General features: G+C 40.1%; 1 protein-coding gene and 1 non-coding gene across 3 annotated transcripts; both read left to right on the top strand.

Moving 5' to 3' along the window:
- Positions 1-23,966: 23,966 nt before the first annotated feature.
- On the top strand, positions 23,967-24,073 carry LOC142178856 (small nucleolar RNA R71). The gene has a single exon (XR_012707069.1). It is a non-coding gene; the product is annotated as a small nucleolar RNA R71 (small nucleolar RNA).
- A 7,183-nt stretch (positions 24,074-31,256) lies between these two features.
- On the top strand, positions 31,257-33,309 carry LOC107811156 (peptidyl-prolyl cis-trans isomerase PASTICCINO1-like). 2 transcript variants are annotated; one of them, XM_016636034.2, is made up of 5 exons: positions 31,257-31,350; positions 32,300-32,448; positions 32,619-32,716; positions 32,860-32,929; positions 33,052-33,309. In XM_016636034.2, the coding sequence occupies exons 1-5, from the start codon at positions 31,272-31,274 to the stop codon at positions 33,175-33,177; spliced, it is 522 nt and encodes a 173-aa protein (XP_016491520.2). In that variant the 5' UTR covers positions 31,257-31,271; the 3' UTR covers positions 33,178-33,309. The 2 variants fall into 2 exon arrangements, with proteins under 2 accessions (XP_016491520.2, XP_075104724.1); XM_075248623.1 differs by having other exon boundaries at positions 32,619-32,724; positions 33,052-33,143.
- Positions 33,310-72,089: the final 38,780 nt, after the last annotated feature.

A 72,089-nucleotide genomic window follows, 5' to 3' on the forward strand; every position in this document is an offset into this window, starting at 1 on the left:
CGATTGGAACTGGGCAGTGTTTAAATTTAAGCGTTCTGAGATTGTAATCATTTTGGACTTTGCAAGCTCGGATTAAGGCAATTTTTGAGAGGGGTTTCTAGTGATTTCTTGAGGTAAGCCACCTTTGATCATTTTTATTCAATAATATTGATTACCTACTGAATTTCCTACCTAGTTTATGTGTTTTTAAGGTGGAATTTTGGGAGTTTTGGGCTAGGGATTGGAGAGTAAAATTTGGGAATTTGAGTGACGATTTGGTATCGAAATTTGGTAAATTTGGTATGGTTGGACCCATGGTTGAATGGGTGTTCGGATTTTGTAACTTTCATTAGTTCTGAGACGTGGGCCTGGGCTTGACTTTTGAGTTGACTTTTTGACTTTTGATTAAGAACTTAGCATTTTTATATGGAATGGATTCTTATAGCTTGTGTTGATTATATCGAGTTGTTTGTGGCTAGATTCGAGGCGTTCGGAGGCCGATTCGCGAGGCAAGGGCTTATTAGAGTAGAGGTTTGCACGGTTTAAGGTAAGTAACACTTCTAAACTTGGTTCTGAGGGTAAAAATCCCTGAATTATGTGTTATGTGATTGGTGTTCTGGTGACGCACATGCAGGGTGACAGGTGTGTGGGCGTGCACCGTAGAAATTTTGATCTGATTGATTTCGTGGTATTGTGTTGTCATCACACCTTGTAGCCATTCATGTGATCTCTATGTGTTAGAGTAATTGAGCTGCAGATTTATGTTAGAAATCATATTAGGCTATATGTTAATCCTGTTGAGACCCACTATGGTAATTTCTGCTGTTAAATTACTTGCGTAAATGGCAATTTTGTACTCAGTCACATCCATCATTTGCATATCATACTTCCGTGTTTGTTACTGTCATTGTTATGTTATATATCATTGTTTGGGCCAATTGTCATGAGATTTGTAAGCTCGAGAGACTGGCAAGATTGATGACTGAGTTGGGGCCCGAGAGACGTGTTGTGAGTGAAATTGTGGATCGGGTTGCACGCCGCAACAGGCCTTATGGCTATATGTGGATCGGGTTGCACGCTGCAACAGGCCTTATGGCTATATAAGGATCGGGTTGCACCGCAATAGGCCTTATGGCTATATGTAGATCGGGTTGCACGCCGCAATAGGCCTTATGGCTATATGTGGATCGGGTTGCATACCGCAACATGCCTTATAGGCTTTATTATTATGAATGGGATTGGGCTGCGTGACTGAGTGTGACGAGCGAGAATTGAGACAGTCATATTGATTAGTATGAGAGTGTGAGTACGTGAGGTTTTCATTGTGTTGCATCATATACAATATGCATATTGGCATGTAGATATAGAGATGTGATATTCCTCATATCAGTCACACTTGGCATATTTATCTATATTGAGCTTAACTGTTAAACCTGAAAGCATGTCTATATTTCCTGTATTGTGTACGAACAGATAATGAGTTTTCTTGGAGATATTATTGCCCTATTTCCTGTCATTTCTGCACTGTTAAACTCTGTATTTGTATTGTATTGGTTGAGCTCATCACTGCTTTTAGCCCAAAGGTTAGTCTTGTTAGTTATTGAGTTGGTTGTACTCACACTACACTCTGCACTTCGTGTGTAGACCCATGTATTTTCGGGCACGGTGGTTGCTGATCTTGGAGTTTTTACCCATTCTGACATTATCGAGGTAGCTGTTTGGCGTCCACAGACCTTGACTTTCCTCCTCTATCTCTCAATTTTATTTATACTATTCTACCTTCTTATACACTATTTCAACCTATGTTATTGTATAGATGCTCATGTATTCAGTGCCACCCGAATTATGGGAAAATTGTATTTGAGTCGCAGTTGTTCATATCGACTATTTATGAGAGTTATTACAATTAAACTTGCTTCATCTTATTTTTAATATATAAAAATGCGTAGTTTTACTATGATTGTCGGGTTGCCTAAGTTCTGTGATAGGCGACATCACGACATGTTGAGTTTTGGGTCATGACAAGTTGGTATCATAGCCTAGGTTACATAGGTCTCACGAGTCATGAGCAGGTTCAATATAGTCTTGCGGATCGGTACGAAGACGTATGTACTTATCATCGAGAGGCTGACGAACCCTTAGGAAAACTTCACATTCTTGTATTCTTCTCGTGCGAATTTGTTGATTTCGGGAACTAAACTTCTGTTGTTCTATTCTCACATAAATGGTGAGGACACGTGCTACCGGATCAGGCGGATGGCCACCAGTACCACCAGCTAGGGCCATGAGAGGCCGAGGCCGAGGTGCAGCTCGTACAAAAGCTAGAGCAACATCTGTAGACTCACCAGTTGCTCGAGCTCAGAGGCAGATTCTAGATGTGGTTGAGCCAGTAGAACCAGCTCAAGCGCCAGCTGTTCCTATTCTGATTCCAGGCCTTCAGGAGGCTTTGGTCCAGTGATCACGCCCAACTATGCCTTATAAAAAGTATTAGGCAGTCGTTGCAAATATAATCCAGTTTACAAGTCCGGAGTCGAATCCCACATGGAAATAACGTGTTAATTACAATTAATAGTTTTGCACGAATTCAAGTAAAGAACTTTCAGAAATATTATATAACAACTTGAGAGTTTACTAACTAACATCAAAGTAATTAAAAATATAGTAATTTATACCTAACAAGGTAAATATTATAGACAAAATTTGGAAAAGTCTAAGGTTATGATTTCCACTATTGCCGGAATCTTCCCCGCTATGCTTCCTATAAATTCGCCTAAATATTTTCTACCGATCGTGAGTACTTTAAGTGTCGTATCTCTCTCTCGAGTAACTACTACAATTTACTAGATGTATTCTCTCGAACTACACTAGCTGGCACTAATTTACCGCTCACGTTGATCGCACCAAGGCTTTGTTATCTCTAATCCTGCCTTTAAACCATCCGTATCGATCTCTCAACTACGTTAGGAGTGATGTTGTTCGATAACTATATAAATGTGCACTCTCTCTCGAGCAATATACACACTAAATAGGCAAAGTTAATTGAGAGCTAGCTCTTCAATTAACAACAATGAAAATATAGTTGAACAAGTAGAAAAAAATCAAAGGCAAATCTGTATTAAACGCAGTAAAGAATCATCTTCCAATAGGTTCCATCAAACCTTATATAAGAGAGTTTAGCTACTCATAAATACAACAACAATCAACATAATGTTTAAATACATTAAACTACAAAGTAAAGAGATAAAGGAAGGGAAAACTCGTTTGGTTCTTGCTCCATAGTGCTTGTCAACCTATTTCTTCTCCAAAATCATGTCCAACCCTAGAATAACTCTTTTGGGGAGAATTTATGTCAATCCCCTGGTTCAATTTTGGGTTTGGGTCTTTTAACCCGCGACTTTTAATTACTGTGCTATAGACTTCGTGAAGCCTGATCTATAGCGCGGTCTAAACTTTGCTGGGCGAGCTATGTAGCGCGGTATAAACCGTGCTGGGCGAGCTCTGTAGCGTGGTATAAACCATGCTAGGCGAGCTCTGTAGCACAGTCTAAACCGTGCTAGGCAAGCTCTGTAGCACAGTCTAACCCGTGTTAAGCCTGGTCTATAGCACGGTTTGGATACTTGATGCTTTTGTGGTCTTTTCTTGTATTTTTGTCCTCGGTTTGTGAAATTTTCATTTGATGATTCCTTCCGATGTTCCTACATATAAAACAACATAATTTAGCTCAAATAGCGCACAATAACCCATTACACCAACAAAATATAGGGCGAGTAATGTCACGACCCAAACTAACCCATGTCGTGATGGATTCGTATCAGAGCCTAGGTTACATAGGTTTCACGAGTCATGAGCGGGTTTAGTAGAGTCTTGAGGATCGGTACGGAGACATCTATACTTATCTTCGAGAGGCTGCAGAACCTTTAGAAAACTCCACATTCTTGAATTCTTGTCTTGCAAATCTGTTGACTCTAGTAACTAAACATATGTTGTTTCATTCTCTCACAGATGGTGAGGACTCGTGCTACCGATCAAGAGGGCCAGCCATGAGTACCACCAGCCAGGGCCGCGAGAGGCCGAGGCCATGGTAGAGGCAATGGTAGGGGCATAGGTTTAGCTCGTACAGTAGCTAGGGCAGTACCTGCAGATACACCGGTTGTCCTAGATTAGGACCAGGTTCTAGTTGTTGATGCACCAGCTCAGACACCACTTGTGCCTATTGTGATTCCATGCCTTCAGGAGGCCCTAGCTCATATTTTGACAGCATGTACTATCATTGCTCAGGCGGTATCTATCTCGACGGCCGCAGCCACTTCTCAGGTCGGGGGAGGCACTCAGACTCTTGTCGCTCACACACCCGAGCAGGTTGTTTAAGGACTTCAGACATCGGAGGCACTACTAGCCAGCCAGTTGCAGTTGCACAAGATTATGTGGTTCATGCTATGCCTGAGGATGACTAGCGTAGGTTGGAGAGGTTTGGGAGACTCCAGCCACCACCTTTCAGTGGCACAGAGAGAGGATGCTCAGGACTTTTTGGACAAGTGTCAGAGGATTGTCCGTACTGTTGGTATTCTGGAGACTTATGGGGTATCCTTCAATACTTTTTAGTTTTTCAAGGCTACATTCAGATGTTGGGAGACTTACGAGAGGTGTAGGCCTGTTAGCGTAGCACTTCTTACTTGGCAGCAGTTCTCCGTGGTCTTTTTGGAGAAGTTTGTGCCTCGATCCTGCAGAGAGGAGCTGCGCAGACAGTTTGAGCGGCTTCGCCGGGGTGATATGTCTGTGATGCAGTATGAGATGCGGTTCTCTGAGTTGGCCCGTCATGCTATCTGGTTGGTTCCCACGGACTGGGAGAGGATCATGAGGTTTATTGATGGCCTCACTTATCAGCTACAGTTGCTCATGACCAAAGATAGGGTTTTGGGTGCTACTTTTGATGAGGTTGTCGACATTGCTCGGCAGATTGAGATTGTTCGCGGTCAGGAGAGGGTTGAGAGAGAGGCCAAGAGGCCTCGTGGTCAGGGTGGATTAGGCGGTGCTTAATTTGGGGGCCAGTTCCAGCACGATAGAGGTCGTCATTTCAGACAGTCTCAGTTAGCTCGGCCATTTCACCGTGGTGCATCGTCTGGCCATGGTTCTCACAGTTCTCATCAGGGCCACTCATCACTTAGTGCCCTTCCAGCTCATAGTTCGTCCCGTGCTCCACCAGTTCAGGGCTCCTCTATGCCAGGTTCTTCTACCAGTTATCCTGGTGCCAGGGGTTCCCTTCAGTTCCCGCCACCAGCACCAGGGAGTTGTTTTGAGTGTGGGGGGTTTGGGCATATGTGGAGGCATTGTCCTCGTCGTCATGGAGGTCTATCTCAGCATAGGAATCAGACTCTGACTTCAGCACCAGTTACCTCACCACTTGCCTAGTCAGCTCGGGGTGGAGGTCAGTCAGTTAGGGGTTGCCCTAGAGGGGGAGACAGATCAGGGGGTGGCCAGGCCCATTTTTATGCCCTCCCAGCCAGACCAGAAGCTATTGCTTCAGATGCTGTGATTATAGGTATTGTCTTAGTTTGTCACAGAGATGCCTCAGTAGTATTCGACCCTAGTTCCACGTATTCATATGTTTCCTCATATTTCTCCCATTTTCTAGATATGCCTCATGAGTCTTTAGTTTCATTTGTTCATGTATCTACTCCTGTGGACAATACTATTGTTGTGGACCGCGTATATAGGTCATGTGTGGTGACTATTGGGGGTCTGGAGACCCAAGTGGACCTTTTGCTGCTCAGTATGGTTGACTTTGATGTGATATTGGGTATGGACTGGTTATCTTCATGTCATGCTATTCTAGATTGTCACGCTAAGACGGTGACGTTGGCTATGCCGGGATTTCCGAGGGTTGAGTGGAGCGGTTTTGTAGATTATGTACCAAGTAGGGTGATTTCATATTTGAAGGCTCAGCGTATGGTAGAGAAGGGTTGCCTATCTTATTTGGATTTTATGAGGGATGTTAGTACAGAGACTCCTGTCATTGATTTTGTTCCGGTGGTACGTGATTTTCCGGATGTGTTTCTTGCAGACCTACCGGGCATGCCACCTGACAGGGATATTGACTTCGGTATCGATTTGGTGCCGAGCACTCATCCCATTTCTATTCCACCGCATTGTATGGCCCCAACGAAGTTGAAAGAATTGAAATAAAAACTTCAAGAACTCCTTTATAGGGGGTTTATTCGGCCTAGTGTGTCACCTTGGGGTGCACCGGTTCTATTTGTGAAGAAGAAGGATGGTTTCATGAGAATGTGTATTGATTACAGGTAGTTGAACAAGGTCACAGGCAAGAACAAGTATCCTTTACCTCGTATTGATGATTTATTTGACCAGCTTCAGGGAGCAAGGGTGTTCTCCAAGATTGATTTGAGGTCCGGTTATCACCAGCTGAAGATTCGGGATTTAGATATTCTTAAGACAGCTTTCAGGACCCGATATGGCCATTATGAGTTCTTGGTAATGTTTTTTGGGCTGACCAATGCCCCGGCAGCGTTCATGTATTTAATGAACAGTGTATTTCAGCCCTATCTAGACTCATTCGTTATTGTATTCATTGATGACATCCTAGTTTACTCTCGTAGCCAAGAGGAGCACGCTCAACATTTGAAGATTGTATTACAAAGATTAAGGGAGGATAAGCTTTATGCAAAGTTCTCCAAATGTAAGTTTTGGCTCGGTTCAGTAGAATTCTTGTGGCACGTGGTGTCCAGTAAGGGTATTCAGGTGTATCCAAAGAAGATAGAGGCGGTGCATAGTTGGCCTAAACCATCCTCAGCCACGGAGATTAGAAGCTTTTTTGGTTTGGCGGGTTATTACCGTCGCTTTGTGGAGGGATTTTCATCTATTGCATGGCCCTTGACCAAATTGACCCAAAAGGGTGCTCCATTCAGGTGGTCGGACGAGTGTGAGGAGAGCTTTCAGAAGCTCAAGACTGCTTTGACCACAGCTCCAGTGTTAGTTTTGCCATTAGCTTTAGGTTCGTACACCGTGTATTGTGATGCCTCGAGGATAGGCATTGGTTGTGTTTTGATGCATGAGGGTAAGGTGATTTTCTATGCCTCGCGCCAGTTGAAGACCCATGAGAAGAACTATCTTGTCCATGATCTTGAGTTGGCAGCCATTGTTCTCGCCTTGAAGATTTGGCATCATTATTTGTATGGGGTTCATTGTGAGATCTGGCAGCATTTGTTTAAGTAGAAGGATCTTAATTTGCGTTCGTGGAGATGGTTGGAGCTTCTTAAGGACTATGATATCACTATTTTATACCATCCGGGGAAGGCCAATGTGGTAGCCGATGCTTTGAGTCATCGAGCGGAGAGTTTGGGGAGTTTAGTATATCTTCCAGCAACAGAGAGACCTTTGGCATTGGATGTTCAGGCCTTAGCGGGCCAGCTTATGAGATTGGACATTTCGAAGCCTAGTCGGGTATTGGCTTGCGTGGTCTCCAGGTCTTCTCTTTATGACCGTATCAGGGAGCATCAGTATGATGACCCACACTTACTCATTCTTCAGGACAGGGTTCGGAGAGGTGATGCTAGGGATGTGACTATTGGTGATGACAGCGTGTTGAGGATGCAGGGCCAGATATGTGTGCCTATTATAGATGGGCTTCGAGAGTTGATTCTTGAGGAGGCCCACAACTCGCGGTATTCCATCCATCGGGTGCCGCTAAAATGTACCAGGATTTGAGGCAGCACTATTGGTGGAGGCGGATGAAGAAGGATATAGTTGGGTTTGTGGCTCGGTGTCTCAACTGTCAGCAAGTTAAGTATGAACATCAGAGACCGCATGGCTTGCTTCAGAGATTAGAAATCCCAGAGTGAAAGTGGGAGCGGATCACCAGGGACTTCGTAGTTAGGCTCCCACGGACTTCGAGGAAGTTTGGTGTTATTTGGGTGATTGTTGATTGGCTGACCAAGTCCGCGCAGTTCATTCTAGTTGATACTACTTACACTTTAGAGCGGTTGGATGAGATTAACATTCGAGAGATTGTTCGCCTGCATGGTGTCCCAGTTTCTATCATTTCAAATAGGGGCATTCAGTTTACACCGCAGTTTTGGAGGGCAGTTCAGCGAGAGTTGGGTACTCAGGTTGAATTGAGCACAGCTTTTCATCCTCAGACGGACGGTCAGTCCGAGCGCACTATTCAGATATTGGAGGACATGTTGCGCGCTTGTGTCATAGACTTTGGGGGTTCATGGGACCAGTTCTTGCTTCTCGTAGAGTTTGTATATAACAACAGTTATCAATCGAGTATTCAGATGGCTCCGTAGGAGGCTTTATATGGGAGGAGGTGTAGATCTCCGGTTGGATGGTTTAAGCCGGATGAGGCTAGGCTCTTGGTTATAGACTTGTTCCAGGATGCATTAGATAAGGTGAAATTGATTCAGGAGTGGCTTCGCACGACGCAGTCTAGGCAGAAGAGCTATGCGGACAGGAAGGTCCATGATGTATCTTTCATAGCTGGGGAGAAGGTTTTGCTGAAGGTATCACCCATGAAGGGGCAAGTTGAACCCCCGGTTCATTAGGCCTTTTGAGGTGCTTCAGAGGATAGGGGAGGTGTCTTATAAGCTTGCCTTCCCACCCAGCTTGTCGAGCGTGCACCCAGTGTTTCATGTTTCCATGCTCCAGAAGTATATTGGAGATCCGTCCCATGTTTTGGACTTCAGCACGGTTCAGTTGGAGGGTGATATGACTTATGATGTGGAGCCGGTGGCTATTTTGGAGCGGCAGGTTCGAAGGTTGAGGTCAAAGGATATAGCTTCAGTGAAGGTGCAGTGGAAAGGACAGCCTGTAGAGGAGGCCACCTGGGAGACCGAGCGGGAGATGCAGAGAAGATATCCACGCCTATTCGAGACTCCAGGTATGTTTCTAGACCCGTTCGAGGACGAACGATTGTTTAAGAGGGGGAGGATGTAATGACCCGACTGGTCGTTTCGGGAGTTATAACCCCATTTCCCCCGTTTCTGTTTCCTTCATGATCTTAAGCTATATTATGATATACCGGGTTAGTTGGTTCGGGTCCGGAGTGGTTTCGGACTGGAATGAGACACCTCGTCTCTTATTTAGAACCTTAAGTTGGAAAAGTCAACCGGATGTTGACCTATGTGTAAACAATCTCAGATTGGAATTCTGATGGTTCTGTTAGCTCTGTTAGATCCGTTAGGTGATTTTGGACTTAGGAGTGCGTCCAAAATGTAATTTGGAGGTCCGTGGTAGAATTAGGCTTGAATTGGCGAAATTGGAAATTTAGGTATTTTGGTCGGCAGTGGAAAATTTGATATCGGGGTTGGAATAGAATTCTAGAAGTTGGAGTAGGTTCGTAGTGTCATTTGTGACGTGTGTACAAAATTTGAGGTCATTCGGATGTGGTTTGATTGGTTTCGGCATCGGATGCCGAATTTGGAAATTTAGAAATTCTTAGGCTTGAATCAGAGGGTATTTTGGTGTTTGGATGTTGTTTTGAGTGATTCGAAGGTTCGACTAAGTTTGTATATTGATATATGACTTGTTGGTATTTTTGGTTGAGGTTCTGAGGGCCTCGGGATGATGTCGGGTGGTTAACGGATTTGTCGAAGTTGGAAAAATACAGCTGAAGCTGCTTCTTCTGCTATTTCCGCACCTACGGAAGGAAGAGACGCAGGTGCGAGGCCGCTGGTGTGCATGGGAATTCCGCAGGAGCAGGCAGTGCTGGGCTAGGCAGGATGCATAGGTGCGAGTTGGAGGTCGCATCTGCTAGCCCGCAGCTGCAAAACCTGGGACGCAGATGCGGAAAGGGGGACGTTGGTCAGGCTTCGCAGAAGTGGAGGAAATGCGCAGGTGCGCCATCGCAGGCGCAGGACTTTGGGCTGCAGATGCGGAACCTGGGCTACTAAGTGAGTTCTGCACCTGTGATGGATTTTCCGCAGGTGCGGTGGCACAGAAGCATGAAAATACTCCGCAGGTGGGAAAACTTGGGCAGAAACCATAAATAGAACCCTTCGCGAATTTGGTTCATTTCCACCATTTTCAAGTCGGTGTTTGGAGCTTTTGGAGTGATTTTTGAAGGGTGATTCAAAGGCTATTAGTGAGGTAAGTTGCTTGAGCCCTAATACTCGTATATATATAGTGATTTTCCGTTGTTTAATCATGTAATTAGTGAAAATGAGGGGTAGGGCTTGGGATTTTTTGGAGAAGTAATTTAAGGATTTGAAGGACCAAACGATGTCGGATGTTGATGAATTTGGTATGGTTAAACTCATGAGTGGATGGGATTTCTAGTTTTGTAAATTTTTTTGGATTTCGAGATGTGGGCCCGAGGGTCGGATTTAAGCCAATTTCGAGTTTTGGTCTAATTTTGTAGCTTTTCTTGTGGAATTCATTCCATTAGCGTATATTGATGGTATTGTACTGATTGTGAATAGATTCGGAGCATTTGGAGGCCGAGTCGAGAGACAAGAGAATCGCAGAGTAGGGATTTGATCGGTTTGAGGTAAGTAACGATTGTAAATCTAGTCTTGAGGGTATGAAACCCCGAATTTCGTATCATTCTACTATTTTGAGGTGACGCACATGCTAGGTGACGGGCGTGTGGGCGCGCACTATTGGGGATTGTGACTTGGTCCGTCCCGTAGCAACTGTAAAGTTTCATATTTTTTTGAAACTATATGATACTTATATGTTTTAGAAAGAGTTTCTGTAAATTGGGCTGATTGCCATGTTTTGGGCCTTGTGCCAGTGCTGTGTGGACCCTTAGGGGCCTTTTCTTACTATCCTCTCACTGTTTTTGATTTAAAAATATATACTCAGTCATGGTTATACTTGTTTACTGCATAACTCAGTTTCCTTACTCTATTTTGATGCATATAATTTTTGTTTTGGGCTGAGTACCATTTTTTTATTGAAATGCCCGAGTGGATTGAGAGGTTTATGACTGAGTTAGGCCGAGGGCCTGATTTGTGAGGATATTTATGTGATAGGGATGCACGCCGCAACATGTTTGATATAGGCCGAGGGCCTGCGTGATTTATGCCATGATTTGACTTGATATAGCGCTTGGGCTGAAGGAGCCCCTACAGAGTCTATACACACCCCTAGTGAGCGCAGGTACCTACTGAGTGCGAGTGTCGAGTGCCAAGTGCTGAGTGACTGGGAGGCATGAGTGACTGTGAGGTTTGCCCGAGGGGCTGTATACGAGTGATTGTGAGGTATGTCCGAGGGGCTGTTGTTTATGATTTCATCATTTTTTTCACCTTTTCATTTAGCCTCTGTTTGAAAACTGTTGAAAAATATCTTTAAATGATTTTACTGGAAATGGGTTTAAACGAGATGATTTGATTCAAACACTGATTTTTAAAGCATGTTGTACTTTACTAAATTTTTGTGATATGAACTTGATATGCTTTATTGCTCGTCACTACTGCTCAGTCTTTATTTATTGTTGTTATTTACTGAGTTGGTGTACTCACGTTACTCCCTACACCTTGTGTGCAGATCCAGGTGTAGTTGGGCACGGTAGCGGTTGTTGATTATTCTGATTGCAGATTTTCTCGGGGATAGCAAGGTAGTTGCTTGGCGATCGCAGCCCCTGCTCTTCTCCCTCTTATCTTCCTTTAGTTGTATTTAGCTATTTTTCAGACTATTTTAGTCTTGATATTGTCGGACAAATGGTAGTAGATGCTCATGACTAGTGACACCCCGATGTTGGGCTTTTCTTTTCCGCACTTTTGTTTTGATTTGAACTCTTTTACGAAGGTTTTTATGTTAAATAGACTTGATATCTTTAAAATAAAAATATCGGTTTGTTTTGAAAATGAGTCGGCTTGCCTAGTTCCATGATAGGCGCCATCACGACAGGGGTTAGTTTGGGTGGTGACAAGTAATGTGCTAAAAGTATGGCATTTTGGCGTCACATCACCACCCCATTCTTAACCGTTGCTCGTCCTCGAGTCAACCACCAATTCCTAGAGCACTTTTATTTTCTTTTAGCATATCTGAAGCACACCATACCTATGACTATGGTTGATAGCAATAATTAAACTTTTAGCATATGTCTTCGATACACATTTCCCTTAACTTTATGCCATACTTCAAATCTTGATTCAACAAAAGGACAACATGTTTCTAGCAATCCTAACCAATCCTAACCTCACAAACCGACTCAATATCACAATGAATTCATGGCTTGAACACTTAACATCATAGAGAAATCTAATAACATCACCTATCCCTTGCAAAATCATGTGCCCTCACAACAAGAATAATAGAGTAAGTTGAATCCACACATTCGAATCAAATGCTCAAATATATTATAAGGATTCTCATATATCAAAGAAATTCCTCACTCTCACAAAGAAGTCACATACATGCACAAAGTGCCATGGGCTTTCCTATTATGTAAATCTTAACTAATGTAGGCTTGCTCGATCTAAAATCAATTAGGACTTTTTATGGTTGTAATGTTGGCTTAAGGACGGGTAGGATAAATTTAGGAATAGTGACTAACCCTCCCAAGAACTTTAACACATCACACAATAAACTTTAAGCGCAAATCCTTCAATCAACTTTAATTTCACAAATATTATCACCCTCAAAAATGTTTTCTCTTTCTTTAAGCGCCACATTAATTCATACACACTAACAAGGACAAGATATGCTTATTTTCCTTTGCTATATATTTTTTTTTTCTACACCTTCCTTCTAGTGGTGTATTCCTTACAATACAAGTGCACATTTAATTCTTTCATTGGTTCCACTCAAAATCCACCCAAGTTTCATCCTTACTTCTTTTACCACTCATTTTATAATCAAAGTGCTTTAAGAGGTAAAAGGATTAAAACAATGATAATTAAGAACAGAGGGGTATAAGCTTGTAATGTGATTGCCAAATAAAAGTTTATAGGCTCAAAAGGGTTGATTAGGGATAATTTTAATTGTGGTAAGTATTAATCTCAAACAAATCAAAGAAAGCCTAATATCATTTTTCAGATCGAGCAAAACATAAAATTTTGCTTCAACTCACATGTTGTGCAAGTTCTAGACTCTAATGCAATGATACAGACTAAATAATTTCTCACCACACTTGGTACATGACTCACTAAGGACGGTTCCATTCCAATTCTCAAACAATTATAAGTATTCACGGAGTCACAAAATATTAAACATTAAGCACAAAGTGACACAAGCCAAGAAAACGAGATATAGGCGTTAATAAACATGTTATCTAACTCAACAAGGCATCATAAGCAACTTCAAACCATAGGGAAGGTAATACACATGCTAGAGCTTAAATATGCTACTATCAAACAAGTCAAAAGGACGCCTAAAATTTTCATCTTTTTTCTTTTATTCCCTAAATCCTAATCTACTCTAAAAATATAAAAAATAAAAACTACTACCCGGTTCAATTACATCCCATGAAAAAGAAGCGAGGTACAAAGAAAAACCAATAGGGATTATTACTATCTAAAATAATAAGAATACATATATATATATATATATATATATATATATATATATATATATATATATATATATATATATATATATATATATATATATATATATATATATATATATATATATATATATATATATATATATATATATATATATATATATATATATATATATATATATATATATATATATATATATATATATATATAAGTACAGTCATTTTATTTTTTTTTATTATTATTAAATAAGGGAAAATACGAAAATAAAATAAACATTAAACAAACAAACTAATTAGTTTATCTAATATTTACAAATGACAGATAATACCTTCCACCCCACACTTAGATCATGCATTGTCCTCAATGCATATATAAATTCATAAATACAAAAATATGTAAGGAGGTCGGAAAAAGATTCCCTGATCAGACATCGTCCTCGCCCTCATCATTGAAGGCTCCATCTGCAGCTTAGGGCTGGCCTAATGGCCAAGCAAGTAAAGTCGTTGCTTAGGGCCTCTTATTTGTAGGGGCCCCAAAATTTTCTGATATTTATTGTATTTGTCCATTTATTTTAATAATATAAAGTATTTGAAAAGAAAAAAATGCAAGTTTCAAGGAAAGGGGACGTTAGAGAACAATTGGAAAAGGAATATATTTTGGGAATTCATGCCATATGCCTGAACATTCCACTATGTTGTCTCATTTATCTACCATTATTATTATAAATGAGCCCACATTCTTTATCTTTTTTTATCTTTCTCTACAAAGCCTTCTCTACATTCCAAATTTCCAATCTCATTCAGTTACTACCTCAAAATAAAAGAGAACACAAGTACCAACTGTTTGATTTGTTCTCAAATATTTTGGCCTTACATCAAGAATTTTGAAGTAGCGAAAGCTTATCAAATTATCTATTTGTTGTCTTGTTGAATCATGTTTGATCATTCTATATTTTATTATTTGCATCTAATTTTTAATTGTTTTGGATATATTTTATTTGTAAGTATATATTGTCTTTTTAGTTATTTATTAGAGTTGTAATATATCAACTAGAAAATATGAATCCGGATGTTCAAAACGTCAAAAAAGAAAAAGTATTGAAACTCTAGTACAATCCCAAAAAGGAGCACTTAATAAATTTATAGCGAATAGTAAAAATTCTAAATCAGAAAATGTGGAAGATTTTATGATAGATGAACAAATCACTAATATAATTGAGATAGACAATAATAAAATTCAAGAAGAAGAGGAAGGAGGAGAAGTTGTCGAGAAACCTAACATATATCCTCAAGAAAAATAAGAAGTTCTAAATAAGTTGGATAATTATACTCTCAGGAACATATATGATCCTAGTCAATGGACTAGTATAGATACAAAGTTGAGAGATCTATTAGTAGAAAATGGGCCAATTAAAATTACTAACATAGATTTTCCAAAGGATAAATTCTTTAGATAATTTTCTACTACAAATTATATTCAAAAATTGGCTAATGGAGAAAGACATGAAAGAAGATGGTTAGTTTACTCTAAATATTTGGATAAGGTATTTTATTTTTGTTGTAAGTTGTTTAATACGACTTCTAGCTTTTGTAGCAGTAAATTAGCTAGTGATGGTAGTAATGATTGGAAAAATATAAGTGTTAAGCTCAAAGCTCATGAAACATCAAAAGAGCATATTATTAATATGGGAGCATGTATTAATTTAGAAATGAGATTTCACAAAAGTAAAACAATTGATAAAGATGTTCAATAACAGATCAATAAAGATAGAGAGCACTGAAAAAATGTATTATCAAGAATTATTGCTGTGATAAAAACTCTTGGAAAAACTAATTTGGTATTTAGGGGGAAAAATGAAAAGATCTATCAAGAAAGTAACGGAATTTTTTGAGTCTAATTGAAATGATTGCAGAATTTGATGAATCATGCAGGAACATGTTCGCCGAATTAAGCATGATGAAATTCATTATCATTACCTTGGACATAATATACAAAATGAATTGATAAATTTATTCTTAGTGAAATTAAGAATAAAATTATTGACAAAATTATAGAAACAAAGTACTTCTGAATCATACTTGATTGCAACCTAGATGCAAGTCATCAAGAACAATTGTCTTTTATATTACGGAGTATCGACATCACTGTAACTCCAGTAAGAATTACTGAATATTTTTTAGAATTTTTAAAAGTTGATGATACAAGTGAAAAAGGTCTTTTTGAAGTTATTGTAGATGAGATAAAAAATATTGGATTTGATATTGATAATTTAAGAGGACGAGGATATGATAATGGATCCAATATGAAGGAAAAACACTAAGGAGTGCAAAAAAGATTGCTCGACATAAATCATAGATCTTTTTATATACCATGTGGTTGTCATAATATAAATTTGGTACTTTGTGATATGGCTAATTCTTGTACCAAAGCTATATCATTTTTTGGAGTAGTACAACGATATATTCACTATTTTATTTTTCTACTAAGCGATGGAAAATTTTAAAAGATAATGTACCTAGCCTAACTCTTAAATCATTATCACAAACGCGTTGGAAAAGTCGTATTGAAAGTATTAAATCAATACGATTTCAAACTCCACAAATAAAAAATGCTTTATTGAAATTAGTAGAAGTTAGTGAGGATCCAAAAACTAAAAGCGAAACTAGTTGTTTAGCAACTTATGAGTTTGAAAATTTTGAGTTTTTACTAGGAATGACTATTTGGTATGATATACTATTTGCAGTTAATTCAGTTAGCAAACATTTACAATCAAAAGATATGCATATTGATGTTTCCATAAGTCAACTTAGGGGCTTGATTTCTTTTTTCAAAAAATATAGAGAAGAAGGATTTGCAACTGCCATAAATTTTGCTAAGAAAATTGCATATGAGTTGAATATAGAATCTGAATTTCGTAATAAATGTGTAATATATAGAAAGAAACAATTTGATGAGAATGTTGATAAGAAAATTACAAAATCTCTTGAAGAATCTTTTAGATTTGATTACTTCTTATACATAGTAGACCAAGCTATTTTTTCACTTCAAAGTGGATTTGAACAATTTGAAGCGTATGAAAGTGTTTTTGGATTCCTATTTAGTGGAAAAAAGTTGAGATCTCTAGATGATGAGAACTTAAAGAAAAATTGTCTTAACCTTGAATGTTCTTTGAAACATAATAGTAACCCTGATATTGATGGTTTAGACTTATTTTATGAATTAAAAGTTTTAAGGAAAATAATACATGTAGAAGATGATACTCTAATCGATATACTTAATCCTATAAGAAGACTTGATTCTTTTCCAAATGCTTATATTGCTTATAGAATAATGTTAACAATTCCTGTAACAATTGCCTCAGCGGAAAGAAGTTTTTCAAAATCAAAATTAATAAAATCTTACTTAAGATCAACAATGTCTCAAGATAGATTAAATGGATTAGCTATATTATCAATTGAAAAAGAATTATTAGAGGAAATCGATTATAAATAAATTATTAATAATTTCGCATCTCAAAAAGCTAGAAAAATAAATTTCAAATAAAATTATGAGTTTTCTTCCACAACAAAAATCTTAGGGGGCCCTTATTGAAGTTTGGCTTTAGGCCACAAATATCATTTAGTAGCCCCTGCTGTAGCTATCCACTCGTTATCCGCTGCTCCCTCCTCAACATCATCATTCGTACCTACATAAGTGAACGTTCCTCAATGATAAAGCATATGAATCAATTCAAAACATGGTCTTGCGATCCCACACTTAAGAGTTCACTATATGATGGTCAACCATTTTGAGGTTACTCAGACTTCACCTAATTATTTTAGCATGAGAATAAAACAATCGCAAAATGGTGTTTACCACAATTGCTATGCATATTGCTACTATTTATCCCGCCTAAACTTGCAATTTGGAGTGTTGCAATGCAACAAAGCATTAGTCATTACAATCTCGGAGAGAGGAACTCCATTTGGGCCAAGAATGTCTTTGAGGCATTTCAACAAACACTTAGCGTGCACTAGTGTTGTCAAAGTGGTTGTATAGATGAGAGATCGCCTCACCCTCCCCAAATATGCTTGGTAATTTCATGTTATCACCCTTGTACCCAACAACAATACCAATCCTATGGGGTTTATGGGATTAGGGCGAGCAAGCACATTGTTGCTATGACGATATACCCACAAGTTGTTGAATTCGCATTACTTAACTCTTGACAAAGAAAAGAGTTAGAAACAAACCTTAAATGATTAGGAGGATTAAAGTGTTCTTCAAATGAGGTCCAAAGTGATTTAAAGAGATGATGAGGAAGGTCTTCAATGAAATTTGTATGTGAGGGGAAGGGAAAAGGGACGAGTAGTGTATTGTGTAGAGTGAGGTGTGTGCGTTTGTGTAGTGTTTTAACAGAAAGAAGTTAGAAAACAAAGTGATATAAATAAGTTAGAAAACAAAGTGATATAAATAAGTTAGAAAACAAAGTGATATAAACAAGTTAGAAAACTAAGTGATGTTTTAATATAAACAAGTTAGAAAACTAAGTGATGTTTTAAAATAAACAAGTTAGAAAACTAAGTTTAAAAAAATATTAAAACACATTACCTGGCGAGGCGAAATACTAAGCAATCTTAGACGCAGGCGACGCGAGCTTCTTATCGCACGGCAATGCTGGCGACGCTAGGGCTGCCGCGAGGTGGACCTCGCTACAACTCATGCGATGTGAGGTCCATAGCGAGCTGATTTTCTGGCTGGGCGAGGTCTGGTGCGAGGTAAGTTTGAAAAGCAATGAAAACTTACCTCGTGATAACCCGAGCGAAGCGAAGCAAACGCGAGCTGGACCTTGCGATTACCCGCGCGATGCGAGGCTACTCTTGCTGGGCAAGCTCCCAAGCAAGCACTGGAAAGTAGGATGTGAGGTTCATGTCGATCTATGAAGCTGAGCTTTTACAGCGAAAATGCGGAATGGCCAGTGAAACCAATAGCGAGCAAGAACCATTTCTGGCAACGCAAGAAAAGGAGCATGCGAGGCTATCTCTAATGCATGCGGAGAACCCGGCGATGCGAGATCACAACAAGAAACTTTCCTGGCGATGAGAGATCACAGCGAGAAACTTACCAGGCGACGCGACCTCATTAACGAGCTATGAAGAAGGAGACGTGAGGCGTAATGCCAGGATTTTTCTCGCTATTTCCCTTGCGACGCGAGGCTGCTCAAGATTGATCTCGCAATAACCCTCAATGGGCGAGCTCTATAGCACGCTAAAGACTAGGCGACACGAGCTTGAAATCACGCTGGACAGCAGGCGATGCAAGTTGTGCCACAAGATGAAAAGTTTGCTACGCGAGGTTTGCTTCCAGGTGCGTTGTGCATTGAACCGGGTGTCGCGAGGTATGCAGTGTTGTTTGGAGCATATGCATGTAATTTTTATTTCGTTTTGTAAACAACTCCAAGCGCCATAATTTCCATCATGCTCCATTACCTGTTCAGACACCAAGATTAAATTTAAAACTTGTTAGTGCATAAAACAAACGAAAATTTATAGTTAAGCTAAAATTAAGTACGAATTGGGTTGCCTCCCAATGAGCGCCTGATTTAACGTCGTGGCACGACGCATGCGATCAAACTTAAGGTTCACTCAACAATTGAGGCTCCTTCAAATGAATCACCGATACAACATTTTCCTCATTCATGCCAAGGTAATGTTTCAACCTTTGCCCATTAACTCTAAACTTGTTCGTTCCATCCTAGGATTCAATTTCTACGGCTCCACTTGAGAGTACTTGCACCACTCTAAATGGTCCCGACCATCTAGATTTTAGCTTTCCGGAAAATAGTTTCAATCTTGAATTATACAACAACACGACATCTCCGGGTTTGAAAATCCTCTCTTGAATATGCTTGTCGTGCATGATCTTCATCCTTTCCTTGTACAGCATGGTGCTTTCAAAAGCATGGTAACGGAACTCATCGAGTTCATGAAGTTTTGTGACTCTACTTGTACCAACGACCTCCATGTCAAGATTTAATTGCCATAATGCCCAAAAAACTCTATGTTCTAGCTCCACCGGTAAGTGACATGCCTTTCCGAACACCAATTTGTACGGTGATATACCAATCGGAGTTTTGAATGCAGTGCAGTAGGCCCATAGTGTATCATCCAATTTTTTTCCCAATCAGTCCTAGTAGCATTTACAGTTTTGGTCAAAACACTCTTGATTTCTCTGTTTGACACCTCAACTTGACCACTTATTTGTGGGTATACGGAGTGGCAACCTTATGGTGTACACCATATATTTCCATCAACTTTGCGAAGGCTCGGTTGCAGAAGTGAGTTCCTCCATCACTAATGATCGCACTTGGACTTCCAAATCGGGTGAAGTTATTTTTTCTTAGAAAAGCCATAACTCCCTTCGCATCATTTGTTGGGAGTGCTACAGCTTCTACCCTTTTTGAAACATAGTCCACTGCTACTAGTATATACTTGTTGATGTATGAGCTAACAAATGGTCCCATAAAGTCGATTCCACATACATCAAATACTTCCACTTCTTGGATTGGGTTCATGGGCATCTCATGTCGACGGGAAATATTCCCCGTCCTTTGACACTCATCACAGCTCTTTACCCAAAAATGTACATCTTTAAACAACGTCGGCCAATAGAAGCCCGACTCCAAAACTTTAGCAGTACTCCTCTAAAATGACCCCCATAAGGCAAAGCATGACATGCCTGCAAAACAGAAGCTTGGTCTATCTCGGGAATATATCTCCAGATCATGTTATCAATACAAATCCGAAATAAATATGGTTCATCCCAGAAATACATGCGACAATCACGAAAGAACTTTGTTTTCTACACAGAAGACAATTCATAGGAAATAATACCGCTTGCCAGGTAGTTTGCAATGTCTGCATACCATGGCGCTTCCTCAAGGCTCGTGGCTAACAGTTCATCCGGGAAAGTATCCGTGATATTTTCCACCTCAACCTTCGTTTCAGCTCCTTCAAGCGTGGACAAGTGATCGGCAACTTGGTTTTCTGTCCCTTTTCGGTCATGAATTTCTAAGTCAAACTCTTGTAGGAGTAGAACCCATCGAATCAGGCGCGACTTTGCTTCCTTTTTATCAATTAGGTACCTGAGAGCAGCATGGTCAGTATAAACAATTACCTTCGAACCTATCAAGTAGGACCAGAATTTGTCAAATGCGAACACCACTGCTAGCATCTCTTTTTTCTGTCACTATGTAATTTAGTTGAGCGCTATTCAATGTTCTACTTGCATAGTAGATTGGATGCATGATTTTATGTTTTCTTTGTCCAAGTACTGCTCCCACAGCATGGTCACTTACATCACACATCAGCTCAAATAGTTTCTCCCAGTCGGGTGCAACTATGATATGTGCAGACACTAGCCTCTTCTTCAATCCTTCGAAAGCTACCCCGCAGTCATCAGAAAATACAAAAAGGGTAATGTTTTTCAAGCAATTTACACAAAGGGTTAGCAATCTTGGAAAAATCTTTTATGAACCGCCTATAAAAACCGATGTGACCAAGGAAACTTCTTATTGTCTTGACGGAAGTGGGTGGTGGCAGCTTCTCTATTACATCAATCTTGGCGTGGTCCACCTCAATGCCCTTACTTGACACTAGGTATCCCAAGACTATACCTTCCGGTACCATAAAATGGCATTTTTCCCAGTTTAGCACTAGATTAGTCTCCATACATCTCCACAACACTCTTTTAAGATTTCTAAGTCAATCATCAAAAGAGTTTCTCACCACTGAGAAATCATCCATGAAAACCTCCATTATTCCTCTACCATATCTGTGAAGATGGCCATCATGCACCTTTGGAATGTGGCGGGTGCATTGTATAGGCCAAACGACATTCTCTGAAAAGCATAAATTCCATATGGACATGTGAATGACGTTTTCTCTCTATCCTCCGGGGCGATAGATATTTGATTGTACACCGAGCATCCATCCAAGAAGCAAAAGTGTGACTTCCCTGCCAATCTATCTAGCATCTGATCATTGAACGGCATTGGGAAATAATCTTTTCGGATGGCCTTGTTCAATCTTCTGTAGTCCATGCCAATCCGCAATCCCGTGACTATTCTTGTTAAGATTAACTCATTGTTCTCATTCTGCACAACAGTCATCTCGCCATTCTTTGGCACACACTGAACTGGGCTAACCCAATTGCTATCTAAGATGGGAAAAATAATTCCCGCATCTAACCATTTGATCACTTCTTTCTTTACAACTTCCTTCATGTTAGTGTTCAACCTTATTTGATGTTCTCTAGAGGAATTGTGCCCATCTTCCAATAGAATTTTATGCATACAGAAGGCCGGGCTGATACCCTTAATGTCTGCAATGGTCCAACCAATTGCATTCTTGCACTCCTTCAACACCTGCAAAAGTTGTTCTACCTGCACATCTAACAAACCAGATGAGATAATAACAGGTAAAGTCGAATTAGGTCCCAAGAAAGCATACCTGAGGTGAGATGGTAGTGGTTTCAGCTCCAATTGTAGTGGTGCTTCGATCTATGGCTTGGATGGAGGGGTCTTTATTTCTTCTGAGTGTAAAGGCTCGAATTTGAGCTCTCTTTTCCAATACCCTTGCCCTTGAAGAGCCAACACCCATTCCGCTAAGTCCTCACCATTTACTTCTTTTAAGTTCATAAGGCAGGCTGTTAGAGGGCTTTTGCATTAAGTGCCTCATCATCTTCATCCATGATTACATCCACTGTGTCTAACAAAGAGCAATTTGCAAACTCACTGGGTTGCCGCATAGACTTCTACACATTAAATGTTATTTTTTTATTATTCAGCCTCATTTTCAGCTCCCCGTTTCACAATCAATCAGAGCTCTCCCTGTGGCTAAAAATGGACTTCCCAAAATTATGGGGATCTCCTCATCAACCTTGCAGTCCAAAATGACAAAATCTACTGGAAACACGAATTTTCCAACTTGCACAAGTACAACGTCATGTATACATGAGGGCCTTTTTATCGTTCGGTCAGCTAGCTGCAGTAACATGGATGTGGGCCTTGCTCTTCCAATGCCTAGCCTTTTATAGATAGACAATGGCATAAGATTTATACTTGCTCCCAAATCACACAAAGCTTTGGCAAATGCATAGCTACCTATGGTGCATGGAATTGTGAAGCTTCAGGGGTCAGATAACTTCTCAGCAATAGGTCTTGACACAACAACACTATAAGTTTGTGTCAACATGACAGTTGCCAAGTCTTGGAAGTCTAACTTACGAGACATCAAGTCCTTCATCATTTTTGCATAACCGGGCATCTCCCTCAAAGCATCAATTAGAGGAATGTTTACCTGAATTTGCTTCAGCATTTCCATGAATTTTTCGTGTGCTGTTCATCCTTCTGATATTTGGCCAACCTCCGCGGTAAGGGTGCCAGAGGTCGCTTCTTTGTTGTAGCTTGAGTTAGATCCTGCTCAGGCACTTTTTCTAATGCCTTCTCCTGCACTTTATCAGTCTCCTCCACAACCCTTTTTTCTTTGTTTATTTCCTCATGGGCTGGTTACACTCTTACTTCTGTTAGCTCAGTTGACTCATCAAACTCGATTGGCACTGTCAAAAGTGTTTCAGATGACTGGCTCTCACGAGCAATTTCCTGCTCTAAATCAAGATCTCTACCATTTCTCAGGCTCACCGCCATAAGTTGATTCGGTCCCTGCTCCTTCGGATTGACATGTGTGTCTGCAGGTAAAGTCCCTTGGGGACGATTATTCAGAGCCATAGATATTTGCCTTAATTGAATCTCAATACCTTTTATCGCTAACTCATGTACTTCCACCTTCTCTTGCATTTTTCCATTAGACCCAATCAGTTGCTGCAACATTCCTTTAATTTTAGATAACCCATCATCTTCTCTCACTAGCTGTTGTTGTTAAGGTTGTTGATAACTATCTGTTGATTATGCTGACTGTACCCATGTTGCCTTTAGTAATGTACTACTTGACCCTGTGGTTGCATAGCTCCAGGATTGTTGGTGTTATTGTATTGTTGATGTGCTGGTCTATATTGTTGATTTTGCTTCCCCCAATTCTGACCACCTTTCCTCTGGCCTCCATAGTTTCCCACATAGTTCATGTTCTCTTGATAGTTCTGGTTGTCACTTTCACCACTCCATGAACACACGTATGGTTGGTTAATGCATGGTGTACATAATCCCTTTTAGTCATGTCAACTATGTGTACCTGCTTCAGGCCTGATTCATCAATCTTCTTGCTGAGGATATTCATTTGTGTCATCAGAGTAGCCATATTCTCGATTATGGAATTGTTTGGGTCCAATGCTACTGAGTGAACTATAGGGGTGATTGTAGTGTCTCTTGTCATCCAGCCTGAGTTTTGAGCCATTTTATCTAGCATGACTTTACATTCTCTAAATGACTTGCTCAAAAATGCTCCACCTGCTGAAGCATCAATATTGGCCATCAAATTATCTGCCAATCCCTAGTAAAATCGTTGTCCCAACATCTGATCTGGAACGCCATGATGTGGACACTTAACCAGCATACCTTTAAACCTCTCCCATATTTCTTGTAATGTTTCAGCTGGTTTCTTCCTGAAGCTCAATATTTCATCAACTTGCTTGGCGGTCTTATTTGGTGGGTAAAACTTGTTCAAAAACTGCTTGACTAATTCCTCCCAAGTAATAATGAAATTTATGGGGAGCGAATTAAGCTAAGTCTAGGCTTCTCCTGTCACTGAGAATGGAAACAATAGCAGTCTTATTGCTTGTGGTGTCATATTCGATTGTCTTTGCGTGACACAAATTGACAGAAAATTTTTCAGATGTTGTTGTGGATCTTCAATGTAAGACCCGGAAAACAGTCCCTTGTTTTGCAGCAAATGTAGCATGTTTTTTGTGATTTTAAATGACTCCGCTTGTATCTGAGGGGCTGCAATTGCAGTTGTCAAATTTTCAGCAGTAGGTTGTGCCCAATCATACAAAGCTACTTCTGGCACAAAAGGTGTCACACCCTCATTGTTCGGGTCATTCCAATTGTTTCTATTGTTTTGATTATCCAAAGTGTCACCCATGTTTGGTTCAATTTGTTCTCTTGGGTGATGATGTTGTTTGTCTTTCTTGTTTGAAATATTTAATGCCTTGAAAGTTTTCTCAGAATCCAGTAATGCTTCAAACAATTCACCAGTTCTTGAAGAGTTTATAGGCATACACCTATAACACATAAGACCACAAACGTTAAAATTTCAATATAACGAATAAAAATGGACAAAATTGACTAAACTAATAATCCTACAAATTCTTATAGTTGTAATTAGTAACACTGTCGCTTCCCCAGCAACAGCGCCAAAATTTGATCACGCCCAACTATGCCTTATAAAAAGGACTAAGAGGTCGTTGCAAATATAATTCGGTTTACAAGTCCAGAGTCGAATTCCACAGGGAAATAACGTGTTAATTACAACTAATAGTTTTGCACGAATTCAAGTAATCAACTTTCAAAAATATTATATAACAATTTGAGAGTTTACTAACTAAGATCAAAGTAATTAAAAATGTAGTAATTTATAACTAACAAGGTAAATATTGTAGACAAGATTTGGAAAAGTCTAAGGTTATGATTTCCCCTATTGCCGGAATCTTCCCCGCTACGTTTTTTATAAATTCGCCTAAATATTTTCTACCTATCGTGAGTACTTTAAGTGTCGTAGATCTCTATCGAGTAACTACTATAATTTGCTAGACGTATGCTCTCGAACTACGCTAGCTGACACTAATATACCACTCACGACGATCGCACCAAGGCTTTGTTATATCAAATCCCGCCTTTAAACCATCCGTATCGATCTCTCAACTACGTAAGGAGTGATGTTGTTCAACAACTACCTAAATGAGAACTCTCTCTCGAGTAATATATACACTAAATAGGCTCAGTTAATTGAGAGCTCTTCAATTAAGAACAATGAAAATGTAGTTGAACAAGTAGAGAAATATTAAAGACAAATTTATATTAAATGCAGTAAAGAATCATCCTCCAATAGGTTCCATCAAACCTTAGATAAGAGAATTTAGCTACTCATAAATACAACAACAATCAACATAATGTTAAAAGATATAAAACTACAAAGTAAAGAGATAAAGGAGGGGAAAACTCGTTTGATTCTTGCTCCACAGTGCTTGACAACCTATTTCTTCTCCAAAGTTATGTCCAACCCTAGAATAACTCATTTGGGGAGTATTTATGTCAATCCCCAGGTTTAATTTTCTGGTTTGGGTCTTTTAATCCACGACGTTTAATTACCGTGCTATAGACCTCACGAATCCTAGTCTATAGTGCGGTCTAAACCTTGCTGGGTGAGCTCTGTAGCGCGGTATAAACCGTGATGGGCGAGATCTGTAGTGCAGAATAAACCGTTCTAGATGAGCTATGTAGCATGGTCTAAACCGTGCTAGGCGAGCTCTGTGCTAAGCCTGGTCTATAGCACGGTTTGGATACTTGATGCTTTTGTGCTCTTTTCTTGTATTTTTGTCCTCTTTTTGTGCAATTTTTATTTGATGATTCCTTCCGATGTTCCTACACATAAAACAACACAATTTAGCTTAAATAGCGCACAATAAATCATTAGACCAACAAAATATAAGGAGAGTAATGTGCCAAAAGTATAGCATTTTGGCATCACATCACCCAGATATTGACTGTTTGCACTAGCCTTGCTCAGGCGATATATGTTCAGGGCGTACCATCCACTTCTTAGTCCAGTGGAGGAACTCAGTCTCCTGCCGCCCATACTTCAGAGCAGGTGGTGCAGGGACCTCAAACACCGGGGGTACTACCAGCCCAACCGGATGCGGTCGCTCAGGCCCAAGTGGGTCCTATTATGAGTGATGATAAGAAGAAAAGACTAGAGAGATTTGAGAGGCTCAATGTCATGGGCCCAAATCCTTACATTGGGTAGCGGCACCTGCTCGCCCGTGCGGCGCCTGAAGTTCCCCTCGCTGCAGGCCAGCCTGTTTCCTATCCCAGGATTCCCAAGCATAATCTTGTGCCTGTCGGTGAGGCTTGCCCATAGGCTCACCCCAACTTGTGCAGCCCGTAAGATGCCTAGGCCCTTGGCCCTACACATGTCGTGGCGCTTCATCTTAGGATCACAATCCATGTGCGCCCTGGGGGATTGGCTTAGGACATGTCTTGTCCCTCGCCCAAGACTCAGCATCGCTCCAGCGTGCACAGCCCAATCCTCAAGCTTGACACTCGCCTAGTGCATCCGCGACTAGCTCTTTCCTCGCCTGAGTAAGGCAACCTTTAGCCCTTGGCCATTGGCATGCGCGTCTTTCGTGCCATGCCCATACATTGCCCTCGCGACACGCTTTCATCCCGAATAGTGCAGTGTCGCCCCACAACTGCACCTTTAGGCCAATGGACCCTTGCTTGCATGGTTGAACCCAAGCGATGCTCACAAGTCGACACATGATGGCCCTATGATAGGTGCGTTAAGTATCCAATCGGCACGGAGGTCTCGTTCCAACATTCGGCAGCCCGCGGGGCTGGCCATCCCACACATCGAGCCTCCAGCACCACTTTGATGCCCAATGCTAGCCCGAAGGCGTTGCAACGTTCATACGAGTTCCCAAACTCGTATGGATACCTTTGGCACTCCTTTAAGTCATCTAGGCAGGCCCTTGAGGTTGCCCCCAAGGTAGCTCGTTCGATATGGCTTGGTGGCAGCACGTATGTGGGAGGCAGGTCGGAGCTTTCATCACCTATACCCCCTTATATATGCTTACAATTAAAAAGCCCAAGTTGCCCGAGTAGACAGTTCTACGTCACACCATTAGAAGGACCTTTTCTCACCAGTTCTTGGCCAAAATCAGAACTCCAAAGTGCGAGTTGTGACATCCTCCCATACTCATAATGTCATCTTCCCTGATGACACATCATGGCTTAAGACATCCCGGAGTCTGCCCTCTCAGGTATGCTCATTTCAGCTCCCTTTGTCTTGTGGGTTGGACTTCCTCGAAGTCCTTTCTCAAAAGGAGTTGTTCCCCATGCACTTCTCCCCCAAGTATCTTCCAAGCGTGCCTCTGCACTTCACCTCATTTCGGTGTTCACTTGGAAAGTGCCTCCGCACTTCCACCCTGTGGTGTCTCACTTTGTGATTGACTCACACTAGTCAATCACACCATGACCCTCACGGTCTTCATGTCCGTCTAAAGATTTCCTTCACAGGTTAGCACATCAATGTGCTCTTCTGATGCCGCTCCCGTAGCCTTAAGATGCCCTTGGCATGGCTCCCGTAGCCTTTTGCTCCCATAGCATTAAGACGCCCTCTTGGCATAGGTCCCGTAGCATTCCGCTCCCGTAGCTTTTAATTTCCCTCACTACCTTGAAGATGTGTTCGCTTCCAGTCCCACGACTTCACCCATATGCCTCTTGCATAGGCGGGATCCTCCCACAATCAATGTGGAGGATACATCTTAGCTCTGTCGTCCCACTCGGCATTCGGCCAGCATTTGGGATGACCTTTGGTGAGTACTACATTCCCAAAGTCATAGCATCGCCGCATTTCCGAACAAAGCTCTTTGTTTTCTAGTTGTCACTTCCTCAGCAAGTAGCCAATGCTCCCGGTAGTACTTCAATACTCGCCCTATAGACATGCACCCTCTTGGTCCTGCTAGCACGGCTTCCCAGTTCGGTGTGCCTCGCACCTGGACACTCACGGTCCCTAATAATTTGACATACTCCTTTCCAGAATGATGACACCTTCTAACTTGGAAACTCGCCCAATTCCGAAGCTTCACTATACCCTCAAATTCGATTCCTCACCTTGGCAATGCCCTCAGGCAACCAGCCCCTCTGGAGTCTGCATACCCCAAGTGAGTGCATGTACCTATTGAAAGTGTGTATTGAGGGCTGAGAGCCGAGAGTATGAACTGTTGAGATGAGTTGAGTGACTGCTGTCTTGAGAGGATGTACGTGCTTTTATTTATTGTTGCACTTAGTTGTTATCTATTGTGGTTGTGAAATTTCTGGAAGATTCATATCTGTTTCACTTGAGCTCGAACTGATTTGACTTATACCACCGGATTTGAAAGCATGTTCATCCTTTACTAAAAACCTTTGAAATGATCTGTATTTTTTTATAGCTTGTCATTTCTTCTCAGTTCCTTATTTAATTATGTTACTTGCTGAGTTGGTTGTACTGATGCTACTCCATGCACTTCATGTGCAGATCCAGGTGTGTACGGTTATGATGGTCGTTGAGTTCGTGCGCGAGCTGATTATCAGAGACTTATGAGGTAGCTGCCGGCATCTGTAATCCTTGTTTCTCCTTTCGTATTATCTTTTCTCTCTTGTATTGGCATTTGACACTAACTATAGTAGACTCTTGTCATGACTCAAAATCCAACTAGTCGTGATGGAACCTAACTCAACCCGCTAGGTAAGTCAACTTTCAACTACCCAATTCCAATAATAATTATTAAAGCAATTTAAGTAAATAAAGGTCTTAATCTTATACATTTTCCCATGAACTGGTAGTACAAATCATGAGCTTCTAAGAATAGAATTTACAAAACTGATATGAAATAATACATCATATGTCCGAAATGTACATGAATAGATTGTTATAAATCTAAGGCTACCATGAACAAGAGGCAGCTACAACCGGAACGCAGGTACATCTTCGAATCCGGCAACCATCGAGCACAGCAACAATAACAACCAACATTTGCACGTAATATGCAGAAGTGTAGTATCAGTACAACCGACCCCATATACTGAGTAAGTAACAAACCTAGCCTTAGGTTGAAAGTAGTGACGAGCTTATACCAAGGTCGTGTCCACCACCAAATACCAAGAATAGTTCATAACAACATAAAGCAAATAATACAAGAAGTAACTCAGAGATAAGATGCACAGCAAAATCATGATTTCCAAAAATAGTTCTGCCCTTTTCAAGTACATCATTGAAACCCAAATCATTTACCGAAGTTGCCAAAAATATGAATAAGTTTGAAAACAATAATTTTTTCCAAAAATCCTTTCAATAATAATAAATAAGATATTTTATTTTCTTTCCAGATAACCAGTGTAAAACAAATGCATCACTATGCCCATCTGTCAACATGTGTGAGAAACTCATGAATGATGTAATACCATACAACATGAGAAAAAGACATCTATATGCCTGTATGTCATGTGTGCATGTCAATGTAATGTATCTCAGAGATGAATTATGTACTCACACTCTAAGAGTACTCAATCTCACTGTCTCACACTTTCCACTCATCATGCTCAACCACTCGGTACTGTATATGGCCTATACGGCCCAGGGAAATACATCCCAGAACATATACAACAGTGACTATAAGTCACCCAGTACCGAGGAAAAAAGGGCAATCCAACCGTGTGGAAAAATCCATCTCCAGGTAGTAAGTACTTCGGATAAATCCATGTCCAGGGAAATCCATCCATCAATAATATTATCCGCGCTCACTGGGGATGTGTTACAGACTCCCGAGGGGATCCTTCAGCCCAAGCGCTATCATAAATCAGTATCAATATCAGAATCAATCAGGCCCTCAGCCTCACTCAGTCATCAAGCTACATCAGAATCAATGACCATACTCTGATGACATGTAGGTGTTGTATACACACCTGTAACCTATACCCTGATACATACCAATACTCAAGTCAGTGTAACATAGGTCTTCAATGATATTCCCATTTCACTCAGTAACTCGCAGTTACATGTTTAATGAGTTCAGTCTTTCAATTTGGTGTTTGTTTAGCCTCACCACTATAATTTGGTGTATTCCTCTGAATGTAATCATGATCTTTTGTCTTGTGCTTAGGGGCGGATGTAGCATATACTCACCGGGTTCAATTGAACCCATAACTTTCGACGCTGAGTAAATTTTTATATGTAAAATTCATTAAAATTTTAAAAATAGTAGAGATGAACCCATAACTTTAAAAGTATAATGTGTTCAATGCAAAAAATTTAAAAATTGAACCCATAGAGTTTATATCCTGGATCCGCCTTTGCTTGTGCTTGATATAATTTCTCTATTGGTAGGAAGTATTTCATTATAATTGTAACTACTTTACCATTTTTTTATAATCTCATGCTTGAATTCCACTTTCATAAGGATGGGTGCAAAGATAACCACAGGTGTAAACATAAACGTCTATGTGTCTCCATTGTTGACTAATATGCTTGAGGCCAAAGAAAGGAACTTGTTTCTTCAGAGCACTGGTGTGGTGTGTAGGTTCCATGGAGCACAAATTAGTGTAATTTTGGTTTCTCATATTTGTTTCAGATTTTTGGGCTTCTTGGGGGTAGTGACTCATTTGTGGAATGATGGGTAAAGTTAACCAGAGAAAAAATACAATGGAAGCAAAGGATCCATATATGTGATATCAACTAGTTGGAATTAAGACTTAGTTGTTATTATTACACTTAGATTAGATCTGGCGTTAATCAGGCATCTTTTTCAATCTAGTTGGAATATGTCTAAGGTAAGTGAGAGATCTAGGGAACATATAGTATTAATGAACTCCTAATTCCTGTAAGAAACAAATTACTTAGTGTTGGAACGAAACAGGTCTGAATAAAGCGAGAATGAATATGAAATTTGTATGGCTGAGTCGAACTGATTAGTATTGAGGTATGATTTGTTTGGTTGATTGTGTTTTATGCATTTGCTTTTTAATTTGGAAAAGTGGCGCAGACTTTTAACTTCAGTGCGATTTACATTTTATGGGCAAGGAAGAAGTCTGCTCGATTTATCTTTTACTGCTTTTCTGCTTTGAAAATCTAAATGCGGGTATTGTTGACGCAGGTGCGAGATGTGCTTGGCGATGGACGCCTCATAAAATGCCGAATTCGTGATGGAAGAGGTACCGTTGAGACTTAAGTTCCACACGCGACTTTGAGCTTATATATTGTTACCTCTTCAGCACCCCTCATCTCTATGATCTGTCAAGTACTGTATAATATATCCGAGTGACACAAGACAATTGAGCTATTCTATTTTTGGGTTTTAATAGTATTTATATCAGAATCAAACAGCTTATCTGAGACCTACAGTACAGTCTATTTGTTATCCACATGGTGATTCATCTTATTCCCTTGTTTCACACGGCATTTACTTCCCTAAATTTATGTCCTTTTCATGAATTGGTTATCTTTCTCAACTGTTAAACTGCAGTATTTATGATTGACTATTTTGAGAAACTATAGCTCATTTATTTACTTACATCATTTGCTTAATTATTTCCCTTTTGGGTAAATGCAATTGAATCTGACGTAACCTCAAATTTGCCAATTCTTTTAAGACGACAATTATCTTAATGATTGGGAGGAATAGATGTCCAGTGAGGTGAAAACACTTGGATGTTGATTTACAAAACCCAGAAAGAGTTTTCCCACTCCTTCTGGTCCATCTTATTTTAAATTATATTGCATGATACTTATAACTTATCTACTATAGTGTCTGACTGCCGCTAATCTATCCTACGACTCCTTAATTAGTGGTCAACACTTACTGACAGACAAAAGGTCCATGACTAATCTAGGTGTAAACGTTCTTATTTAGGCACCAAGGTCGTTCTTTTATGGGACTTTGTTATAGGATATTAACTGTATTCATGGTAAGATATGATAATAGTTTTGCTTGGTTTCTGTATGGAGTCGACAGTTATTGTCTTCACTCTTGTATTTAAGATGTTCCTATTGATGGAGGTGTTAGATGTCCTTTTGATTCCAATGCCATGAACACCTGTTGCGTTTATACGGTAGGGTTAATATTAACTGAAAAAAGCATTCGCACTTTTATGAAATAATTAGGTGAATTTCCTATGGATTGCCCTCTGCAAGACAGTCTACTGCGTGTACACTACAAAGGCTTGCTTCTTAATGAAGAAAAGACGGTGTTCTTCGATACAAAATTCAATAACAATGGTCAGCCTTTGGAGTTCAGCTCTGGAGAAGGGCTTGTAAGTCATTTGACCTCATAACATGATCTATTCCTTGTTTTTGTTTGTCTTTTTATTTCACCATTGTCAGTATAGCTTGCTTACAAGGATACTGTATCTAGGAGTTAAACATTCTTTTGATTTTAATTCTTCCAGTTTGTATGACTAAGTTCTTTATTTTCAACATCTAGGTACCTCAAGGGTTTGAAATGTGTGTTCGTTTGATGTTGCCTGGAGAGATAGCTCTCGTAACATGGCCGCCTGATTATGCTTATGACAAATTTGAAAGGTTAGGAGGTAGAAAACTTGGGCTTGTACTTTTGCCTTTTCTTGGTGCTCTCAATTTGAATTCTGATCATCACGAACACGTCTTTTCTGATGAGAATTCCCCGCTAATCATAGCATTTTATAATTCATTTTTCATGTGCTCAGGCCAGCTAATGTTCCTGAAGGTGCTTACGTGCAGTGGGAAATTGAGCTTCTTGACTTTAACACACCGAAGGTAAAAGTACCAATAGAGGCTATGTATAAGATAGTAAAATGGTAAGGTGAGAGAAGGGGAAAGAATCTGCACGCACTGCTGATTCATAGGACTGAATGCTTGTGCTCCGTGCCAAATTGCAGGACTGGACTGGTTTCAGTTTCAGAGAAATTATGGAAGATGTAGAGAAGATCAAAGGCACGGTATGTATCAAGTGTATGTTTGCAGAAACTTTGATTAATACAGATATTCTGCTGCTTTTTAAATGATTATTGAGTTTCCACGGTAGATACATGTCTATAGCTTTGAGTATGGTTGGTATATGCATTAAACGGGCACTTTGTCCTAATATTAATCTGGATGCTTGGACTAGGTTTAGGGCCTCAACTGTTAACCTGTAATCTGGATATATTTGATCCTAGGGAAGTCATTTGCCATGAATTTTCCTAAGGTAGCATTTCCATGAATTTTTTTTGTGCTGTTCATCCTTCTGATATTTGGCCAACCTCTGCGGTAAGGGTGCCAGAGGTCGCTTCTTTGTTGTAGCTTGAGTTAGATCCTGCTCAGGCACTTTTTCTAATGCCTTCTCCTGCACTTTATCAGTCTCCTCCACAACCTTTTGTTCTTTGTTAATTTCCTCATAGGCTGGTTACACTCTTACTTCTGTTAGCTTAGTTGACTCATCAAACTCGATTGGCACTGTCAAAAGTGTTTCAGATGACTGGCTCTCACGAGCAATTTCCTGCTCTAAATCAAGATCTCTACCATTTCTCAGGCTCACCGCCATAAGTTGATTCGGTCCCTGCTCCTTCGGATTGACATGTGTGTCTGCAGGTAAAGTCCCATGGGGACGATTATTCAGAGCCATAGATATTTTCCTTAATTGAATCTCAATACCTTTTATCGCTAACTCATGTACTTCCACCTTCTCTTGCAATTTTCCATTAGATCCAATCAGTTGCTGCAACATTCCTTTAATTTCAGACAACCCATCATCTTGTCTCACTAGCTGTTGTTGTTAAGGTTGTTGATAACTAACTGTTGATTATGCTGACTGTACCCAGGTTGCCTTTAGTAATGTACTACTTGACCCTGTGGTTGCATAGCTCCAGGATTGTTGGTGTTATTGTATTGTTGATGTGCTAGTCTATATTGTTGATTTTGCTTCCCCCAATTCTGACCACCTTTCCTCTGGCCTCCATAGTTTCCCACATAGTTCATGTTCTCTTGATAGTTCTAGTTGTTACTTTCACCACTCCATGAACACACGTATGGTTGGTTAATGCATGGTGTACATAATTCCCCTTTAGTCATGTCAACTATGTGTACCTGCTTCTGGCCTGATTCATCAATATTCTTGGTGAGGATATTCATTTGTGTCATCAGAGTAAGTATGTTCTCGATTATGGAATTGTTTGGGTCCAATGCTACTGAGTGAACTATAAGGGTGATTGTAGTGTATCTTGTCATCCAGCCTGAGTTTTGAGCCATTTTATCTAGCATGACTTTACATTCTCTAAATGACTTGCTCAAAAATGCTCCACTTGCTGAAGCATCAACATTGGCCTTCAAATTATCCGCCAATCCCTAGTAAAATCGTTGTCCCAACATCTGATCTGGAATGCCATGATATGGACACTTAACCAGCATACCTTTGAACCTCTCTCATATTTCTTGTAATGTTTCAGCTGGTTTCTTCCTGAAGCTCAATATTTCATCAACTTGCTTGGCGGTCTTATTTGGTGGGTAAAACTTGTTCAAAAACTGCTTGACTAATTCCTCCCAAGTGGTAATGAAATTTATGGGGAGCGAATTAAGCCAAGTCTGGGCTTCTCCTGTCACTGGGAATGGAAACAATAGCAGTCTTATTGCTTCTGGTGTCATATTCGACTGTCTTTACGTGACACAAATTGACAGAAAATTTTTCAGATGTTGTTGTGGATCTTCAATGTAAGACCCGGAAAACAGTCCCTTGTTTTGCAACAAATGTAGCATGTTTTTTGTGATTTTAAATGACTCCGCTTGTATCTGAGGGGCTGCAATTGCAGTTGTCAAATTTTCAGCAGTAGGTTATGCCCAATCATACAAAGCTACTTCTGGCACAAGAGGTGTCACACCCTCATTGTTCGGGTCATTCCCATTGTTTCTATTGTTTTGATTATCCAAAGTGTCACCTATGTTTGGTTCAATTTGTTCTCTTAGGTGATGATGTTGTTTGTCTTTCTTGTTTGAAATATTTAATGCCTTGAAAGTTTTCTCAGGATCCGATAATGCTTCAAACAATTCACCAGTTCTTGAAGAGTTTATAGGCATACACCTATAACACATAAGACCACAAACGTTAAAATTTCAATATAACGAATAAAAATGGATAAAATTGACTAAACTAATAATCCTACAAATTCTTATAGTTGTAATTAGTAACACTGTCGCTTCCCCGGCAACAACGCCAAAATTTGATCACGCCCAACTATGCCTTATAAAAAGGACTAAGAGGTCGTTGCAAATATAATTCGGTTTACAAGTCCGAAGTCGAATTCCACAGGAAAATAACGTGTTAATTACAACTAATAGTTTTGCACGAATTCAAGTAATCAACTTTCAGAAATATTATATAACAATTTGAGAGTTTACTAACTAAGATCAAAGTAATTAAAAATGTAGTAATTTATAACTAACAAGGTAAATATTGTAGACAAGATTTGGAAAAGTCTAAGGTTATGATTTTCCCTATTGCCGGAATCTTCCCCGCTACGTTTTTTATAAATTCGCCTAAATATTTTCTACCGATCGTGAGTACTTTAAGTGTCGTAGCTCTCTCTCGAGTAACTACTATAATTTATTAGACGTATTCTCTCGAACTACGCTAGCTGACACTAATGTACCATTCACGACAATCGCACCAAGGCTTTGTTATCTCTAATCCCGCCTTTAAACCATCCGTATCGATCTCTCAACTACGTTAGGAGTTATGTTGTTCAACAACTACCTAAATGAGAACTCTCTCTCGAGTAATATATACACTAAATAGGCTCAGTTAATTGAGAGCTCTTCAATTAAGAACAATGAAAATGTAGTTGAACAAGTAGAGAAAAATTAAAGGCAAATTTATATTAAATGCAGTAAAGAATCATCCTCCAATAGGTTCCATCAAACCTTAGATAAGAGAATTTAGCTACTCATAAATGCAACAACAATCAACATAATGTTAAAAGACATAAAACTACAAAGTAAAGAGATAAAGGAGGGGAAAACTCGTTTGATTCTTGCTCCACAGTGCTTGACAACCTATTTCTTCTCCAAAGTTATGTCCAACCCTAGAATAACTCATTTGGGGAGTATTTATGTCAATCCCCAGGTTTAATTTTCTAGTTTGGGTCTTTTAACCCACGACGTTTAATTACCGTGCTATAGACCTCACGAATCCTAGTCTATAGTGCGGTCTAAACCTTGCTGGGCGAGCTCTGTAGCGCGGTATAAACTGTACTGGGCGAGATCTATAGTGCAGAATAAACCGTTCTAGATGAGCTCTGTAGCATAGTCTAAACTGTGCTAGGCGAGCTCTGTGCTAAGCCTGGTCTATAGCACGGTTTGGATACTTGATGCTTTTGTGCTCTTTTCTTGTATTTTTGTCCTCTTTATGTGCAATTTTTATTTGATGATTCCTTCCGATGTTCCTACACATAAAACAACACAATTTAGCTTAAATAGCGCACAATAAATCATTAGACCAACAAAATATAAGGAGAGTAATGTGCCAAAAGTATAGCATTTTGGCATCACATCACCCAGATATTGACTGTTTGCACTAGCCTTTCTCAGGCGATATATGTTCAGGGCGTACCAGCCACTTCTTAGGCCGGTGGAGGAACTCAGTCTCCTGCCGCCCGTACTTCAGAGCAAGTTGTGCAGGGACCTCAAACACCGGGGGTACTACCAGCCCAGCCGGATGCAGTCGCTCAGGCCCAAGTGGGTCCTGTTATGAGTGATGAGGATAAGAAGAGACTAGAGAGATTTGAGAGGCTCAATGTCATGGGCCCAAATCCTTACATTGGGTAGCGGCACCTGCTCGCTCGTGTGGCGCCTGTAGTTCCTCTCGCTGCAGGCCAGCCTGTTTCCTATCCCGGGATTCCCAAGCACAATCTTGTGCCCGTTGGTGGGGCTTGCCCGTAGGCTTGCCCCAACTTATGCAGCTCGTAAGATGCCTAGGCCTTTGGCCCTACACATGCCGTGGCGCTTCATCATAGGATCTCAATCCATGCGCGCCCTGGGGGATTGTCTTAGGACATGTCTTGTCCCTCGCCCAAGACTGAGCATCGCTCCCGCGTGCACAGCCCAATCCTTAAGCTTGACACTCACCTAGTGCATCCGCGACTAGCTCGTTCCTCGCCCGAGTAAGGAAACCTTTAGCCCTTTGCCTTTGTCATGCGCGTCTTTCGTGCCCTGCCCATACATTTCCCTCGCAACACACTTCCATCCCGAATAGTGCAGTGTCGCCCCACAACTGCACCTTTAGGCCAACAGACCCTTGCTTGCATGGTTGAACCCAAGCCATGCTCACAAGTCGACACATGATGCCCCTATGATAGGTCACATCATGGCTTAAGACATCCCGGAGTCTGCCCTCTCAGGTATGCCCATTTCAGCTCCCTTTGTCCTGTGGGTTGGACTTCCTCGAAGTCCTTTCTCAAAAAGAGTCGTTCCCCATGCACTTCTCCCCCAAGTATCTTCCAAGCGTGCCTCTGCACTTCACCTCCTTTCGGTGTTCACATGTAAAGTGCCTCCGCACTTGCACCCTCGGGTGTCTCACTTTGTGATTGACTCACACTAGTCAATCACAACATGACCCTCACGGCCTTCTTATCTGTCTGAAGCTTTCCTTCACAGGTTAGCACATCAATGTGCTCTTCTGACATCGCTCCTGTAGCCTTAAGATGCCCTTGGCATGGCTCCCGTAGCCTTTTTCTCCCGTAGCATTAAGACGCCATCTTGGCATAGCTCCCGTAGCATTCCGCTCCCGTAGCTTTTAATTTCCCTCACTACCTTGAAGATGTGTTTGCTTCCAGACCCACGACTTCGTGCATATGCCTCTTGCATAGGCGGGATCCTCCCACAATCAATGTGGAGGATACATCTTAGCTCTGTCGTCCCACTCGGCATTCGGCCAGCATTTGGGATGACCTTTGGTGAGTACTACATTCCCAAAGTCATAGCATCGCCGCATTTCCGAACAAAGCTCTTTGTTTTCTAGTTGTCACTTCCTCAGCAAGTAGCCAATGCTCCCGGTAGTACTTCAATACTCGCCCTATAGACATGCACCCTCTTGGTCCTGCTAGCACGGCTTCCCAGTTCGGTGTGCCTCGCACCTGGACACTCACGGTCCCCGATAATTCGACATACTCCTTTCCAGAATGATGACACCTTCTAACTTGGAAACTCGCCCAATTCCGAAGCTTCGCTATACCCTCGAATTTGATTCCCCACCTTGGCAATGCCCTCAGGCAACCCAAAGGTCTTCTCCCGTAGGAAAGACACTCAACTTGATGCGTTGTACGCATCCTTGGCAAGATCTCCGCTATGATCATGCCCAAAGTTTATAGTCCAAGGCTCCCACTCTTCGTAATATTGTTGTACGACCTGGCAAACATGCCTTTCTCTTGGCCATCTGACTTATCGGCATATCACCTTATTCAGTAGCACCTTAGACTCTTGAAAGACAATGGAATCAACCATTTCTTTCTTCGACTATTAGTATCGGGTTCTCGATCTCTGGTGGCATATGAACATTAATATCTGCTTTGACGTGATCTGTGCACTGACATCCAAAATACGCTCGCCATATCCACCCTTTGCCTTGATGTTCTGCCATGGCACAGTATGGCCTTAATAAGCTCTAATACTAAGTGTCACAGGCCCAAATCCTTACATTAGGTAGAGGCACCTGCTCGACCGTGCGGCGCCTGCAGTTCCCCTCGCTGCAGGCCAGCCTATTTCCTATCCCAGGATTCCCAAGCACGATCCTGTGCCTGTCGGTTGGGCTCTCCCGTAGGATCGCCCCAACTTGTGCCGCCCGTAAGATGCCTAGGCCCTTGGCCCTACACATGTCGTGGTGCTTCATCTTAGGATCATGATCGATGCGCGCCCTGGGGGATTGGCTTAGGACATGTCTTGTCCCTCGCCTAAGACTGAGCATCGCTCCCGCATGCACAGCCCAATCCTCAAGCTTGACACTCGCCTAGTGCATCCGCGACTAGCTCGTGCCTCGCCTGAGTAAGGCAACCTTTAGCCCTTGGCCATTGTCATGCACGTCTTTCGTGCCATGCCCATACATTGCCCTCGCGACACGCTTCCATCCCGAATAGTGCAGTGTCGCCCCACAACTGCACCTTTAGGCCAGCAGACCCTTGCTTGTATGGTTGAACCCAAGCCATGCTCACAAGTCGACACATGATGCCCCTATGACAGGTGCGTCAAGTATCCAATCGGCACAGAGGTCTCGTTCCAACATTCGGCAGCCCGCGGGGCTGGCCATCCCACACATCGAGCCTCCAACACCACTTTGATGCCCAACGCTAGCCCGAAGGCGTTGCGCCGTCCATACAAGTTCCCAAACTCGTATGGATACCTTTTACACTCCTTTGAGTCATCTAGGCAGGCCCTTGAGGTTGCCCCCAAGGTAGCTCGTCCGATACGGCTTGTTGGCAACACGTATGGGGGAGGCAGGTCAGAGATTTCATCACCTACACCCCCCTTATATATGCTTAAAATTAAAAAGCCCAAGTTGCCTGAGTAGACAGTTCTATGTCAGAGCATCAGAAGGACCTTTTCTCACTTGTTCTTGGCCGAAATCACAACTCCAAAGTGCAAGTTCTGACATCAAGCCTCCATCATTCAGTGGGACTTAGTCAGAGGATGCTCAGGACTTCTTGGATAGGTTCCATTGGATTCTTCGCACGGAGGGTATTCTGGAGACTAGTGAGGTCTCATTTACTACTTTTCAGCTGATGGGGGCAGCCTTTAGATGGTGGGAGGCCTATGAGCGGAGTAGGCCATCCAATGTTGTACCACTTACATGGCACGAGTTCTGCATTCTCTTCTTGGAGAAATTTGTGCCACCGACCCGCAGGGAGGAGTTGCGTAGGCAGTTCGAGTAGCTACGCAGGAGGGTATGTTTGTGACCCAGCATGAGATGAGATTTTCAGAGTTGGCTCGTCATGCGGTCTGGTTGGCTCGAAACAAAATTTTAGGGGATGCTCGGTTTGAAAAATTATTTTTGGCTTTCTTTGATCTCTTTTGAGCTTTATGGCTTATCACAAATAAAAATTATCTCTAGTAAACCCTTTTGAGCCTATAGACTTTTATTTGGCACCCACATTACAAGCCTATACCCCTTTTATTCTTAATTGATATTATTTTAATCTTTTTACCTCTTAAGGTATTTTAATTGTGAAATAAGCTCCAAAAGAAGTAGGAGGGACTAAGTGTGGGGTGGCTTTTGAGTGGAACTAATGAAAGCAAGAAAGGTGCACTTATTTTGTGAAAGAATACGCCTCTAGTGGAAATTGCAAAAGAGAAAAAACATAGTTGAAAAAAATAGAAAAAAAAGAAAAAAAATGTAGACGAATAAATATCTTGTTTTTGCTATTGGAGTGTAAATGACGACAGTGCTTAAAGAAAAAGAAAATATTTTTGGGGTGATATTGTTTGTGAAATTGAAATGGATTGAAGAATTTGCGCTTAAGTTATCCGGTGATGTGTTAAAGTTCTTAGTAGGGTTAGTTATTATTCCCGAATACATCCTACCCGTTCCTTAGCTCATATTACAATCATGAAAAAGTCCTAATTTATTTTACATTGAGTAAGCTTACATTAGTAGAGATTTACATTAATGGCAGGCCTATGGTACCAATTGCATGCATGTGACTTCTTTTGTAAGAGTGAGCAATTTTCCTTGATATATGTCAGTCCTTAAAATATATTTGAGCATTTGATTTGAATGTGTGGATTCAACTTACTCTCGTGTTCTTATTGTGAGGGAACATGATTTCACGAGGGATATTTAACATTATTAGACTTCTCTAGGATGTTGGGTGTTTAAGCCATGAGTGCATTGTGACGTTGAGTCGGTTTTTATGGCTAGGATTGTTGTGAGCATGTTGTTTTTGTTTGAATATTTTTGAAGAATGGCATAAGCAAAGGGAAATGTATGTGATTGCATATTCTAGAGTTTAATTGTTGCTATCAACCATGGTCATTGGTGTATAGTGCTCAAAGATAAAGTAATTTGTTGGTTGTCTCGAAGACGAGCAACTTTTAAGTGTGGGGTATTGATATTCGGCTTAAAGTGTGTATATTTATATGCATGCCGCCTCGCATTTTACTCGTATTTTATGAAATTTAGATGTGGAATGTAATGATTTATTTTAATTCGTGGTATTTTTATGTGTAGGAGTCACCCAGAGGCAATGTGGGGCAAAAGTGCATGATTTGAAGCAAAAATAGAACAAAAGGAGAAAAGTGGACAGTGTAGCGCCCAGGCTACCTGTGGCCCAACTTCCAGAAGCATGTTTTTTCCAGCGCCAGGGGTAGCGGCCCACGCTACCCTGGGCGCTGGGTGACGGGAATTCTCCTATTTCACGCGGGACTATGTTATTTCGGTCCTACACACCCCTAACTCGTATAAAAAGGGTCCTAAACCTATTTTATTTTGGGGGGTGAGGACATTTTTTAAAGTAACTTTTGACGAGGACAGAGCGCAGAGCCGCCGTGGAGGCCGAAATTTATCATATTCTATATTTCTTCCGCCAAATTTAGTATTTTTTTGTTTATTTGTATGATTTATTATTTTGCTACCATGTCTATGTGGAGCTAAACTTCACGTTCTAGGGTTGTGGTTCTTTCATGACTATTATTATTCGGATATTAATATTAATTTATTGATTTATCATATTGGTTTATTTATTCAATCTTGCGCTTAATTATTTTATTGCTTGATCACCAATTAATTACTATCCACGAACCTAGAATTGATCTAAAAAATGGGAATTCTAAATTGCACATAGGATTGAGTAGAGCAAGTTTTTTATCCCGAGCATCGGGGAATGGATTCGCGGTTACGATAGACATTTGTTAATTGCCTTGCTTGGTTATTAAACAGGTAATATAAATACATTCTTGTTGATTCTGTCTCTATAAACATATAGGTATTAGATTAACTTCAATAGACGAGTAATTACTCGATAGATTCTTATGAGCAATATTAACTCCGTCAACCAATAAATTAGATAAATTAATTAGTCAATTAAATTGAAGAATACATTAGGATTGCTAGATAGTCCATAACCCTAGATCATTTTCATCATATTGATAACATAAAAATCTGCATGTCCTTTGTTAAAAGTTCACTATTTGTTTTTTTATTTTATTTTAGTTATTTTAGATTCAAACACTTCTAGATTAATTCTTGTTTAGATAATTAGGATAGTCTAATTTAGTTAATAGTTGATAAAAAGTCCTCGTGGGTTCGACATCCGACTTCACTACAAGAAATCAGCCTTATTGCGGCGACCAAAGTCGCTACAAAATCCCTGAAAGTCGCTGCTACATGTTATCAGTGGCGACATTTGTGTTACTACAAGCAAAACCGAAACTGAAAGATATTTTGCGGCGACATAGTTTCCACAAAAGGTGAAAAAACTCGCTACAAAAATGGTTCCACAAGAATAAAAATTTAGTTGGGTCGCCACTGCTATTCACCTTTAGCGGCGACTACTATCGCTGCCAAAATATTTTTGCAGTGGCAAGTTAATGTCGCCACTATAAATGACTATTAGTGGCGACTCGTGTCGCTACAATATAATAAACCATGAAAGACACAATAACTTTCTATAGCGACTAAAATCGCTGCAAAAGAAATAAACCAATAGTGGCAAATTTAACATTGCAACAATTATTAATATTTTGTGATAAAATAATATTGCCACTAAAACCTATCTTCTCAAAAACTATAATGACCAAAATTATATATATTTCCGGTAGGAACCTAATTCTCTAAATTTAATGACTGGATATTCACATCAATTGACTACTATTATTCAAAGCAACCAATAATATTTAAAAAATACCAAAAGAATTTTTCAAACAATATTATAAATATTTTCATTACTAAAAAGTCAATTACATAATACTACACGACACTTCATTGTTCATTGTAATTGTACGCATATACATATCCCAAAAAAGATAAAATATTAAGTGCCTTGTAGTTGCTCCTTGGTCGACACCATCCTTGAACGATACCATTGTTTAAGTACTTTGACCCTGCTAAAAAAATAATATATATACATATAAGGAACATAATATCTTATTGGACTTTCATATTCAGGACAAACTTATGCTTCATTGGCATCTTGTTCCCTGATCAACTAAACTGATCATTTCCCCCTTTCAATTTATCCACTCATTATTCTAATAGTTAAAGAAATCACATTTTTTCATGACGAAAAAGTAAATAGTAATTGCTTTTCTTGGAATACTGTCTTTCTGCAAATACAGTGTATGGTGATGAACTGTGAACACATCAAGAAAAAGAGAATTTTCAATTGAATCCATGAGGATTATTAGCTCTCTAATTTTCATATATGGATTGGTATTATTCTTCTCGCTGAACTATCCTGCTAAAGGTTACAGCAGGTGACAATATTCCATTTACATCCTTCTCAATTTTTCTAGCAGATCATATGGATAGCTTATTTGCAGCTAGTTGCAAATTGCAATCTATTAATTGCTCCAAATAATAAACATGAAGAGGTAATAAAACATGGGATCTTTCTACTTAAGTTATATATAAGAGGGAATATTTGATCATCCAACATGGGATCAACAACAAGGCCACTCATTAACTAGTATAAATTGTCATGAATCAACACAGGAGAAACCACACAAGTACCAACTAAATAGCAGCAGCAGCCCACACAACTAAAGTTTGCAAAGAAACAGCTACGGTACAACTAAGGTTTGCAAAATCCAGATTTTAGCAGCAGCAGCCCCTGAAGCACGGTACAACTAATGTTTGCAAAAATCCAGATTTCAGCAGCAGCAACCCTTGAAGCAGCCCACACAGCTAAGGTTTGCAAAAATCCAGATTTCACATAAACAAAAAACAGCCCAATAGTCTATTATCAACTAATTAAGCCCCTGAAGGCCACACAGCTAAGGTTTGCAAAAATTCAGATTTCACATAAATAAAAAACAGCCCAATAGTCTATTATCAAGAGGATGAAAGTTAAAGAATGAGAAGTTGATAAGAAGATAGGGATTAAGGGACAGAAGAATTGTCCAAAATGAAGGAAGAAGAAATGCCGAGAAGTAAGAAGAATTGTTAAGAATCAGCAGAGCAAGTACCTATTGTTGTTGTTGTTATTGCATTCTGGTCATGAAACTAGCAAATTGTTCATGCATCCTCTTGTCCACTTCTAGATGGATCCTCTTGTCTTGTAATAACCCGGCCGGTCATTTTGAGAATTTAAGTCTCGTTCGGCGGCATAAGGCCCTGAGCAGCTTCATATTATGTGTATTGACTTACGTGCGTGGTTGAATTCAGTTACCGGTTATTTCGAAGTGATTTGGGACACTTAGTCCCTAAAACGGAAGCTTAAGTCTTAAGATTTTAACCGTAGTCAGAACTATATGAAGACGACTCCGGAATAGAGTTCTGTCGGTTCAATTAGCTCCATCGGGTGATTTTGGACTTAGAAGTGTGTCCGGACTATCAATCCGAGGTCTGTAGCTGATTTAGACTTGAAATGGCAAAAGTCAAATTTTTGAAAATTTTGGACCGGAAGTGGACTTTTTGATATCGGGGTCGGAATGCAATTCCGAGAGTTGGAACAGCTCCATTATGTTATTTGGGACTTGCTTGCAAAATTTGACGTCATTCCTGATTGATTTGGTAGGTTTCGGCACGGGTTTTAGAAATTGAAAGATTTGAAAATTTATAAGTTCGATTCATGGTGCGATTCGTAAGTTCAACATTGTTTGATGTGATTTGAGACCTCGAGCGAGTCCGTATTAGGGTATGAAACTTGTTGGTATGCTTGGACGAGGTCCCTGGGGCCTCGTGTGTGTTTCAGACGAGTTTCAGATGTTTTTCATGGTTTTGAACAGGTCTAGTTCTGGTGTTTTCGCACCTGCAACGGTTGGAACGCAGGCGCGGCTCCCCTTCTGCATGAGCCTGGTCGCTTCTGCGATCCTTGAGGCCTGGGAGCTTGCTCGTTTCTGCGAAAGTTTGCACGCAGGTGCGAAGGCCGCTTATGCGGTCCCTCGATCGCATCTGCGAAGAAGATCGCTTCTGCGTTTCCCCCTTTCGCTTATGCGGTGCCGCTGGTGCGGCTGTAAATCAGCAGATGCAGTTCCAGGCCTGGCCAGCTGAGTTCGCAGATGCGGACTCTTTCTCACAAATGCGAGTGCGCAGGTGCGTCTCCTAGTCCGCAGATGCGAAAGTCCTGGCAGAAACATTAAGTCGAGGGTTTAGCCATTTTCTTCATATTTTATGTTTTAGACTTCGGTTTTGGGAGTTTCCTTGTAGGTTTTTCAAGAAAATAGATTGGGTAAGTGTTCTTCAACTAGAATTTATTTATTTCTATGATTCTATCTTTATTTTTGTCATTTAATTTGTGTTTTGAGTTGAGGAAAATGGTGGTTTTTAAAGAAAATTTTCAAAATGAAAAATCACGATTTGAGGGACGAAATGGTATCGGAATTTGATGATTTTAGTGTGGTTAGACTCGTGAGTGAATGTGTGTTCGTATTTTATGACTTTTACTCCATTTCGAGATGTGGGCCCAGGTCGACTTTTTAGGGCGGATTTTGGAATATTTGTTAAAATATTGATTTCACTAATTAGATGAGTCTATTGTGGTTGTATTCATGATATGCAATTTGCGATTGGCTAGATTTGGGCCATTCACAGTCTGATAATCGAGGAAAGGGCATTCTTGCGGACTGATTGAGCTTGGTTCGAGGTAAGTATCTTGCCTAACCTTGTGTGGGGGATTTCCCCCTTAGGATTTGAGTTTTCTGTGTTGATTGTAGCCCGTGTGCACGAGGTGACAAGTGCGTGCACAGACTTATTTGTAGAAAGTTGGCCTTTTAGGGTCCTTAGGTCCTTGTATTCATTGAATATGCAGTTGTTCTTGTTATGATTATATATCTTAATTACTAGATTCACATCTACCTGCTTAATTAGAATAAATTTCTTCATGATCCACTATTATCGTTACTTGATTCATATGTGCCTTAATTGAGATTGTTATCTCTTTTATAGCCACGCTATCTTTTCATAACTGCTTATCTTTACTTGGAATTTATATTATTTCATTCTATAATTTGTTCAGTCTTAATTGAGGTTATGATTATCGTTCCGCTGCTTATCCTTAATTAAATTGTTAAAAATTCTTAGTAATTTCTCAACCTTAAAAGAAGTTTTAGATATCATATATCTTCGTTGACTTGTTTTATTTGGAATTAATTGACTCGTGTTAGTTTCCATGTTGTTGAAATGTATATTGTGGGATCGTTGATACACATTAGTTTCCCTTTGTTGAGTTGTTCTCTTTACGCCTAGCATTATTTACTGTGGTTATTCCTTGTGATTTGGTCCCACATTTTCCTGTGATTTAAAAGTTCTTGAATTTATTTACTTGTCGTACTTTGTATTATTTCCATTGTTGTTGTTGTATTTGTTATGGTGATGCACGAGGTTTCTGTCGTGCGGTTGTTATTATTGTGATGCACGAGGTTTCTGTCGTGCGATTGTTGTTATGGGGTTGCACGAGGTTTCTATCGTACTATTGTTACTATTGATATTTGCACATGCGGCGTTACAAGGTGGGATATATATATGTGTGGATTGCGCATGTGGTGAGACAAGTTGGGAATATTATTATGCACGTGTGGCGAGACAAGGCGGGCATTTATGTTACTATTGCACACGTGGCGAGACAAGGTGGGCTGTGTCAGGGATTGATTTGTGATGATTTATGGCCTGGGGGCATTCTTGTTGTTGATATTTGTGTAGTGGTATACGTACCTGTGTGAGCTTTATCTTGTGAAAGCTGTGAGAAAATATTCTACGTGTTGTCCGTTCTTCTTCTTCCTTATGCTTATTTGCTGGTATGGACTATGTTAGGACACTTGCACAAGCATACACGTAGTAAAGCACTCTTATCGGATAAGAGGTGTTCTTGATATTGTTGAGCATAGATGCTCACCCTTGTTTAATTGTCTTCTATGTGAGAATGGCTCTATTGGCATGTGAGTCGTCAGTGTGGTTATGAGGTGTTATGAGGGCACAGGATGCCAAGTGTTAGGGTTCGGGTATTGAGACCCATGAGTTATGAATTGTCCGAGGTTCGGTACCTCATGGAGTTGTTGACTAAAACCTGATGTAAAAGCGGTTGTAAGTACTGAGTTATTACTTGTCCTTGCTGTATTCGTGATTTCAGATTTTGGTTGTGTCCCATTCACTATGGCTGCGTCATTTTCATGATATTCCGCTGATACTTGATGTTTCTTGCTTTAATGCCATTAATGTATTGTGAGCCATATTGCATAGTCTTTATGTAGACATCATACTTCTATTATTCATGTACTTATATCTGTTCGGTTTATTAGACCAGTGGGTGTCTTGACTGTTCCTCATCACTACTCCATCGAGGTTAGTCTTGATACTTACTGGGCACCGCTGTGGTGTGATCATTCTACTCTTCTGCACATTTTTGTGCAGATCCAGGTACTTGTTTGTTAGCTAGCTGTGTGGACTATTGCTATGGAGACTCAAGGTAAACCTGCTGCTGCGTTCGCAAGCTTCGGAGTCACCTTCCAGTTTTCGTTTTGCACTGTTTATTCTTATTTCTGGACAGTTGTATTTAGAGTTTTCTAGAAAAACTCTGTAGAGCTTATGACTTGTACTACCGGTTTTGAGAATTTTAAGAGATTCTATTTAAATAATGTTGTTGTTTTAATTATTGTTATGCTTACCTAGTCCCTAAGAGTAGGTGCCATCACGATACCCAACGGAGGGAAAATTGGGTCGTGACATGTCTACTTATGCATTTGCGGGTTCACGCTCCTAATCCAACTTCCTTTGCAACTCAAGTTCCATATTTCTTTGCAACTGAGCAACCATTTGTTCACGTTCTTCTTGCAACTTCCTATCCATCTCGGCTTGCATCTCTTGATGCACAACTTCGATAGTGGAAGACACGCTGGACTCTATCTTTGTGTAATGACCTAACCGGTCATTTTAAATTTTGGAAACCCGTTACCTAAAATAAAACTTCCCAAACATGCTTTTATTAATTTATGACTCGTCGGGATAGTTGGTTCGGGATTTGGAGGTGTTTGGATTGAAATCGAAACACTTGGTTCCTTAAGTTGGCTTTAAATGGCCAAGTTTGACTTTGGTCAACATTTTGAGAAAGCGGCCCCGGAATCGGGATTTAACGGTTCCAGTAGGTTCGTATGATAATTTTGGACTTGGGCGTATGTCTGAATCGGGTTTTGAATAACCCGAGAGCGTTTTGACGCTTAATAGTAAAAATAAACTATTTGAAGGTTTAAAATTCTTTAAATTTAGTTTGGAGCAGGTTTTTGAGTAATTGAAGTCCGTTTGGAATTCCGAGTTTGGGAATAGTTCCGTATAGTGATTTAAGACTTGCACGCAAAAATTCGTGTCATTCCGAGTAGTTTAAGTATATTTCGGCGCATTGGAAGTAAATTGAACAACTTGAAATTCTTAAGTTTGAATCAATTTGGTTTAGGGTATGATTCTTAGATTTGATGTTATTTTACGCGTTCCGAGAGTTTGAGCGAGTCCGTTTTATGATTTGAAAGTTGTTGGTATGTTCGGGCGGGGCCCCAGGGGTCCCGAGTGTTAACCGGACGAGACTTGGACCAATTTTGAAAAATTAAGCAAGGATTGAAGCTCCTAGCTACTGTCATAATCGCACATGCGCTTGGACAGCCGCAGGCGCGAGGCCACCAATCGCAAGTGTGAAGGAGAGGAGCATGCCCAGCCATCGCAGGTGCGAAGTATTTTGGCGCACCTGCGAACGTGCAGGTGCGAAGGCTTGATGCACAGGTGCGATGGAATGGGCGCACCTGCGCTTGCACAGAAGCGAGCACTTCTTCCACAGGTGCGGAACCATGAAAAGAGGGAAAATGCGCACCTGCAAGGAATTTTCGCAGGTGCGAAAGCCGCATGTGCGGTACTCCTTCTGCAGGTGCGAAAAACATGTCTGGGCAGAACCTTAAAAAAGACGAAAACTCAGTCCATTTCTTTCTATTTTGGATCCATTGTTGGGTGATTTCAGAGCTTTTGAGAGGGGGGTTTCAACTAGCAATCGGAAGGTAAGTTAATTCTACACACCTTGAGTTAAATACATAGATTATATGTAGATTATAACTAGTAAATCTTAGAAATCAAGGGTTTAGGTGAAAAAACTAGATTTTTATAAAAGTGTGATTTTAACCACGAAAATAGTTATGGAATTGGGTAGAAATTATATATATGAGTTTTTGAGGTTATGGGCAACGTTTTCATCTAAAAATTTCAGAAATCCGGGCACGTGAGCCCGGGGTGAATTTTAAGAATTTTACCATTTTGGATAAGGTAATTTATTTAATAGATAAATTTCGAATCATTTAGCATATATTAATTATTTTGTATAATATTTGGATAGTTTCGGAGTTTTCGGCGTCGAATCGAGAATTCAACGCGACGTTGTAATCGGAAAGTGGACTTTGAGACAAGGTAAGTCTCTTGTCTAATCTTGTGAGAGGGGAATTACCCCATAGGGATTAAATAAAATAATTGTTGCTAATTGCGGGGGCTACGTACGCACGAGATGACGAGTGTCCGTGCGTAGCTACTATTAATGCTAAAGTCCGGGTAGTTTAGGACTCAAAACATGAATTACTTGTGTAAATTATATTCTTTATTAATTAAATTATTTGATGTGTATATTGTGAATTATTATGAAAGGTAGTAAAAGATCAAATCTTCTTATGCTTAATTTTTGTTTAGATTAAATAAAATTTTAAAAGAAATTGTTCATCATCTCAAATTTATCTTATAATAAACATACTCTCATTCCCGGAGGTACATAGAAAAAATGTCCTCCTTTCTTGTGGAGCGGGCCGAACGCCTCGACAAAATAGATGCATCTATGGATAGTGTCGCACGTCCCTCGGCAGTGTATACGTCACTCTGGATCGGACCGTACGTCCTCGGCAGAAATCGTGCTTAATAATAATAATTACACGATACCTTAATAGTTTATTTCAGCTTGCGAAGCTAATTGATAAATTGGAGAATCCTTGTAATTTAATGAATTATTATTCCTGCTTGTTAAGGAATTAATTGTTACTCCTGTAAATGAGATTAATTGATAAATTGGAAATTATTTGAATTGAAGGAATTTAATTAATATATTGAGAATTGTTGCATTTGAAGGAATTTGATTATTTCTGCTGGTTAAATGAATTATTGTAAATTATGTGAATCATATTGATTTAGAAATTCTAGTTGTATTTCAATTATTATTATTGACCCTTAGTGAGTGTCAAAGTCAACCATCTCGTCTCTACCACTTCAAGATTAGGCTTGATACTTACTGGGTACACGTTGTTTACATACTCATACTACACTTGCTGCACTTTTTGTGCAGGACCTGAGGCAAGTACTAGTGGGGGGCCTATCGTCTTACACCCACGTTATCCAGGGGCATAGTGGTGAGCTGCCTTTCTGAGCTGTTTTGTAGCTATTAGTGTCTCTCCTTGTATTTTTTCATTCTGTTTGTTTTTATTTTAGACAGTATTTGAGGCTTTGTATAATCTACTAGATGATCATACACTTGTGACACTAGGTCTTGGCACACACATTGGTAGAATTTGGTGTTTTATTATTTTTCTTGGTTTTAAATTTTGTCGATATATGTTTAATTTATTAGTTGGCTTACCTAGCTATAGTGTTGGGCGCCATCACGACCTATAGGTGAAATTTGGTCGTGACAACATGGTATCAGAGCCCTAGGTTCACGTAGGTCTCAAAAGTTATGAGCAGGCTTAATAGAGTCTTGCGGATTGGTACAGAGACGTCTGTACTTATCTTCAAGAGGCTATAGGGTGTTAGGAAACTACCTTTCTTCATATTCCATCGTGAAATTAATGTAGTACTAAATATCCTTCTTTTGTTCTCTCACAGATGGTGAGAACGAACTCTAATAAGGTTCCAGACCAGGGAAGAGCTACTCCCCAGTTGCTAGAGGCCGAGGGAGGGCTCCAGCTCATGGTAGAGGGCTAGGATGTCCCAGGACTATTCCAGTTATGACGCCAGTGGGTCCAGCAGAGAACCCCATTGTTGAGGAACGGGATGAGGTTCCTGTGGTAGAGCCAACTCCGATGGATATCACATTTGCACCGGGATTTCAGGATGTCATGGGTCGTATATTGCGGTTCATGGACACTATGATTTAGGCCGGTTTATTTCCGGCAGACCCAGCCACATCTTAGGCGAGCGGGGGAGAATAGACTCCGACCGCACAGGCTCATGGACAGGCAGCTGCTGTATATCAGACCTAGAGTGCACTACCAGTGGGTAGAGCCCAGCCAATGGCAGCAGCTACACCTGAGCCCAGGCCAGCTGTAGCCGCTGATCTTCAGAAACTATTGGACAGATGAACTAGAATACATCCTCCTGTTTTTGGGGGTGAGAGACATGAGGATCCACAGGACTTCATTGATCGTTGCAAGGGCAGACTGCACAACATGAGGATTTTAGAATCTCATGGGGTTGACTTCGCTACTTTTCAGCTAGAGGGCAGGGCCCGTAGATACTGTTCTTGGCAGACCAGTAGATTCTGCTCCCATGACTTGGGACAGGTTCACCCGTATCTTCCTTGACAGGTATATTCCAACCTTCCAGAGGGAAGAGTTGCAGTTTCAGTTTGAGCAGCTCCAGCAGGGTCAGATGTCAGTGACTGATTATGAGGCGAGGTTCTCTGAATTATCTCGCCATGCACTTATGATACTCCCTACTGAGGCAGAGAGAGTGCGGAGGTTTGTAGCTGGTTTACATACTGGTATTCAGGCCACTATGGCTCGAGAGGTTGAGATGGGTACTTCTTATGAGCTAGTTGTGGAGATATCCCGGAGGATTGAGGGTGTGCGTCAGCGGAGCCGAGAGCAAAATATGAGAGATAAGCGGTTCAGGTATTCTGGAGAGTTCAGAGGTGCTCCGTCTCGGGGCATAGGTTAGTTTGTGAGAGGGAAGTCGAGCAGGCCCCATATCCAGCACCACCGCCTCCTCGAGGTGCTTCAGTGCGACCTTATCTCATTCCTATACTAGAGAGTTCTTATCGCCCACCAGCTATTCAGGGTCCTTCCAGTGGGTATTTAGGTCCCCAGGGCCAAACACTTAGTCAGCAGCCCATCGCACCGAAGAGTTGTTACGAGTGCGGGGACCCCAGTCACATGTGAAGATTCTGCCCTACACTGCGAGGTAGACTAGTGCAGCAGGGTCAGCGGCCTATGATTACCGCAACAGTTGCTCCACTAGTAGTCCGACCACCAAGAGGTGGAGGAGAGGTGGGTAGGGGCCATCCTAGAGGTGGAGGTCAGCCAAGTGGAGGCCAGCCAGTTGGCGCTCCTGCTCGATTTTATGCTTTTTCGGCCACACCTGATGCAGAGGCCTCAAATGCCGTGATTACATGTATTATTTCTATTTCGGCAAAGATGCCTTAGTATTATTTGATTCAGGATCTACGTATTCATATATGTCATCTCTATTTGCTCCATTCCTGGGTGTTTTTCGTGAGTCCTTGAGTACTCATGTTTATGTGTCCACTCCTGTGGGCAATTCTGTTGTTGTGAAACAGATCTACCGGTCCTATATTATTATATTTTGTGGTTATACAACTAGAAAAGATCTTCTATTGCTTAAGATGACCGATTTTGAAATTATTCTGGGTATGGACTGGTTATCTCCATATCATGCTATTCTAGATTGTCATGCCAAAACTGTTACCTTGGCTATACCATCTTTGCCTAGGTTGGAGTGGAAGGGTTCGTTGGTTGAGAAGGGTTGTTTAGTTTATCTAGCTTATGTTCGGGATACCACTGCAGAGACTACGACTATTGATTCAGTGCCTGTAGTTTGGGAGTTCTCCGATGTATTTCCTTCAGATCTTCCAGGTATGCCACCTGATCGTGATATTGATTTATGTATTGACTTGGCTCCAGATACTCAGCCTATATCTATTCCACCATATCGCATGGCTCTGAAAGAATTGAAAGAGTTGAAAGAACAGTTTGAGGAGTTACTAGCCAAAGGGTTCGTCAGACCGAGTGTATCGCCTTGGGGTGCACCGGTATTATTTGTGAAGAAGAAAGATGGCACAATGCGAATGTGCATTGATTATCGCCAATTGAACAAAGTTACTATTAAGAACAAGTACCCGTTGCCGCGTATTGATGACCTATTTGACCAGTTGCAGGGTGCTAGTATGTTCTCTAAGATCGACTTGAGGTCGGGGTATCATCAGTTGAAGATTCGAGATTCGGATGTTTCGAAAATTGCTTTCCATACTAGATATGGTCATTATGAGTTTCTGGTAATGTCTTTTGGTTTAACTAATGCCCCGACAACGTTTATGGATTTGATGAACAGGGTATTCAGGCCATATATTGATTCATTTGTCATTATTTTCATAGATAACATTTTGATCTACTAGCGCAGTAAGGAGGAGTACGAACAGCAAATGAGAGTAGTGCTTCAGACATTGCGGGAACAAAAGCTATATGCTAAGTTCTCCAAATGTGAGTTCTGGATAAAGTCTATAGCATTTTTGGGGCATATTGTATCGGGTGAGGGTATTAAGGTTAATCCCAAAAAGATTGAGGCAGTTCAGAATTGGCATCGTCCCACTTTGGCGACTGAGATTAGGAGTTTTCTGGGTTTAGCAGGTTATTATCGTCGATTCGTGGAAGGTTTTTCATATATTGCAATGCCTTTGACCAAATTAACCTAGAAGGGTGCTCATTTCTAATGGTCCGATGATTGTGAGGTAAGCTTTCAGAAGCTCAAGACAGCATTGACTACAACACCAGAGTTAGTGTTGCCCTCCGGTTCGGGGATGTATACAGTGTATTGTGACGCTTCATGTGTTGGTTTGGGTTGTGTATTAATGCAAGAAAAGCGAGTTATTGCTTATGCTTCACGTCAGCTGAAGCCCTACGAGAAGAATTATCCAGTACATGATTTGGAGTTAGCTGCAATTGTTCACGCTCTTAAGATTTAGAGGCATTATCTTTATGGGATGTCTTGTGAAGTTTATACTGATTATCGCAGTTTGTAGCATTTGCTCAAGCAGAGGGACCTAAATTTGAGGCAGCGCAGATGGCTGGAATTACTGAAAGATTATAATATTACTATCCTATATCATCCGGGTAAAGCAAATGTGGTTACAGATGCCTTAAGTAGAAAGGCGGAGAGCATGGGTAGTTTGGCTTTCATTTTAGCAGAAGAGAGGCCATTAGCTTTGGATATCCAGTCCTTGGTCAACAGACTTGTGCGGCTAGATATTTCAGAGCTCAGCTGAGTTCTTGCATGTGTCGTAGCTCAGTCTTCACTATTTGAGTAGATCAACGCTCGTAGTATGATGATCCACACTTAATGATTCTTCGAGAAATGGTACTACAAGGTGGTGCCAAGGAAGTTACTATTGGTGTGGATGGTGTTCTGCGAATCTAGGATCGTCTGTGTGTTCCTAATGTGGATGAACTGAGGAAAAAGATCCTGGAGGAGGCACACAGTTCTCGGTATTCTATTCATCCAGGTGCTACGAAGATGTATCGTGACTTGAGGCACCATAATTTGTGGCGACGAATGAAAAAGGACATAGTTGAGTATGTAGCTAGGTGTCTAAATTATCTGCAGGTTAATTATGAGCACCAGAGGCCAGGTGGACTACTCCAGCAAATGACTATACCGGAGTGGAAATGGGAACGCATTACTATGGACTTTGTAGTCGGATTGCCACGGACCTTGAAGAAGTTTGATGCAGTTTGGGTCATTGTGGACAGGTTGACCAAGTCGGCACACTTTATTACTGTTGTGACTACGTATACTTCACAGAGGTTGGCCCAAATTTATATTCAGGAGATAGTTCGGTTGCACGGTGTGCCAATTTCTATCATATCAGATAGAGGCCCTCCGTTTACTTCACATTTCTAGAGAGCAGTACAGAGTGAATTAGGGACCCGTGTAGAGCTCAGCACAGTCTTTCATCCGCAGACCGACGGGCAGTCAGAGTGGACAGTTTAGATTTTGGAGGATATGCTCATGGCATGTGTGATTGACTTTGGAGGTCAGTGGGATCATTTCCTGCCTTTGGCTGAGTTTGCTTATAATAACAGTTACCAATCCATCATCGAGATGACTCTATTTGAGGCTTTATATGGCTGTCGATGTCGTTCACCTATAGGATGGTTTGAGCCCGGTGAGGCTAAGTTATATGGTACTGATTTGGTGAAGGATGCCTTGGAAAAAGTAAAGATGATTCAGGAGCGATTTCGTACAGCACGGTCTAGACAGAAGAGTTACGTGGATCAAAAAGTGCGTGATTTATCATTTATGGTAGGTGAAATAGTTATCTTGAAGGTTTCGCCGATGAAGGGAATTAAGAGATTCGGGAAGAAGAGTAAGTTGATCCCAAGGTTTATAGGCCCATTTGAGGTGTTGAGACGAGTTGGGGAGGTTGCTTATGAGCTTGCATTGCCTCCCAGTCTATCGGAAGTTCATCTGACTTTCCATGTATCTATGCTCCGGAAGTATCATGCTGACCTGTCACATGTGTTGGACTTCAGCATAGTTCAGCTAGATAAGAGTTTGGGTATTGATGAAGAGCCATTTGCCATTGTTGATAAATAGGTTCGCCAGTTGAGGTCCAAGGAATGTGCAGGTGTGAAGGAATGGGCGCACCTGCGCTTGCACAGAAGCTAGTACTTCTTTCGCAGGTGCAGAACTAGGAAAAGAGGGAAAATGTGCACCTGCGAGGAATTTCCGCAGGTGCGAAAGCCGCATGTGCGGTACTTCTTCCGCAGGTGCAAAAAACCTGTCTGGGCAGAACCTTAAAACGGGCGAAAACTCAGTCCATTTCTTTCTATTTTTCATCCATTGTTGGGCAATTTTAGAGCTTTTGAGAGGGGGGTTTCAACTAGCAATCAGAAGATAAGTTAATTCTATGCACCTTGAGTTAAATACATAGATTATAGGTAGACTATAACTAGTAAATCTTAGAAATAAAGGGTTTAGGTGAAAAACCTAAATTTTTATAAAAGTGAGATTTTAACAACGAAAATAGTTATGGAATTGGGTAGAAATTATATATTTGAGTTCTTGAGGTTATGGGCAACGTTTGTATCTGAAAATGTCCGGAATCCGGGCACGTGGGCCCGGGGTGAATTTTAGAAATTTTACCATTTTGGATAAGGTAATTTATTTAATAGATAAATTTCGAATCATTTAGCATATATTAATTATTTTGTATAATATTTGGATAGTTTTAAATTTTTCGGCGTCGAATCGAGAATTCAACGCGAAGTGGTAATCGGAAAGTGGACTTTGAGACGAGGTAAGTCTCTTGTCTAATCATGTGAGGGGAAAATTACCCCATAGGGATTAAATTAAATAATTATTGCTAATTGCGGGGGCTACGTACGCACGAGGTGACGAGAGTCCGTGCGTAGCTACTATTAATGCTAAAGTCCGGGTAGTTTAGGACTCAAAGCATGAATTACTTGTGTAAATTGTATTATTTATTAATTAAATTATTTGATGTGTATATTGTGAATTGTTATGAAAGGTAGTAAAAGATGAAATCTTCATATGCTTAATTTTTGTTTAGATTAAATAAATTGTTAAAAAAAATTGTTCATCCTCTCGAATTTATCTTATAATAAACATACTCTCATTCCCGGAGGTACATAAGAAAACTTTCCTCCTTTCTTGTGGAGCGGGCCGAACGCCTCAGCAGGATAGATGCATCTATGGATCGTGCCGCACATCCCTCGGCAGTGCACACGACACTCTGGATCGGGTCGTACGTCCTCGGTAGAAATCGTGCTTAATAATAATAACTACACGATACCTTAATAGTTTATTTCAACTTGCGAAGCTAATTGATAAATTGGACAATCCTCGGAATTTAATGAATTATTATTTCTGATTGTTAAGGAATTAATTGTTATTCCTGCAAATGAGATTAATTGATAAATTAGAAATTATTTGAATTGAAGGAATTTAATTAATATATTGAGAATTGTTTCATTTGAAGGAATTTGATTATTTCTGCTGGTTAAATAAATTATTGGAAAATTCTGTGAATTATATTGATTTAGATATTCTAGTTGTATTTCAATTATTATTATTGACCCATAGTGGGTGTCAAAGTCGGCCATCTCGTCTCTACCACTTCGAGATTAGGTTTGATACTTATTGGGTACATGTTGTTTACGTACTCATACTACACTTGATGCACTTTTTGTGCAGGACCTGAGGCAAGTACTAGTAGGGGACATATCGTCTTACACCTACGTTATCCAGGGGCATAGTGGTGAGCTGCCTTTCTGAGCCGTTCTGCAGCTACTAGTGTCTCTCCTTGTATTTTTCATTCTGTTTATTTTTATTTCAGACAGTATTAGAGGTTTTGTATAATCTACTAGATGCTCATACACTTGTGACACGAGGTCTTGGCACACACATTGGTAGAATTTGGTGTTTATATTTTTCTTGGATTTAAATTTTATCGATATATTTTTAATTTATTAGTTGTCTTGCCTAGCTATAGTGTTGGGTGCCATCACGACCTATAGGTGAAATTGAGTCGTGACAACATGGTATGAGAGTCCTAGGTTCACGTAGGTCTCACAAGTTATGAGCAGGCCTAATAGAGTCTTGCAGATCGGTACAGAGACGTCTGTACTTATCTTCGAGAGGCTATGTTGAATCCACCCACACCAGTTCTACTCTATCATCCTTGCATATATGTTGGATCTCCCAAACTTTATCTCGTGTGTCTATTTATCCAGTAATAGTATTTCTCTGCAATATAATTTTGGAGAAAAAATATATAAGCAAATATATAAATATGTAAATAACAAAGAAGAATATGTGATAGTAGGGGACTAAATATATTTTTACCGTAGATTCCTCTACTTCTGCAAAAGACCTTGTACCACAAGTATGCATAGTTATTTGCTTTTCTCTATTTCTTTTATTCCTCTCACTTACAACCTGTAAGTAAACAGATTAATAAACCACCTTTCAAAGATGTGAATGGTTCCCTTTGGTTAGCAGAATCTTCAGGTATTAAGTTAGTACCTTAAAATCCTGACTTCCAAAATATTGTATTAGGTATTTCCAGTCCTCAAGCTCAACATCTTCAGATCCATAAGACAGTCTTTCTTCATTAGTATTGTACTTAGAGTACAACCTGCTGAGTCGAGCTTTCCATGCTCTAAAAAGCCTTTGCATAGTGCTAATTACAAAGGCTTGAAACCTATGCTCTTGCAGCCCGTTGTGAACTTCAAATTTATCTTGACAATAAATGTAATATTATTTTCGATATCCTAACTACATAAATAAATAACAAAAAACCAAGAAATTTTGAAAACAAAGCAGCAGGTTCGTTCAAAGATAGAAGATGTCAAATTATATGTAGCTAGTACGACTGGCCAAATACTATGATTAGAACTCATGTTCCCATAAGGTCGGAACCCATCACCCGCTAAGCCTAGTCGAATATTTCTTAACTCAGCTGAAAAGGTAGGATGTTGTGCATCAAAGGATTTCCATGCTATTGAGTCAGACGGATGTCACAAGACACCATCATCAATATTTTTCTCCTTGTGCCACCTCATCTTTTTAGCTGTCTCTCTTTCCATGTACAATCTTTGAAGCCTTGGTATGATTTGAAAATGCCGCAAGATTTTATGAGCTACTTTCTTGCCTTCGTGTTCTTCGGACTTCTATCTAGACTTACCGCACTTAGGACATGCTTGAATATCAGCATAATCACGCCAATATAAAATACAATCATTCCGACATGCATCTATTTTGGTGTACCCCAAGCCGAGGTCACAAAGAACTTTCTTTGTTTCATAGAAAGAATTTGTCACAAATGACCCCTCGGGAAGAACTTCTTTAAAGAATCTCAATAGTGCATCCATAGATTTGTTGCTCCAATGGTTAAGACACTTCAAGTGAAGTAGTTTAATGACAAAAGATAACTTCGAGACTTTTTTACAACCAGGATAAAGTTCTGTCTCAGCATCTATTAACAATTCGTAGAACTTTGTTGCATGTATATTTGGTTCTTCGTTGTCCTCTGAATTATTATTATTATCCTCCACATTCGTATATCCACAAGCATCGTGAATCATTTCACTAATATTGTCCTCTTTAATGTTATCATCTTCTGCTTCATCATCACTACCTACAACACAAGTTTTAACTCTAACTGACACTTCTCCATGCAAGTCCCAAACTTTATAAGAATCCCAAAAATCCTTCATCAATAAATCTCCTCTTACACCAACCCGTAGCTTGAACTCAATATTCATACACCCTTTACAAGGACACCGAATCATAGTGCTCACCCGTCACGACCTAAAATCCAACTAGTCATGATGGCACCTAACCCAACCCGCTAGGTAAGCCAACTTTCAACTATCCAATTTCAATAATAATTATTAAAGCAATTTAAGTGAATAATGATCTTAATCTAATACAATCCCCAAGAACTGGTAGTACAAATCATGAGCTTCTAAGAATAGAATTTACAAAGCTGATATGAAATAAATACATCTTCTATTTGAAAAGTACATAAACAGAGTTTTTATAATCTAAAGCTATCATGAACAAGAGGCAGCTACCATAAGAACGCAGCTACATCTCCAAATCCGGCGACCATCGAGCACAGCAACAACAATGGCCAACATCTGCACGCAATGTGCAGAAGTGTAGTATCAGTACAACCGACCCCATGTACTGAGTAAGTAACAAACCTAACCTTACGTTGAAAGTGGTGACGAGCTTCCACCAAGGTCGGGTCCAAAACCAATAGACCACAACAGTCCATAACAACATAAAGCAAATAATACCAGAAGTAACTCAAAGATAAAATGCTCAGCCAAATCATGATTTCAAAAATAATAGTTCTTCCTTTCAAATCCATCAGTGAAAACTCAAATCTTTTGTCGGAGTTGCAAAAAATATGAATAATTTGGAAACAATAAATTCTCCCAAAAATCTTTTCAATAATAAATAAGATGTTTCATTTTCCTTCCGGATAACTCGTGTAAAAAAAAGCATCACTATGCTTATCTGTCAAAAATGTGTGAGAAATCATGAATGATGTGATGTTGTACAGCATGAAAAAAATACATCTCTATGCATGTATGTCATGTGTGCATGCCAATGCGATGCAGCTCAGTGATAATATCATAAACAGCCCCTCGGGTAGAACATCACCCATATATAGTCCCTCGGGCAAACCTCACAGTAACTCATGCCACTCTGTAATACCTCATAATCACTCTTGCCACTCGGGCATACCTCCCAATCATTCTTCCCACTCGGGCATACCTCACAATCACTCATGCCTCACAGTCATTCAGAACTAGGCACTCACACTCAGTAGGTACCTGCGCTCACTAGGGGTGTGTACAGACTCCAGCGGGGCTCCTACGGCCCAAGCGCTATAATCTGCACGGACAACTCACATGCTGCATGGATAACTCACGTGCTATAATATCATATCAGAATCCGCACGGACAACTCACGTGCCATAATAAGCCAATAAGGCCTGCTACAGGCGGGCAACCCTGATCCATATAATAGTAATAATATATATAAAGCCAACATGGCATGCTGCAGCGTGCAGCCCGATCCCAACATATCCTCACAATCAGGCCCTAGGCCTCCCTCAGTCATCAATCTCTCCAGTCTCTCTCTCATGGGCTCACAATGTCATGAGAATAGCCCAAAAATAATGATATGATGCATTAATAAATAACAATAGAGACTAAATATGATATGCAATGAAATGTATATGGCTGAGTATAAATATTCAATTTAAACAAATAATTCACAGCAATATGAACTCTGTGGGTCCCAATAATACTGGCGCATAGTCTCAACATGATTTTTAATGTGCCTCTCATCTCAATTTCTTAACTCATAAAACGCATGGAAAATGCCAAGATCATTTAACTACAAAATTCCACAAAAATAATTATGTCACAATTTCTATAGTGCACGCCCACACGCCCGTCACCTAGCATGTGCTTCACCTCCCAACAATTCACGAAATACATATATTCAGGGTTCATACCCTCAACTCCAAGATTAGAAAAGTTACTTACCTCGAACAAGCCGAATCCAATATCGAGCAAGCTAAACAAATGCTGCACAAATCCCATTATGCGCGTATCAACTCCCGAATAGCTCGAATCTACCACAATTAATCTTATTCAATCCACACAATTTATAGAAATTAATTCCATATCAAAATGCTAATATTTTCCACAAAATCCGAAATTACTCCCCAAAAATTACCCATGGGGCCCACATCTCGAAATCTGACGAAACTCACAAAATATGACAACCCATCCAATTACAAGTTCAACCATACTAATTTTCACTCAAATCTGACTCCAAATCGGTATTCAAACTTGAAAAATTCGTTTTGTGACATTATAGAAATTTTCTTCTATTTCTCTTGAAGATTCAATAATCTTACACCAAAGATGAAGATGAATTCATGGAATATAATCACAAGGAAGTTAAGAACAATTACCCCAAGTTGTGTGAAAAATTTCCTCTCCAAAATCGCCCAACCAAGCTCCAAAATGTCCAAAATGAGAACAAATCTCGGAACCCTCATTTTAAACACTGCCCAGGCATTTCCGCACCTGCAGTGCCCGGGCTCGCACTTGCGCATCCGCATTTGCGGAATAAATTGCGCGCCTGCGGACAATGCCAACCTTTCAAAATATCATATCTGGGGCGCCCTTCTCACATCTGCGGGCTCGCAGATGCGCAAACCCTTCGCACCTGCGTTCGCCCCAGGCCAGCCCCAGTACGCATCTGCGCCAACACCTTCGCACCTGCGGTCTCGCAGATGCGGAAAATTCCTCGCACCTACGAGAACTTCCCATTCCCACTCTTGGCCGCTTCTGCGGCTTATTTCACGCACATGCGGCTTCGCACCTACGATAAAAAATTTTGCAAGTGCGATCACACCCGTAAGCAGCAGATCCAACATTTCCTTAAGTCCAAATTTAATCCGCTATCCGTCTGAAACTCACCCTGAGGCCCACGGGACCTCAACCAATTGTATCAACAAGTCCCATAACCTACTTGAGGTCTCAAATCACACCTAACAACATCGAAACGATTAATTACTCCTCAATTCAGAATCAACAAACTTTGAACTTTCAAATTCTACATCTTGTGCCAAAACATATCAAATCAATCCGGAAAGACTTCAAATTTTGCGCACAAGTCACATTTCACATTACGGACCTATTCCAATTTCCAGAATTGGATTTCGACCTAGATATCAAAAAGTCAACCCCCCTCCCCCACCGGGTCAAACTTCCCAAAAATATATCTTTCGGCATTTCAAGCCTAATTACACTACGTACCTCCAAATAATTTTTCGGACACGCTCCTAAGTCCAAAATCACCATATGGAGATATTGGAATCATCAAAACTCCATTACAGGATCGTTTACACATAAGTCAACATCCTGTCACTATTTTAACTTAAGCCTTAAACCTTGAAACTAAGTGTTTCAATTCATTCCAAAACCTCACCGTACCCGGACCATTTACCCTGGAAATTTACACAACAACTGTAAAGGAAAATTTGAGCAGTAAAGGGGGAAGGAGGGTTGTAATACTCAAAATGACCTGTCGGGTCGTTACATTTTCCCCTACTTAAACATACGTTCGTCCTCGAACGTGCCAAGAGTTGTTTCTAAGCCATCAAATCACTGTTCCATCTTACCACACATGTACCTGGGGGTGAACCCACATCACCCTATTCCATATGAGCTTGACGACATAATACAACTAAAATCATTGATTTAACTTTATCCCATAAGCCTTGGAATTTAATTTCCAACCTTTAGAATTTCTTTCAAGACACGAATCTTACATTTACACCCTGTATGAGTTTGAACAAGCTGTATCAAGCCATAACCATAACCATAACCATAACCACGGACATAATCACCTAACATATTACACAACTCGCATGCTCATAGCACTATTCCTGACCATAGTGACTACTCCAAAACCAACCAAATACTAGTGTTAAACCCATATCGAACCAAACCTCATCCCAAAACCTTCGTACATTGTTTATAGTAAAAGAAACACGCGAAATTTCATGACCACTTACCAAATCAACAAGTCACGGAGCTCTCTTGCCCCAACCAGAACCATAATCGCTTTTTGAACTGACTTTCAATATTATACTCCCGAATATACCGAAATCAAACCTGATAGTACCCATTCCAGGTCCAATGACCTTATATTACTAAACATAACTGTTTCACAGACATACCGTACCCATATAACTCGGAGCCACAACTCGTGCCATCCATGCACCAATACGCAACATTCAAATGTACCCAGTCATGGAAAATGACTCAAATGAGAGAACTGCCCCGCCATATTAACAAGTACCGCCACAACGAAACACTGGAAATTCATCATACACCGTAGAACCATCACTCGATTCAAACATGAGGTTTATATTATATACCCCGAGCCACCCTGCTCCAAATTAATAATGACGGAGAGGCAAATGACAAAAATAGCACACAAAACCTGAAAGGACATAATTATTACGATATCGATCATGCAATACCCAAATACTCATCACACTGAAATTCGCCTATAAAGCTCAAATAGAACCGCACCATCTGTGCACATAACCAATGAATCACAACTCCTCGTAGCATAAAGGAGTAACTCACATATCATTTGAGAACTCGAATAAGTTCAACATTAACCGAATGACACATCCCTCAATAATAGCGGTATGGAGCCAACCATTCCGGCTCGGTATAGAATACACATCTTAATTGGGCCTACCTATGGACCCCCAAATCAACTCGGGTTACCCACAAATAGATACAAATCCCTCCAAAAATTCATAATGACTGAATCATAACACATTTAATCATTTGGCTAGCTCCGGCCACAACTTCACAGTCCACAACCATGAAATAATCTGCTCCTGGGAACTCCCATTCTCCAAATCCATAGAACACGGGAATCACCATATTTGATTTCATCTCCACCGCCCGAATGCCTAACACCTCTCTCATACACGATCATCCCATGAGAAATACTTTAAAAATTCTTTCGTGCCACTTGGCAAAATTTGAATATCAGCATTTCATCAACTGTGTGAGTACCTTAATACTAATTTATACATTCGTAAGTCAAAATACAATGCACCTTCTGAAGTCCGCCCCCTTCTCATACAACACCAAGTAATAATAGTATTCATCTAGTTATTTTGAACCGTCCATGTCGTCCAACATTCGTTACCTTCTCTTCAAGATTGTACTGCCACCTTGTACATGAAAATCTAGCTTTCGTACAACACATAACATCTATCTTGCTATCATGTGAAAAGAACAAGAATCTTATTATTAACTTTGAGTCACCAATAATTTACATACTATTTTAGTTAGAAACCTTTCTCTTGCTTCTTTCCAGGAGGAAATCACAATGCACAATATGTTCTCCACACCGGTAGAAACCATCAGGAATAATTTGGAATCCATTTGCACACAATCAAGCCCTTAAAACTAAATTCCTCTAACTCGACCAAGCCACGCAGGTCGCCAAGTCCAGGTGTATTGCCACAAAGCACCTGTAGAAAACCCCCACATTATAAGCACCCAAAGAACCGATCATATCTATTACCATACTGATCCAACCTACTACCCAGTTATCCTATTTCCTCTAAGTCCCATCCGAATTTGTCTTCAGATTGATACTTCTTCTTGCTAAAATACCATGATGTTTAACCACAACTTACCCTACAAACCTTAGCATAGAACCACAACTATAACACTCACTCTGAGAATACCTTATGTGAATTTGAAATTGTTCTTCTTACCTTCCATATACAAAAATGTAAAATCCATAGTCATATAGAATTTCCGCAAGTCCAGGCACCATCAAACGCAAATCTCGGATTTTATCCATACACAAGTCTGGAAACATTCTCAATTGCTATATATAATTCTCAAACCCACTGGAATTTTTTCGGGAGTCACCCACTTTGCTCAAATCTAATTGCACCGCCCAAATGGGCCAAAAGACACGTGCCCCATTAGCACCACAACACTCAAAGAAGTAACTCTACTTTAATACCACATATCAAATTCATACTCCGTGCGCACTAAATCATTCACCAATAACAACTAACTCATCCCGTGAATTTCATTTACTCATACGTGCAATATAATCCTTAACCACGAATTTCCTTTTTCGAGTCATCCTCGATCTCAACTTCTGCAAGTCATAGCTAACCCATAAGTATGCCTCAGACCAAAATTAAAATTTAACACCTAATCATGAAATCAAATTGTCAATAGCAAACTCCCCCACTTGGCTGAAAGCCATAGATTAAAACATTTCATAACTCACAATACCAATACTCTCTTACTGCCATAATGCCACAGTTAGTCCAACGAAACTTCTTCCCAAGTTCATACAACGCCAACCATAAAAATACCTCAATTATCCGCTAAGCTCGTATTCATCCTCTTAACACACAAGTCAACTTTCTCAACCAGATTCAGATTCAAATCTCCACCCATACACCCCGTCGGCAGAAAAAAAAACACTCTACTCACATCATAAGGAATACTCCTACGTAGATTACTCCGCAGGGGATAACCCACCTGCTTATCCTCAATCTGGTATCTTATTAGACCCTTTCGCAATCATAATTACTATGCAATCACTTAGTCTATCTGAATCCAAACTCATTAACCAGACATGAGTGTTTGGTCTATCCCAAAATTTAACAATGTGAAAGATCCTTCAAAACATTCCTTACTCGAGACTGTTCGTCACCTCAAATCGAAAATCAAGCACCCAATGGCCTTTTCCTTTATATTTCAAGTAAATACTTCTCGTTATATTCCAATCGTCTCAACACATCCCGCGGTTACATCATACCCATCACACTGCCATTCCACCGCTCATCGAGTCACAAATTCCACTGTAGGGTCATTATCGAACATATAAGTCCAATTGTACGAGTTACAACCGAAGCTACCGAGCTTAAGCTGCGGTCTAAACCTGGCCTCAAGTCCTCCATACTGACCCATCACCAAAACACATAATACACATCTCAAACCTCGTTCATAGAATCACAAGCTGGCGATGCACAACTGATACTGAGCACTCATGTGCACATACAAATACGTGGAAGGAATTCAAAGAGTTATATTTCAAGCTGAATCAATCTCACACGATAAGGAAAGAAAGATGGGAAGTATATATCCTAAATGCCCCGTAGCCTCTCGAAGATAAGTATGGACGTCATCATACCGATCCGCAAGACTCTACTAGACACTTGCTCATGACTTGTAGAACCTATGAACCTAGAGCTCTGATACCACCTTGTCACGACCCAAAATCCAACTAGTCGTGATGACACCTAACCCAACCCGCTAGGTAAGCCAACTTTCAATTATCCAATTCCAATAATAATTATTAAAGCAATTTAAGTGAATAAAGATCTTAATCTTATACAATCCCCAAGAACTGGTAGTACAAATCATGAGCTTCTAAGAATAGAGTATACAAAGTTGATGTGAAGTAAATACATCTTCTGTTTGAAAAGTACATAAACTGAGTTTTTATAATCTAAAGCTACCATGAACAAGAGGCAGCTACCATAAAAACGCAGCTACATCTCCAAATCCGGCGACCATCGAGCACAGCAATAACAATGGCCAATATCTGCACGTAATGTGCAGAAGTGTAGTATCAGTACAACCGACCCCATGTACTGAGTAAGTAACAAACCTAACCTTACGTTGAAAGTGGTGACGAGCTTCCACCAAGGTCGGGTCCAAAACCAATAGTCCACAACAGTCCATAACAACATAAAGCAAATAATACCAGAAGTAACTCAAAGATAAAATGCTCAGCCAAATCATGATTTCAAAAATAATAGTTTTTCCTTTCAAATCCATCGGTGAAAACTCAAATCTTTTGTCGGAGTTGCCAAAAATATGAATAATTTGGAAATAATAAATTTCTCCCAAAAATCTTTTCAATAATAAATAAGATCTTTCATTTTCCTTCCGGATAACCCGTGTAAAAAAAAACATCACTATGCTTATGTGTCACAAATGTGTGAGAAATCATGAATGATGTGATGTTGTACAGCATGAAAAAAATGCATCTCTATGCATGTATGTCATGTGTGCATGCCAATGCGATGCAGCTCAGTGATAATATCATAAACAGCCCCTCGAGTAGAACATCACCCATATACAGTCCCTCGGGCAAACCTCACAGTAACTCATGCCACTCGGGCATACCTCACAATCACTCTTGCGACTCGGGCATACCTCACAATTATTCTTCCCACTCGGGCATACCTCACAATCACTCATGCCTCACAGTCACTCAGAACTAGGCACTCACACTCAGTAGGTACCTGCGCTTACTAGGGGTGTGTACAGACTCCGGCGGGGCTCCTACGGCCCAAGCGCAATAATCTGCACGGACAACTCACGTGCTATAATATCATATCAGAATCCGCATGGACAACTCACGTGCCATAATAAGCCAATAAGGCTTGCTACAGGCGGGCAGCCCCGATCCAAATAGTATAATATATATATAAAGCCAACATGGCCTGCTGCGGCGTGCAGCCTGATCCAAAAAAATATATATCTTCACAATCTGGCCCTCAGCCTCCCTCAGTCATCAATCTCTCCAGTCTCTCTCTTATGGGCTCATAATGTCATGAGAATAGCCCAAAATGATGATATGATGTATCAATAAATAACAACAGAGACTGAGATATGATATGCAATGAAATGAATACTGGCACATAGTCTCAACATGATTTTGTAATATGCCTCTCATCTCAATTTCTTTAACTCATAAAACGCATGGAAAATGCCAAGATCATTTAACTACAAAATTCCACAAAAATAATTATGTCACAATTTCTATAGTGCACGCCCATACGCCCGTCACCTAGCGTGTGCTTCACCTCCCAACAATTCACAAAATACATATATTCAGGGTTCATACCCTCAACTCCAAGATTAGAAGAGTTACTTACCTCGAACAAGCCGAATCCAATGTCGAGCAAGCTAAAAAATGATGCACAAATCCCATTATGCGCGTATCAACTCCCGAACGGCTCGAATCTACCACAATTAATCTGATTCAATCCACACAATTTATAAAAATTAATTCCATATCAAAATGCTAATATTTTCCATAAAATCCGAAATTACTCCCCAAAAATTATCCGTGGGGCCCATATCTCGAAATCCGACGAAACTCACAAAATATGACAACCCATCCAATTATAAGTTCAACCATACTAATTTCACTCAAATCTGACTCCAAATCGGTATTCAAACTTGAAAATTTTATTTTGTGACATTATAAAAATTTTCTTCTATTTCTCTTGAAGATTCAATAATCTTACACCAAAGATGAAGATGAATTCATGGAATATAATCACAAGGAAGTTAAGAACAATTATCCCAAGTTGTGTGAAAAATTTTCTCTCCAAAATCGCCCAACCAAGCTCCAAAATGTCCAAAATGAGAACAAATCTCGGAACCCTCGTTTTAAACACTGCCCAGGCATTTCCGCACCTGCAGTGCCTAGGCTCGCACCTGTGCATCCGCATTTGCGGAACAAATTGCGCGCCTGCGGACAATGTTAACCTTTCAAAACCTCGCATCTGCGGGCTCGTAGATGCGCAAACCCTTCGCACCTGTGTTCGCCCCAGGCCAGCCCCAGTCCGCATCTGCGCCAACACCTTCACACCTGTGGCCTTGCAGATGCGGAAAATTCCTTGCACCTACAAGCATTGCCCAGTCCCACTCTTGCCCGCTTCTGCGGCTTATTTCACGCACATGCGGCTTCGCACCTGCGATAAAAATCTTCGCAAGTGCGATCACACCCGTAAGCAGCAGATCCAACATTACCTTAAGTCCAAATTTAATCCGCTAACCGTCTGAAACTCACTCCGAGGCCCCCAGGACCTCAACCAATTGTATCAACAAGTCCCATAACATAATACGGACCTACTCGAGGCCTCAAATCACACCTAACAATATCGAAATGATGAATTACTCCTCAATTCAGAATCAACGAACTTTGAACTTTCAAATTCTACATCTTGTGCCGAAACATAACAAATCAATCCGGAATGACTTCAAATTTTGCGCACAAGACACATTTCACATTACGGACTTATTTCAATTTCCAGAATCGTATTTCGACCTCGATATCAAAAAGTCAACCCCCGGTTAAACTTTCCAAAAATGCATCTTTTGGCATTTCAAGCCTAATTCCACTACGTACCTCCAAATAATTTTTCAGACACGCTCCTAAGTCTAAAATCACCATACGAAGCTATTGGGATTATCAAAACTCCATTCTGTGATCGTTTACACATAAGTCGATATCCGGTCACTATTTTAACTTAAGCTTTAAACCTTGGAAATAAGTATTCCAATTTATTTCAAAACCTCACCGGACCCGAACCATTTACCCCGGTAATTCACACAATAACTGTAAAGTATAATTTGAGCAGTAAAAGGGAAAGCGTGGTTGTAATACTCAAAACGACCGGTCGGATCGTTACATCATCATTGGTTGACTGAATGCCCAATTAAGAGAGTTATCTACTCCATCTCTATACCTTTGGTCGACTCTATTCTAAATATTCAACCAACTTTTATCCATCTTTTCTATTTAAAAAAAGAAAGTTAATTAAATAAAAGTGTAGCGGTGATAATAACTAACATACAAGAGAAATGATCAAATCAAATCACCTCTAAATAAAATAATAAATATTGCAACAAGTTTCTACTCTTACATGCCTTTTGGTTACAAGAAAATTAACCAGATTCATAAAATAAATATACACTGCCACATCTATAAACACCTTATTGATAAATATATTTAACATCTCTTACCCAACTAGACTCAAAGAGTAATAATTGATAGGCTCTAAATTCCTATTTTAGATGATCAAGAAATAATTTTACATTCAAATTATTGTTTAAGTGGCCAAATACATGTATTTAATTCTACTGTAAACAATGTATAGAATGTTTCAAAAGAATGTCACTTTTCCAAAGGTTATATTATATTTATATATACCTGACCCTTACCCCCCACCATTTTCCTTAAATACCCACCTTTTCTACTAAGTTTCTACATCACTTGCAAAAATCTTTAAAATCAGCTACTGATTTCTCTCTCTTTCTCTAGAAAGAGATGTCCATAAACCATATTTCTTCAGAAACAGTGTGGTGGACTAAACAACAACAATATATGATGATGGACTCCTCATCCAAGAAAACCTCATCCCCTTATCATAACATCACACTACCCCACCTGAAACTCAAACACCAACCATGTTTGGCTTCAACCTTAAAAACATGAGTAATAACGAATAGGACGAGGAACAAATCAATGAAGTATTATATTTTCTTATAACCTTACAGTAAGATATATGTGCCTTATAAAATTTAAAAGTATCTATCTACTGATTTATACATATAGCCATAAAAGAAAAAAATTAGAATGAAATACTAACATACTATAGGTCTCTGAACAAGAAGCTTTTAACTTACCCAAACTAAGATAGTCGAGTTCTGTCAAGACTGAAAATCAACAACAACAACAACAACAACAACAACAACAACAAAAAATAAGCCTCATATGAGTCTTTCTGTGCAGTTTGTTTTTTGTATTCCTGTAGATTATCAAATGGTTCAGAAAAATTCGAGATGAAATCTAAGAATACAAATGTAAAACCACCGAAATAACAATAATTCCTAACTGCATATTGAAAATTTTGCCTTAAAGAATCCTTATAAAAAAACAAAACATAAATTTATATATAAACTAGTATGGGTATAAACAAAAAGGAAAGGATTAGGGTCACTAGCAGCTATATGAGAGAAATCAGTTGTGCAATTCTTCCACCACAAAATCGATATGGATTTGAACAATAACTATATGAGATTTTCGTTCCTAAAAGAAAAAGGAAAAGATTAGGGATTTGAACACATACCTGATAAATGAGATTCACATTTTGATTAGAGAGATTTAGAGTTGGGTGAAATTTTAGCAGATAAGTGATTTTAGAGAGGAGTGATTTCTAGCAGGGAAGTGTTTATGGCTTTGTGCGACTCTATTTCGTTTCTTTTAATTAGTGTGTCTGTGAGGCTTTTTTAATTTTGTTTTGTTATTTTAAATTAAAATTTCTAGGGTATATTAGCTACCCAGTCGCTCCAAATTATCTTTAGCGACGACAAGTTAAAAGTCGCCACAATTAATATGGAGTCAAAATTTTATTTTTAGCGGGACCGAAAATTTCAACCACATCAGAGGCGACCTCAAAAAAGTCGCTGCTAAATATTTACCTTCTGTAGTGACCTTTAATGTTGTTGATAATGCTATAAATATTATAGCAACCTATATGATCGCCGCTATATGTTGTCACTAAAAATTCAAATTCTTGTAGTGCTTCTAGTCACTTTATTACTTGACGATCGCATATACGTGCGTGTGCGTTTGGCCACAACACTGATTATCAACCTAAATGAATATCAATACAATATAATAAACCCCTATTATGTTACGTACCATTAATCTCCTTCCTTAACTCCGTAACAACCTGTAACCCCTATTAACAATCTATTAACAGTCTTCTAATAACTTTCTAAGTGCTGCCTATACAATAACTATTATACCCTTTGTATCTTCCTAAATGAACTACAATAACCTCCTTTACTTATC

The sequence above is a fragment of the Nicotiana tabacum genome, unplaced genomic scaffold, assembly GCF_000715075.1.
Source record: "Nicotiana tabacum cultivar K326 unplaced genomic scaffold, ASM71507v2 Un00003, whole genome shotgun sequence".
Lineage (NCBI taxonomy): Eukaryota > Viridiplantae > Streptophyta > Magnoliopsida > Solanales > Solanaceae > Nicotiana > Nicotiana tabacum.

Bases quoted from the DNA above. Each gene is read 5' to 3' on its own strand.
- LOC107811156 (XM_016636034.2), top strand. From the start codon at position 31,272: ATGCGGGTATTGTTGACGCAGGTGCGAGATGTGCTTGGCGATGGACGC. The intron at 31,351-32,299 runs GTACCGTTGAGA...TGAAATAATTAG, and splicing joins CCGAATTCGTGATGGAAGAG to GTGAATTTCCTATGGATTGC. The intron at 32,449-32,618 runs GTAAGTCATTTG...TTCAACATCTAG, and splicing joins TCAGCTCTGGAGAAGGGCTT to GTACCTCAAGGGTTTGAAAT.